Here is a 72089-nt window from a genome sequence, read left to right as displayed (position 1 = left end):
TTCCTCACTCTCGTTGTTTTCATTCTTTGATGTTTTCTTAGATTGTTCGACACACTTTTATGCTGAATCATTTCCAGAATTTGTTTTGGATTTTTCCTTTGAGTCCCCATCTATGCTTGCACTAGGAGTAGGATTTCTCATTGGTTCAATGAGTAGTTGGTCCAGTGGGACCTTAGATAACCTCCTTTTCCTGTAGTTATCAAATTTTTGGAGACCTTATTGATCAAAAAGTATTTGTGCCATATGTTGTACTTCTTTGAAGGTGTTTTTCTACAGGAAAACATCATCAAAGGGGTCTTTTTCATGGGTAAATATTCTTATTTTGACCATTGTGTTAAAATCTTTGACAATACCAAAGGGATCATATTGTCTTCCCAAGAACTTGGGTAATTGCAAAGATAATACATTGTCAACCTCTTTGAAAGCATTTCCTAAGTCATGCAATGCAAATACTCCACATGTTACAGGAAATTGAGGCCAAATTCCCTTCTTGGAATCCTTCAATATCTTACTCATCCCTCCTTCACTGCATGTCTGATAGGCTATCTCTCTAGCCATTAGTTTGTCTGGGACATAGAAAGGTAGAACATGGGGAGAGGCAATACTATCAAACACTCTGATATATGTGAATAATTCTTCCCTGAACCATTTAGCTACAGGGAGAATATCTACTTCGGCTTCTTGGGAGAACCTAGGGGCATCTTGGTTGTAAATCCTTTTGTGAATTAGAAGCATAATCCCATGAAAAATCTTGAAGATGTGTGGTGCGAAATTAGAATCCAACATGTCTTTGTGATATATTTGAATAGGAAGTGGATTTTGAGTAGTCCATTTCCATCCCATAAGAGGAAACTTGGAACCAAACAAATAGCATCCATAACATAGGCACTCATGAAAAATGGAGGGTAAACCCTTGAAGCAATACTCCTTTTTCTTTTGTACTCTAAAATTTCTGTAGCTAAGTTATTAGACAGGATTTGAGCCCAATTCATTATTGTAGTGTTGACAGCTGCGTCTATTAGGGGTAACCATTCTAATGAGAATTTAGTGCTGTCTGGTTTGCCAAACAATCTACATAACATAGCGGCAGCAAAACAGAAAGGGGAACTAAGAGAACTGGTGATGTACATACCGTTCTTATCTTTCTTAAGTCTTTCTTCATTGTTTGACCAATTCTTCATGCATTCTATCAGGTCTTCATTTTCCTTGACGAACTTCTTGACAAACTGCCTGTTGTAGATGGCCTGTGGCTCTGGTAGATGGTACATGAGTCTCAAGTTTTCTGGAGTAAACAACCCTATGAATTCTTGGCTTGTCGTCTTGAATTATCTGTCTGATATGTCCGCATCGTCTATGATCCACTTAACCATGTCGGTATAAGGAAGTATCTTTGGTCTTGCAGCAATGCGGTGCAAGAATGAGCACGCAAGTTCAGTCAGAGTAGCATCAGAAGAAATGCGTCCATCCACTGTAACTGTTGTTTCCACAACTCTCGGTTGTTCTTCCTCTAATAGCTGATACATAGTCTCCCATGTGGACGTCCCTACATCTTGATTACAAGTAGTATTTGTGAATAGGGGGTCATCTATGATTTCTCAGAAGCAAGTGCCTTTCCTTTCTTCACCATTTCTTTGAATGTCCTGCTCTATGTGTTCTTCCTAAAAGTTACAAGAGGAGAGCAGAATAGGATAAAAATGATAATGAATGCAGAAATAAATCAATAAAATGACGAAATAAAGGTGACGGAGGGTCTTAATTCTAAATCACATTAGAGGATATCAACTTGTGTCAAATGGCTTTTCACGCCTGGTCGTAATCATTATTTTAATAAATGTCCAATAATGAACCATTATCCTTAACTTAATGTCCGTCACTTCACATCAAAAGTCAAGAAGCACTCTCCTAGAACCGTGAGCCCTTTGAGTTGTGATAAAAGCGATTTTGTGATTTGCTACACAATATCGCAGATCGCTATATCGCAAAAACTCATTTACATTAAGACTTACTGCCGTGTGAGTTGATGCGATATGCGATATGCGAGATGCTATCGCATTTCGCAATATTTTCTTATGCTTTATTGAGTAGCACTGCATGGTTGAAAATGCGATGCGAGACGGTTATAGGAGTTTTATGATTTCACATTTCGCAGATCGTGATTTCATGGGGTAACTTTTATAAGGAAGGTCTGTCGTAATCGTTTTGCGATGTGAGAATCTATCCTTTAAGGAGGGTCTTTTCAAGGATTATTTTAATATTTATGACTTTCTAGGTATAAAGTTACTTTTAGATTTTTTTACCATGTGGCACTTATTTATGAAACTCATTGTTTTTGAAGTTCTATACGCTAAAGTATGAAAACGTAAATTTTCCATGATTTTGCAAGTTCTGTTTTGACATCTTATTTTATTCTAAAAATAAAAAGGTAGGACTAGATGCTAGGATTGATTTTTTGGAAGGGTCCCGATTTATTAATGTTATTACTAATACTAGTAAATAGGGGGTTTGTTGATAACCACAACAATTGGTGATTCACTTAGAAGAACCAGTTATCCCTGAGGGTTTTTTGAATTTTCTAAAACTTCCAAAATAGAGATGGTTTTGAAAATGAAACTACATTGTACAAAATATAAGGTAAATAGTGTTATTTATTAATAACATCTTGCTCTAAATATCTTTATTCTGATTATCTTCTTCTCAGAGTTATTCATTTTACTCACATTAGTCATTACTTGGTTGTAAAGATAAAACAAAAGAATCTTGTTATATCAGTTTCGGTGTACTCATTTGTCGTAGGTAAAGCCTCTGCTGCTAGCAAGCATTCATAGCCTCGACAAGGTTACTTGTTACCCAGCAATGATCCAGTGTCCCACTTGAGAAGAATGCAATTTTCAAAGATAAATCCTCTTATAGACTTATCATTTTTTTTCTTTTATTATTCCTCTTTTATTTCTTAAAGAACAATGTCTTGGTTTGGTGTCCAAAATTGATAGTGTCATTCACTTGATTTATAACTTAACTGAACAAGTTGGCTCTTGATGAGACCCCTTGTCTTTTGATTGAAACAATCTCGAGCCATTACCCTATTTTGATATTCAGTATGGCAATGTCAGTTAGTTATAATATTTATGATCATGATAAGCCGACTCTTGATGAGACCTCTTATTCTTTAAGTTAAAGTGTATAATTGGATTATACCTTGAATCTTTCAAATTCCTCGAGTTGGGGGGAGTCATTGGTTCCTTAAGAATTTTCTTGGATGACAATTGTAGAGTTTAAAAATAGCTTTTCCGCAGAGAGTCTTTGCTTTGTTATTGATACTTTTTGTGACTGATGTAAGGAAAACTTCTTCCTAAGGTTGATTCTAACCAAAACTCAGATAGTTGAAACAGAAGAACAGGCAAAATTTTCAAAATAATAGCACTTAACCATATGTTTCATGAATGGAGATTAATTTTCATAACCATTCCTACTTATACAAGTGAAAAACAAAATTGAAATGAGAAACTATTCTTTTCGTGAAACCAAAAGTGAACATTCTCAACTTGTTTTATTATTGAAAGAAAACTTAACTGAAACTATGATCTACATAAAAATAGAAGAGATCATCTTCTATGGAAAATATTTTTTTAGGACCTGTCCATTAACAGGTAAAGATTCCCTTTTCTCTTCTAAATATTGTAACATGAAAGTTGATGGGCCAATGAGTTCGACAATCTGGAATGGTCCAAGCCACATCCATTGGAATTTAGTATGCTTGCCTTTCTCTTCATGGGCTTTATCCCATTTTAATACTAAGTCTCCAAGTTGAAAATCTTTTCTAGATACTGAGTTTGAATCAAAAGAGGTTTTAACTAATTTTTGATGATGTGCATGAGTAATTTTGGCTTTTTCTCGTTCCTCTTCCAGTTTAAGAATTTGTAATTGTCTTAATTGCATGGATGAGGAAGGAATTTCTTCAACGAATTGAACTAAGGCTAGTGAAGGAATAGCTAGATTTGTTGGTAAGACCAGTTCTTTCCCATAAACTAAATTAAAAGGAGAAGTTCCAATGGAGGTTTTTTGAGTTATTAGATTTTCCCAGAGAGCGTACACTAAAGACTTATGCTAGTTTTTTTTGGTTTTGATCAATAGTCCGTTTAATAATTCTAATAATGTTTTTATTCGTTGATTCGGCTTACCCATTTCTTTGTGGATAATAATTAGCAAAATATTTGAGTTTGAAACCTCCTTTGAGATAAAATTATGTCATGGAATTGCCTGAAAAATAGGATACATTATCAAACATTAAGGCAGAAGGCAAGCTAAACCTAGTGATGATGAATTGATCTATAAATTCAATGATATTCTCAGAGTTGGCTGTCTTGAGTGGAACTGCCTCTACCCATTTGGTAAAGTAGTTAGTAGTTGTAAGGATGTATTTATGTTGTTTAGAAGAATGAGGAATGATCTCACCTATTATGTCTAATCCCCATTGTTCAAATGGTTGATCAATGTTGACTAGCTGTAATGGCAATGATGGTTTCTTCTGTCTTCCAGCAGCAGTTTGGAAAATCTTACATCTCCTTACGTAACTGTGTGCATCTTTAAATAGAGTTGGCCAGTAGTAGCCAACATGCAGGATTTTGTGTGTTGTAGCATCTCCTGCATAGTGTCTGTTAACACCCAGGTTGTTCCCTATGACTCCCAAGGGAATACGGCCGGGGTAACCACTAACCAATCTTTGGATCATAGCTTCTAGCCAAACTGTGATCAGAAAGGGCTCTCTCTTTATGATTTGTCTCTGTTATAATGGTGTTTTAGGCTAGCTATTATGCTCAAGTTTTGGTTTATGTTTTGGTTGAAGGATTTCTTTCAGGTCTTATGATATAGTGTTTAGATAGTGTAATACCATTGGGCAATGGAGTCTGGAGTTGTGAAGTGATTTGATACGCTGGCTGGTGGTGTTCAAACTGCAGGGCCTATTGAGTATTTTAGACAAACAAAATTAGCATAAATAGTGATGTATGTCAACCAACAGAAAGCAATTAAGAATTTTCTATTAAGTTGGTGAGGTGAAAGTGAACACACTGCACAGGAGCAAAGCTTGAATTCCTGTGACAAAGGCCACTGTGAAAGGTGTATTCTGAAAGTGCAGCAATTAAGAATTACACTTATCTAGATTACAGCTGAAGAAAACATTCATAAACAACCCAGATTGAACTCAGGGTACTCAGTGAGTAAATCCTGAAAGTTATTCTTTTTCCTTGTTGCTTAGTATTGAAATCAGATAACATATATGGATTTTAACAAAACAACTAATTGACAGAGAGAGATACAGAGACTTATTGTATGGTGAAATACACAGGAATCCAGCAGTTATCAACAGACACCAGAACGCATCCAACACCTCAGAAATCCGAGAAATTCCATCACCTTTCTTTATTAACTTCTGAAAGGATTACAGCATAAGAACTTCTTTAGGAGAAATCAACAACAACCTTTGCAAGCTCTTGCGAAGGGGGCTTTATAGGAATGCGTATACAAAATATCTCAGGCATTGAGTCATCTAAGAGAGAAAATATCTTCATAAATCTGTTCAGAAAGTAGAGAAGAAGTTATTGCAACTTTAAATGCAGCATAAATGCCCTTTATGTCTGTCAGAGGATAATTTTGACCTTTGGAGGTCATTGAGTCGGTTGCAACGCTTAGCTTTAATGCTGATAAATGCGCCTTTACTTCTTGCTGCGCTATATTTTCTCGGCCCTGCCAGCTGTAGTCTTCTATCTCTGCTTTGTTGGCTGATCCATCTGCTGAGTTGGCTCAGCTTTAATCCATCGTGCATGCTGATTTTGTTAAACTTTGCTTTGCATGACCACTGATATTTTTAAGAAACAAAATTGTTAAGTGACTCCCTGTTTACAAAATCTTCTGTATTGCGTTTGTCCACCATTCTTGCGTAGGGAGTTGATGCCTGAGAATAGCATCCATTGTCTCCTCTGCCTCTGTGTACTTGAAGAAATTGGGAGCCACCCCAAACAGGTGATTAATCTCATTCATTATAAAAAACAGATTCTCGACTCTGTCGTAAAGAGACTGTCCTGTGGCTGGCCCTGTCTCCTCTGAGGTGCTGGGATTATCACTGATCTGGCTAGTGGCAAATGTATTGACCCTTTTAGCATACTGGTCATGTGTGAACAATCTCCCTGCGCTGTTCAGTAAGCCAGGGAGTCCTCTGCTTTCTAACACTTGAAACTTTTCCAAAAACTTGTTCACCTCAGTCTGCATATCCTGGGTTCTTCTCTCCAATGTCTGCACTAAGTTTCTCAGTGTGAGAACCCTTTTGACCATTTGGATAGTCTCAGTTCTACTTGTAATTCCCATGGTAGCCAACTGAGAACTTGTTCTATGGTTAAGTACATTGATCATTCTGGTGGCCACTTCAGGCATATTGCCCAATGAAGCTCTTGATCTGTAAATCTCCTTCTGTGCCTTTGGGATGAGCTCTAATTGCTCATGGATTGTCTCAATATATGGCCATTGCACATTGATAGATTGACCAATGTTAGCCCACAGCACTATTTTAAGCTCAGCCACCACCTTGTCTAACTTGAGCTCATTCTCTAGCTCTTTGATCTTGTCTTTGAGGGCTTTGATTTCCCTGCCCTTTTCTGCCACTTCTCTCTTTGATTTATCATGTCTGTCATTTACCTTGGCCAACTTATCCTTGGTCTCATTTAACTCTGTCATTTGAGCTTCCAGGATTTGGATTTCATTCTTCAGCTTTTGCATATCCAGGCTTTGGGCCTGCTCTGTAGTTGTTGGCACTGCTGAAGTAGATGTTGCTGTCTTTTCAGTCTGTTGAGGAGGAGGAGCAGTGATAGGAGCAGTTTCCTCAAGATTTATGATTTGAGGAAGAAGCTGAGAGGTCTGACCCTCTTCTTTTTGTTTTAATGCTGCTTGCAATGCTGCCTTTGCAGCCTCTGATTCTCCTAACTTCTCTTGTGCTTGAACAAGCTCTTTATAAATGGAGATCAACAAATCTGTGGTGTCTTTCTCCTACCTTTGTTGGGCTACTTCATCTGTCTGAGGGTGCATGGTGGCTGGGAGTTTGATTTTCTTCCTCAAGGCAGCGATGTCAGCATCCCTCAACTTCAAGATTTCCTGTATTCCTGAAATATCTTTGGGATTATGCCCAATTTCAATGATTATGTCTTCCAGGGACCTTATTCTGTTATCCTTCGCCTGGGATGATGCCTTCTCCAATTCCAGTTGAGAGGCTGTGGCACTGAGGCTGCTCTTTAGCTTATAATTTTCCAATGTTTCATCTGCTAAGGAGGCATACACCATCTCACCAGTTTGTTTGTGCAGTTCAATTTTGTCCATTGGGTGTATGTCTTTGGCCATGACCTCCAGGTTAGTCCTGAGATAATCTGAGGCAGATTGGGGTTGCAGTGCTGTGGGCAAAAAATGGCTCATAATCATTTTGCCTTCACCTACATCAAAAGCAGACATAAGTCTTTGCTGATTGGTAGGAGCCATGTTTAGCAGGTGATTGTACAGCTGTACTTTGATAGGATCATTCCTCCTTTTGATGTCTATAAATTGCTGTTTGATGCTTATTTGTCCTTCTTTTTGTTGGCTGGAGGAGCTGACCTCCCCTCCCATAGTCCTGTCCTGTTCCTGCTGGAAGGAACTTGCTGAAGCTTCTCTGCTGGGTGGGCCCATGCCCAATGCTTGTCTTATTGCTGCATCATCCTCAGAAAAGTCATTTAATCTTTGTCTCTTCTCTCCCTGGTTGATAGATGAAGTGAGAGGAGTTTCTCTATCCCTCTTCCTAAAAACAAATGTATCCTCCTTTTGAGGAGTTTGGAGGACCGAGGCATCAGTGGTGACTTCTGGTCTAGGAGGCACTATGTTCTGAGCCTGTTGCTCAGTGGAAGTTGGAGTATCAATCACCCTCTCTTGCTGTAAGGGCTGCTGTCTGTCATGTTGCCCTTCTTCATGCTGCCTTTCCTGCTGTTGTTGATGCTGTTGCTGCTCTGCTTGCCGCTGTTCTTTATCTAGCTGCTGTGGCTCTTTCTCCATTTCCTTTTCTTTTCCCTTCTCTGATATGTTTTCAACAGCTTTTGTAGTTGGCTGTTGGGCAGTTGAGGAGGATGCAGCTGCTCCAATTTGTGTGTTTGGAAGTGAGCTCACCTGTGAACAAATTTCAAGGTCAGCCATCTTCCTTAGATTCCTTACTGCCCTCAGATTTAGCTCTTCTTGTGATACAGGCTCTTCTAGGGTCCCTCTCCTCCATTTGTCTTGATTAGCATATTTTTCAATGTGAGGGATACTATGATGATCATAGGCAGACAACTTATATTTGAGCCTCCTCATTGTTATAAAATGATTAGGGTCATAGGGTGTCCATGGGAAACTTGTTTGGAGGCCAAGGGACTCAAGCATTCTATCTGCTTCCCTCCATCCTTGCTCCCTCTCGTTATAGATGAGATGGCCAAGTTGGCTTTTGACCTTCAACTGTGCCTTTTTGCCTTTCCCTGAAAAATGTAGCACATCAACTCTGCCAAATTGCCTAAAGTACTCTAGGGCAAATAGCCTCATAGGCACATACTTGGGTAATTTGAAAGGAGGTAGATCACACCCATATATCCTGATGACAGTGTGGTTTTGGTAGAAGTACCAATCCCCAATGCTGTAAACTTTGGATAGCTGAAAAAATTCTCTGCATGTCATCAGTGAGTCTCGGAGGAGGTGAGCTCATCAGCATTGCCATAGCTGGATGGATGAACAGATCCATGAATTCACAGTAAGTGTATGGAGACTCAGGTCTAATGTGGAAGACAGATGACCAGTAGACTACTGATCTGGGATTGCCTTGGGCATCCATTCTTTTGATTGAAAAGTGAAACTTCTCATGTTGATGATACAAGATCAAATGGTAAATGTAGGAGGTGTATCTGAACACCCTATCTCTCCTTAAATTCATCAATTGCTCATGAATCTTGTCTGATATGTAGGTGGCATAGTCATAGCAGATTGGTGACTTGCCAGGAGTAAACATAAGCATCATTACCAGCACAGTTGCATCAATATGCTCGATTGAACTATATCCCAAGATGGGAGAAATCATATCTGCAAGGTCTCTGCCCAGCTCATTGAGGTATACATGAAGAATTGGAGGGGCCATTAGAATGTTAGTTTTGATGTATAATTGATTGAATTTGACAATTTGAGCATCTGTGAGTTTATCCCCTTGTTTTATCAGATTTATCAGTGATAAAGGAACCAACTTCTTCTGAGGGTTGAAGCAAAGCATGTCTCTGATAGCTTGAGGGGTAACATAGAAAAGTACTGCACCAGATGGGTCAACAACAGCTCGCTGAGAAACATCATATTGTTTAGCACAGAGGTGGATTAGTTTAGGGAACTGGTTGACCTGAGGGAGCTTAAAAATAGGAAGGAAAGAGTCCCATAAGCCCAGTATATCTGTCCCATTTTCATGCTTGGCTTTTAATTCATTCAACAGATGAAGGTGGAATTTGCTGCTCATAAGCTTCTCTTCTGCAATTTGGTAATCCATATCTGCCAGGGCTTGCCATTCCAAGTTCCTTTGAGGGGCATTCAGAGGCTGAACATTTAGTATTACAGGAGGGGCTGATGGGTCCATGGATTTTCTAGGATTGTGGGTAGAGTTGCTATGCAGAGCAACACAATCAGGTTTTCTTCAATGAAAGATATGAATTGTAGAGGACAGAGAGTGCATGGGAAGGTTGCAGCAATTGAAATACTGCTCTGAGCCAATAAACCAGTAGCAGGACCGAGCAGAGTGACTACTGTGGTGAATTTGGTTACTGAAGGTAGCTGGTTCACGACTGCGCGAACCATCTACAGATTTTAGTTCAATTTGTCCAATGTGGCCTTATAGGAGTGCAATGGATGCACCGGCTGGGTATGAATGCTGGTTCGGTGGAGTTTTAATGGTGAAATTGGCGTTTTAAAGTCTGCTCACAGGCTATACCCGGAATTCACGGAAAAATGGACTTGCAGAGTGAAAATGAAGAATACCTGGTGAATTTCGTCGGCTTAATCTTGCTAATGCGCGAGTGATGGACGCTCTGGCGGTCTCGAAATTTCCTCAGCAGGCTGGTGCAAGTTTTATACGTAAATTGCATGCAGAACAAACAGTGCCGCTTTTGCCAAAAATAGCCAAAAACGGGAAAATTTTCGGTCTAAATATGAATTTTGGCGATTTTGGCGTGCTTTTTTGCTGACGTCAGCATGACGTCATAGGTGGGGTCAGGGTCGGATGACGTCAGCATGACGTCATCAGGCCAGGTGGCGGGCTCTGATTGGTCCACGGGGATGGTGAAGTGGCATGACAGATCGGCCAATGGTTGAGCGCAAAGGTTGACGTGGCGGCATCGGTGGCAGTGACGTGAGGTGACGGGGAGCTGACGTAATATAGGTGGGATGAGGGAAACCGGAAACCGGAGGCGGTTTCATATCGCACCGCTTACGGTACGGTGGCGGTAAGTGTCAGTTGTACCTCCGATGAGCCGTGGAGGGGACGCGTGGATGCCGCGTGACGTAACCAAAATACGGCCGTCGGAAGATATTGCCCGGACAGAGGATCTGCTCCGATGCAGTGATGGCCGTCAGATCTGGGGGGGCATGATCGGAGGGTTGATGTGATAGGGGAATAGGGCGGGTAACCAACGGTCGTCGGAAAGGATCCGATGCCTTGAGAGTCGTTGGATCTTCAATTCTTTAATCGGACGGTCGTCGGGAGGACGAAGGGATCGACAGGTAAGGGGAGGGGCGGGAATTATTTTAATAATTATTCTGGGGATCTGTGCATGGGCGGAAAACTTTGGTATAGTGGGTTTTCACGAATTTTCTGTGGTGATGCGCCCGCCCTTTGGACTTTGGGTAAAAGGGAAAAAGTGGGTTTTCCATGTTTTTAGCCATTTGAAGCGGGTAAGGGTATAAACAAGGCTTTTTAGGAGGTTTTATGTGTAAATGGGGGTTAAAAGTGAAAAAATGGATTTGTAAAGGGGAAAGGGGGTTTGGCTTAGGCTTATCACAATGACCAGATGTCATTTGATCCCTTTAGAAAGCATATGGCTATAATGCCAAGGGGGGGATATTTATACAAAATTTGGGGTTTATACACCATGGTGTTAATACTAGTAGGGGAAAGGCAATATAGGGGATTTACATAGTAGAGTTAGAGTTAATATGGATGGGGGAAGTGAATGGAGGGAGAAAATACTAAGTTTACTTGAAACTCACTTAGTTTAGGGAGTAGATCAAAATGAAAAGATTTTAGACAAGAAATGTGGCTTCTAAAAGATTAAGAACCACTATGAAACCATAATTTTTCCATGAATCTCAGCTGACGAGGGGATGTTAGTAAATGACATGAAAAAGGGAAAAGGGAAGTTAGTCATGCTTTCTGTTGCAACTTGATGAAGAAGAACACCTTGTCAACTGATTGACTTTGCTCTGGTAAACATAGCCAACACATTTGCAATGGTAAAGATAACCTTTCTGCAACCCCAACTACTTACCCAGCTACTTGCCTAGCATTTTTTATTTCTTCTTGGAGGGTGCACTTGGACTTGCAGACCCTTACTTGCCCTTTCTTTTCTTTGGCTTTTCTTTTGTTTTTGCTATCTACTTCTACCCTTATCTCTTCCAAGGTCCCAGATTAAGCTGTTGGGAGCCTTTTCTTCTCTACCTGAACTACTTGTCTGCCAAGATTAAACAGTTTGGACAGACTTTCTTCTCTAATCTACAACTGCAAATTTAAACCATGGAATGATCCAGATTAGACTGTTGGACCCTCCATCAAAATTGGGATGTATTAATCTATTTACACACCTTGCACTTCCTTGGAAATATGTGATCTTTGCATGATCAAAGCAGAGCATATTTGGGCCTTCCCTTGCCCATCATGAAATATGAAACCTATTGGTATAGGTAGCTAACAGTGTCCGCCCGCTAGTCCGGCATGGAGTTCCTCTAATACTTTTTCTTCTTCAGATTTCTCGAGGCATATAAGGAGAATAGAATCATAATTCATTCTAAATAGTACATCATTGATGATTTGATATTGTTTAGCTTTTAGCCTCAGGGCTCTTTTCTTTGTGTAATTCAAATGTGGAGGGGCATATCCATTTTTTAGGTAGAAAATGATATCAGCATATCTTGATTCAGAGTCATTTAGGCTTACCTCATAAATTTGTACTTCACTATCTGGAGGCCGCGACTCTGATATGTTTGATGCTCCTGCCAACATCTTGCAAAAACCTTGACCTTTTACGATGTTTGCTAGTTTAATTACAGTGTCATATTCTTGCAGGGCCGTGACCCAATTTTCTCTCTTTTCACCCACATATTTTGGTACCAGAAGATTTCGTACTACTGGAAATGGTACTATTATTTTGGTGTGAGTTTTGAGAAGGAAAGGTCTGAAGTGTTTAATTGCTTTGAAAACAGAATAATCCTGTTTCTCAACATCAGAGTAATTTAATTCAGCTCCTTGTAAATTTGGATTGAAGAAAGAAATTGGGGCTTCGGATTTATCTTGATTTTCTTGTGTGAGTATGGTGGCATATGATTTCTCGGAGGCGAATGTATATAAGGTGAAAGGATTGGAAAAATTCGGCGTTGCTAGAGATGGGGAATTTATAATTGCTTGTTTTATCAAGCTGAATGCTTCATGTTCCGAATGACCCCATTTGAAGAGAGAATTTTTCTTTATCATGGCTTGGAGGGGTGACACAATCCTTGAGAAGTCAGGGACGAATCTCTTAACAAAATTTATCTGACCAAGGAAAGACTGCATTGCTTTTTTATTATGGGGTAAAGATATCTCAGAAATTTCCTTGATCCTATCTGGGTCAATATGGATTCCTGATTTGGATACTATGAATCCAAGAAGTTTTCCTTCGCTCAATGCAAAAAAAAAAAAGAATTTTTGGGGTTAAGCGAAATTCCATATTTTTGACAACGTTGAAAGATTTGTTTTAGGTCTCTTAGATGATTACTACGTTTTTTAGAATATATCGTTATGTCGTCTAAGTAGATTACCACTGACCTATTTACTAATCCCTTAAACACAATGTCCATGGCTCTTTGAAACGTGGCACCAGCATTGATTAACCCAAATGGCATCTTTTGATAAGAATAAGTGCCCCATTTCATTCTGAACGTAGTTTTCAATTCATCATATAGGCGGATTAAGATTTGATTATACTCTGAAAAGCCGTCTAAAAAGGACATTAACTCTGATCCTACAACTGATTGTAATATATGTTCCATGGGGGGCAATGGAAAATTATCCTTTTGGCAAACTTTATTTAGGTTGCAAAAGTCTATACAAATCCGAATATCACCATTTTTCTTTCTGACTGGGACAAGTTTGGAGACCCATCTGGAATGTCTGACAAGAAATATAATCTTGGCTCTTAGTAATTTGTTTAACTCAGATTTAATCTAGCTTTCCATATTAGGACGTATTTTCCTTAATTTTTGCTGAACAAGTTTTTCATCAGAGATCATAGGAATTGTATGTTGGATAATTGAAGTGTCATAGGTTTTAAGATCATCGTAATTCCAAGTGAAGACACTCTTGTATTGTTTCAACAATCGAACAAAAGCTGATTTTTCTTCAGATGTCAAGCCAAGACCTACGTTGATGTTTTGTGCTTTCTTGTCCATCCCCAGATTGATTAATTCATATCTTAGAGTCGAACTCTAGAGTTTTGAATTGGTAGATCATTTAAATCTGTCCTTTAAGTCATATAGGTCCTCTAACTTGACTATGGATTTTGGTATAGTGTTATTGTTGTTTTCTTGTTCCAGTTGATTGTCATGTTGGTCTTTGTCAATTATTTGATCATTGTAAGAGCCTTATGAAGTAAGAAAACTCACGATATCAGGGTCATTGTTGAAGACTCTCCAGTTGGTAATGTTATTGGGAATAGAGGGTCTAAAAATTAATTCAATAGAGAATCTATCTGGGTTGTAGTCCTCTGATGGAATAAGCTTGGAAGCTACATTAGCAAGAAGATCAGCACTAGCATTTTGGAGTCTTGGAATAGATGAAATATTAAACGCTGTAAAGTGTGAGGTCAGGTCTTGTACTAGGGATTGATAGTGTTTCAAATGCCCCGACAAATAGTGTATAGTATTTCTTACTTGTCTAATGACAATCTCAGAGTCTCCAAATACTTGAAGGTATTTGATATTAAGTCTGATTGCTTTGTATAACCCTTGAACCAATGCTTCATATTCAATGGTGTTGTTTGTGCAATCGAATTCAAGTCTACATGCTAACATGGTTTTTTCTCCTTTTGGACTAACTAATATACAACCTACTCCTGCTCCATCATTGGATTTAGAACCATCGAAAAATAATTTCCAAAACAAGGTTTTATTTACTGGTTTATCTACAAAATTGATACATCTAGAAGTGTCAGTTTGAGAAAAAATTTCTATCTGAGATAAAATGGAATTTTCCAAAAAAGGTGAAGTGTGAGCATTGAAATTTCCTAAGAATGACTCAATAAAATAATTTCCAATTATGTTGTTGCTATATGCTACAGGCTCATTTTCTCCTTCTAACTCTGTCACTATGTACTTTTGATGTTTTTCTCGTTCAACTTTGATCTGATTTGGTTTGCTGTTGTAGGGGAGCCACATATGAGACCAGTCGGTTGCAAAGTAATCGTGAAGCTTTTCTGACCAATCCCTACTGAGGATTAGTCCATAAAATTCAGGAATGTTAGCCACAAGTATATCAATGACTTGACACACTTTTGGGTTTGACGAAAGTCTTATGGTTACTTGATTAAGTTCTCCGACGACTTCGACTTGAGACTAATCTAGTTATACTATTCGTACTTCAAATTTCTGAAGATGAACATTTAACTTAGTGCAAACCATCCTAGGTAAAATGCTAGATGATGCACGAGAATCAACTAGAAATTTGTGCAAATTTTTATTATAAACTTCAAATGTAAGGAGAAATAGCGGAGTATGGGATTTGGATCTTCCACCAATCAAAGCAATGTTGGTTGGGTCGATTTTATTTGCAATGCTATTTGGAGGTCTTCCCATTTCATGAGCAGCCTGTGAAATCACAGCGGTGGGAAGAGGCATAGTAGGTACTGCATTGAGTTCTTTCAAGAGTAATTTATGTTGATGTTTTAACTTACTGAGCTCATGAAGAGTAATGTTTGCTCTAGTTTTCTTCATATCTTCAATAATGTTGTATTCCATTTCATCTGAGATGATAAGCATTTTAGATGAAGATGTCGAATCAGATTGGATTGGGTTTGTCTGAGTAGACTTCGGTGAGGATTTTTTACCTACGATTTTATCCCTGGGAGGTGGAATTGGGTTTTTCTATTTTGTACTAGATTGTGGAGGATCGAGTTGATTTCTACTTCTAGTGGCAACAGGTAATGCTTCTTGATCTTCCTCATTTGGAAGAATGAAGTCCCACATTCCTTGTAGTTCTACGATTTCTTCATCATCGGTTTGTTCCTCATTTGAAACTTCTTCCTCTTCCCCTTTTGATTCAGCGTTTGTTATAGCATTTGGAGGTTTAGAATCAGTTGGAGGATTTCATTTATAGGGTCTAAAAGATTTATTGGAAGAGGTTTCTGCTACTTGTTTCTTTATATCAACCATTTCATTGGACATGGTCTTCAAGACTTTTTGTAACCCTTCGAGGTCGAAAGGGTCCTTTGGTTGTTTCTTCTTAGAATCGTCTCTAAAAGACACATTTTTAGATTTCCTTTCATCTAAAGCATTTTTCTTTTCTACAGCTAGGATATGTTTCTCTACAGCTATTGCCTCTTTCATGTTTTCTGCTAATGTTGGCTTGGCAGCTTTATCTACAAAGATGGCTGAATTTGAAGGTAAAGCAGAAATATACCATTCATTTTGGACTTCATTGCTAGGCTTAGATGTTGTTGGTATTTTGTTCAATAATTTATTGAATCGGGAGTTGAAGTCCTTAATTGGTTCCTTTGGTTCAGCTTTTAAATTGGAGAGGTCATTTGTTAAGGTTGTTGTGGACCTATCATCCCCAAATTTTTTTAATAACTATTCTTGAAATATATCCCAGTTATTAATGGAGCCTAATGTTAATGAAAAATACCATGATCATGCTGTTCCCTGTAAAGTATAGGGAAATAATCTTACAATTGTGTCCTCTTCTGCTACTCCATTCAAATTAACAAATAGCATAAAATTATTTATGTGTTCTTCGGCTAATAGGCCATTGTCAGGATTTAATTTGGGCAATCATTTCTCAAGATGAGCTAGTAATTGAGATAAAGGTCTAGCCATTCTTACAGCCCCTGGGTTGGTCCATGGCCTCGGTTGATTTGGTGCCATCGTCAGGATATGAGTAGAAGAAGGTGTGGTAGTAGTTGAAGGTGATTAGATAGAGGAGGATGTAGCTCTTGTACCTATATGAACCATGATCTGGAGTTGGGGAATGGATGAGTGACCTTGTGATGATATGAGTGGGACGATGGAAGAAAATTATGATAGAACCTCACTATGAGATTCTGCGGGTATTTTCTTAGCTTTCTTACTGGTGGGATTCCTATATTTTAGCTCTGTGCTCTAGTCATTTGTTGAGATGGGGTTTGATGAGAAGTGAAACTACCTTGAGATAACTCAGATTCTTCTTGAGATATTGAAATCTCCTGTAACTTATGGATTAAAGTATGTAATTCAGGGGGCTCTAAAGAAGAATGATATGGATTGTTTGGGATTTCAGTAATGTTCTCTGTATTTTTCTTTTCAACTTCTGGTTCAAAGATAGGAGATTTGGAATGCGAATGAGAAGTTGAGGGTGATGGTGAGGGAGTTTTACTCTTTGAATGGCATGAAGATGTAGATTTACTTTCCATTCACAGTCATGCCCTCCTTCTAGTGCCAAATATGTTGAAGGCTCGAAAAATCGAAACTCCAATAAGGGGGATAACCACCCGGTCTGGACCTTAGGACAGCTCCTTTGGAATAGTGGCCCCAACTGGGGATGATGGGAATAGTTTCCTAATTTATTTATAATGTTCATGCTAATGGGATGATGTTTTCCTTTTCTGGATTTTATGAGGTAAATACTTATTCTAAAATTGATCTATCTTCTAACTATCATATGCAATCTATCATAATCAAAGAAAACATCTAACTTTAAAACTATCCCAGGAGTAACGTTTATATATGTGATCTAAAATGATTTCTGAAAGTAAATGATAATAAAGATCATTCAATTATGATAAGAAGAGAATTCGTTTAATAATGATCATTTCATATAAAAAATTAGCTGAAACGATATGAGATATACATCGCATAAAGAGCCATTCATATATTCAACATAAAGAATAAATCATCATCATACAAAAGTTCAATAATGATAACTAAGAATTTAAAATTTCATACATAAATAACTTAAAATGATTTATTGCTTGATACACAAGTAAAAAGTATTAAGAGATAGAAGTAACATTTGTAATATGTCCTACTCATGTGCTCGAGCAATATTGATCTACTTTCAAATCATTCAACATCAACTAAGAGTACAGAAGTGAAATTTCAGTAGAAGATGCTAAACTCAAGTAGAAAATAAATCTTGTTCCATTAACTTTACCAAAACCTCCTCAAAGGGACAAAAGTGCATGTTCTGAAGAATGTTTTTGATAAAATTTCTGGACCCCTCTCTAAATGCATGAGAGGGGTTTAAATACTAATCTATGAAACTAAAAATAGAAATTACAAAAATAGATGAGGAGGTTTAAATGACCTGCCTCATTTTAAGCGAAAATAAACAAAAATAAAATATGCCTATGACTAATCCTGCATTTGATCTTTGAGATCACAAATATCCAGCATAGGCTTAAGGAGTGTTGGTTGGCTGACTTCAGCTTTCAGTTGTCCTGCGAATACGACATTGGTGAGTGTTGGCATCATTTTCTCGGTGGAAGTAATCAGGCACCTCAGGGTCATCCATTGGTTGTGCGGTTTCACTAGGTATTGCCAATACACCTCCCAATTCAACTTGGTTACTCGTCTGATTGCCTTTGCCCTTTCCTCTGCTGCCTGTTTCCATACTGCTTGAAGCTGTTTTGCATTTGGAAGAAAGCCAGGGGTGGTTTCTGCTACCAAATTAGCATTGTGTAAATTCTCATTCACACATTCGATGACACTGTTTGTTGCTGTTGCTGCATCCTCCATTGCCTATTCTGCCTCTCTGAGCCGAGAATCCCAATTCGCAAATAAGATTTCTTTATGCGATTCATCTAATTTGGGCATATCTGCTCTTTTCCCATTCTCGGATTTCTGCCAATTTAAGAAGTTTGAAACTTTCTTAAGAATTGCATCATATTCAAGTTGCAATTCCACAACTTGATTCATTATGTTATCGCTCATTTCACAGTGAGAATTCCACTGCGAAATATTTTGGCATAATAACCCTTTCTGGTGTAAAAGCTGGGAATTGAGGCCAAGCACTTATGTGACAAACTGTTGACACCTAATCATCAGGATTGGGTGAATATAATGTAAATAGATAAATAAGTAATATGAACAGTCATCGAGAGATGAAGTGAATAGTCTCTCTCTCATGTATATAATGAAGACCTACTTGAAGGAATAATACACACGAATCAATTTTGGTTGAGGAGTTACTGCCGAGTCTGACATGGTATTAGAGCCAGCTCCCAAAATAGTTGTAACTCTGATCTGCCTACTGCTCTCTATCCCCTCCACAGTCACTATTGTGTGTTTTACACTGGCCTGAAATGCTATGCGTTGATCCTGCTCCATATCCAAAAACCCTTTTCACATTTTCCAGAGTCCGAATGAACACAACTGTTTGCATGAACCTTCGCCACAATTTTCTCCGTCACTCAGAGTTATTCCTACTCTATCTTCTATCCACTAAATGCATACAGTTCTTTGCTACCGCTCAACTTTCATTTTAGATTCTTCTTGAATCTCAAATCTCTGTGTTTCTGAGTCCATCGAGGTCCATTGGCTGAAAGGAGTTCCCTACATTGTACCTATGCGATCTTTGCAATGCATTGGAGATATGCATTGAAGCAGTATGGGAATGCCTCTGTCTCTATGCGTATTGTTTCTTGAAGGTCATGTGATGAATCTTGCAGTAAGGAATAACACTTGAAAGGTTCATTCTTGCCTTGTTATATGGTGGTCATTCATACCTTGCATTGAGTGCAACATGCAGCAACTATATCAGCAATTCATTTCAGTCACAGTGCATTGAATGTCATGAGCTAAAGACTATGAGGAGAACTCCTATGTACGTATGCTACTGGTGTTGAAGTATTAAAAAAAAAATTCTTTGATGCTATATGGTTCTCCATTCCATTTTTTATATTGATTTGAAGTATGCAAACTTAAATATATGTTGACCAATCGGACTGTGCATGTGTGTTGGGTATATGAATAATATGATGGGTTAAATATATGGTATGAAATGGTATATAATGGAGTAAAAAAAGGGAAAGACCATGACGTATATATGTGATGCTTTTCCATATACCATAAAGGCACATGAATTCGTTGAGCTCTTAATGGACATATATTATATTATATAAAATTACCATTGGGGTATATGGAAGGTATATGTTGGAGCCTACTTTTTTTTAGTTAAATATTTTTGAAGACATAACCAATCATTTTTATTCCAAAGACATCAATCTATTGTTGCAAGTATTATAATTATTTTGAGGCCAGATTAGACTATACGATGCATTCAATCATATCTATTGTGGGAATAGTTCTCACTGGCAAGGAGAACTATCCTGAGTGGTCCCGAATGATAAAACACACCCTCATTTTCAATGAGTTGTGGAAAGGAGTGTGTGTCAGAGATGGAGACGATGAACCAGAACAACCTACCTCAGACAAAGAGCTCATCATTTGGGAAAATAGGAACAACAAATCTTATGCATTAATTGTAGCATCTGTAAATGAAGAGGTGAGTTGCCATATTTCGTCATTTTCAATTGCCTTTGAAGCCTTACAAAAGCTGAAAGAACTCTATGATTCACATTCTGCACTTGAAGTTGTTCAACTCATGATTAAACTCTTCACTCTTGAATTGCAAAATAATGATCCTCTTGCTCTTGCATATGAAGTAAAGTCTATAATTCATGATATCAAATCCACTAAGGTTGAATTGGATATTCCTCTTATCGCTCTTCTCAAGGCACTTTATCTTACTTACTCCAATTATCTTGAGTCATTGCAAGCAAATGGAAATCTCAAAGATATCACCTTTGACTCTCTTGTGAAAAAGTTTGCTGAAAGAGAGAAAGCTTTTGGAAAGAAGACAGTGCCTGAATCTTCTAAAGAGGCTGTGTGCCTTGCTCATAAAGAAAAGCATCCTGCTCAAGATTCTTCAAGAGGAAGAGGTGGTCGAAGAGGAAGAGGAAGATATTTCAGAGGCAAGGGGGCAGACACTCTCAAGGAGAAAAGGCAGATTTTCATTGCATCTACATGCAAGTTACCATGGGACAAAATTGAGCAGCAAAGAAACCAACAGAAAGGTAAAACTGATGATACAGACTAAGGTAAAGCACCTAAATCCGCTCACTATGTTGTGGCACAATGTAACATTAGAGTAAATGAAGATTTATTTAATGCTTCACTTGCTTCTTGGAAAAATGATTGGTTGCTTGATTCAGGAGAAACCTGCCACATGACTCATAGAAAAGATGTTTTTGAAGAATTTACTAACAATGTTGATGGAGTAGTATACTTTGCAGACCAATCAAAATCAAGCCATCAGGGCTTGGCACAATCAGGCTTAAACTGCCTAGTCTTCCAAACTTTCTTCTGCATCATGTTCTATATCTCCCACAACTCAAGAGAAACTTGTTGTCCTTGGTCCACATCCACCAGCAAGGTCACTCAATTCATATGTTTGATGGCAAGCTTGAGGTAAGAAAAGAATCTGACCACTCACTTGTCATGAGGGGAATAGAAGAAGAAAGGCTTCTCAAGCTACAAGGAACCTCTACTCGTGCACAAAATTTCTCATGCAATTCTCATCATGAAGAAGGTACACTTCCATCAAGTTTATTATGGCATGCTAGATTTGGACATTTGAACTATGATAGCCTCCACTTGTTGAAGAAAAATGGTGTTGCTGATTTGCCTACAATTCCTAGGAAACTTAAGCAATGTAACGCTTGCATTCTAGGAAAGCATAGCAAACAGTATTTTCATGATTCACATTCAAGAGAACATAGAAAAATTGAACTCATTCATTCAGATTTATGTGGTCCAATGCCTGTTCCTTCTACAAATGGAAATAAATATATGATGACATTTATTAATGACTACACCAGAATGTGTTGGGTTTATTTATTGAAGAACAAATCTGATGCTTTTCAAACATTCAAGAACTTTCATAAATGGATTGAAAATGATGCACAATCTCATATTGGGTCTATTCACACTGATAATGGAAAATAATACACGTCAAATGAATTTGAAAACTATCTTCACCAACATGGGATCAAACATCAAACAACTGTACCTTATAATCCCCAACAGAATGGTGTAGCTGAAAGAATGAATAGGATAATCTTAAATATGGTACGATCCATGCTCTTCTTAAAAAAAGTAAAGATAATGTTTTGGGCTGATGCTGTTCTATGTGCTACATATATAAAGAATAGATGTCCATCTAATGCTATTAGAAACAAGACTCCGTATGAAATTTGGTATGGGCATGTTCCTTCAGTAAAGCATCTAAGGGTCTTTGGTTCCACTTGTTATGCCTTGATATCAAAGGTACATAGAAACAAATTTGGTGCAAGAATTCGTAAGTGTATCTTCTTGGGGTATTCAAACACCTCCAAAGCATACCGTCTCTATGATGAAGTACATAAAACATTTTTTGTAGCTAGAGATGTCATTTTTCTTTAATCATCCAAAACTGACAATGTTTTTGAGCAGCAACTTGATCACTTGGATAGATTCGCAAAAGCAAAATCATTTCAAGAATTTGATAACTAGATTCCACATCTTGAAGGGGGGATTCCTATACTAGATCAACATGTGGAATCTTCTTCTGAAGAACACTCTCCCCTGCATGAAACTCCAACAATGGATGACGCTTTAAGTGATGTGATTGACAGAATTGGGAGACTCAATCTTGATTCAGTCCCAACTCAATCAGCGGAGCAGCCTGGACCATCTGAAAAAGGTCCCCCAAAGTGGCTGACAAAGACACTTGAAAGTGTTCATCCTGATGAGGTTGGAAAGACAAGAACTAGAAATTCAAACTGGCAGAATGGAGGTGATGTGGATGACTCTAATTCACCTGTTGATATGGATGTCTCTTATGATTGTGAATTGAACTTGTCTACAGATTATGAACCAACTTCCTTCAAAGAAGCTACTTCTCATGATGAATGGAAAGAAGTGATGCAAAAGGAATATGATGCCCTCATAAAGAACGACACTTGGAATCTGGTTGATCCTCCGTTAGGAACCAAACCAATTGGCTACAAGTGGGTCTACAAGAACAAGTATAAATTTGATGGCTCACTTGACAAGCACAAAGCTAGGTTTGTGGCAAAAGTTTTGACACAGAAGGAAGGCATCGATTATGAGAAGACTTTTGCCCCCACAGCAAAATGGGCTACCATACGGACACTCTTTGCCCTAGCAGCTCAGAATGGTTGGAAAGTCCATCAAATGGATGTAAAAACTGCTTTCATAAATGGAGATCTAAAAGAGAATGTTTTTATGTCTCAACCTGAAGGATTTGCTGTGAAAGGACATGAACATAAAGTATGAAAACTTGTGAAGTCCTTGTATGGCCTCAAACAAGCACCACGAGCCTGGTATGAAAAACTAACTGAGCATCTTCTCAAACTCAATTTCAAACATTATGATCTTGATGATGCAACTTTATTTGTCAAGAAATTTGGCAAAACAATTGTATATCTTGTGGTATATGTAGATGATATTTTGATGACAGGGAACAATGAAAGCTACATTGCATCCATAAAGAAGGAATTGGGGAAAAGTTTTGAAATGACTGATTTGGGTTATGTTCATTACTCTCTTGGCATTGAAGTAACCCAACATCCGAAGTCCATATTTCTTTATCAAAAGAAATACATTGGAGATTTGTTGAATAGGTTTGGCATGATAGAATGCAATCCTCTCACTACTCCAATGGAACAAAACTTAAAGCTCACATCTATTGAAGGAAAAGAATTTGAGGATGCAACAAAGTATAGACAGCTTGTAGGAAGTCTCAACTACCTAACTACTACCACACCAGACATTTCGTTTGCTATTGGAATCCTCTCCAGGTTTATGCAAAAGCCTTGTGAGGGACATTGGTCTACTACAAAAAGAGTTCTAAGGTACTTGAAGGGAACTCAAAACTTTGGAATCAAGTATACACAGGTGGACGACTTCAGCTTGATTGGATACTCTGATTCAGACTTCGATGGAGACAAAGAAACTGGGGTATCTACTTCAGGATATGCTATGAGTCATGGATCAGGAGCTATCTCCTGGATATCACGCAAACAATTAGTTCCAGTAGATTCCACAACAGAAGAAGAATACATGGTAGCAGCTGAAGCAACAAAAGAAATTGTGTGGCTCAGGAAAATTCTTGAAGATTTTCAAGTAAAATAAGTACAATAGACTCCACTCATGATTGACAATACCTTTGCAATAAAGTTGGCCAAGAACCCAAAGTTCCATGATCAAACGAATCACATCAATACTAAATATCATCTGATTCAACATCATGTTGAGGCCAAAACAATCCATCCCCGTCATTGTTCCACTAATGAGAAAATTGCACACATATTCACCAAAGCGCTTGGAAGAGAAAATCTTGAACGATTCAGAATGATGCTTGGACTCACCAACATCCCTTCAAATTAAAGGGGGGAATGTTGACACCTAATCATCAGGATTGGGTGAATATAATGTAAATAGATAAATAAGTAATATGAACAGTCATCGGGAGATGAAGTGAACAGTCTCTCCCTCATGTATATAATGAAGACCTACTTGAAGGAATAATACACACGAATCGATTTTGGTTGAGGAGTTACTACCTGGTCTGACACAAACTATTCAATCTTTGGGTCATCTTTATGTAGTTTTGCTATGCTTTGTAACTGTGCTTCTTTACCTGCTAAACTGCTCTGATGTGTTATCTGCATTTGCTAAAACTCCTGTTGAAGTTTAGCTAACTGTATTTCTGCTTGTTGGTTGGTACTGGCTTGTTGTAACTATTGTTCTAAAAACAAAATTTTGTCTTCTTTTCCTTTGAGTAGTAGTTATACCTCCGCCACCTTGCCAATGATCACTGAAGCATATGCGCCTGCGAACTACGAGAGTCTAGTGAGGTTAGCCAATGGATTTGTGGATGGGTATTTCTAGAGAACATTTAGAGGTTCATCCTCAGGAGTGAGCATGGAATCCAACTTTCTTTTATTTCTCTGTCTTTTAATGATGAATTTGTGTTGAGGGTTGTAGAATACATCTAGAGGAGGAATTTCCTCTATTCTCAATACAATCTCAGATGTGGGAGCAATGGGAATATGCTCTGTTTCCTGAGTGCTAACAGCTCCTCCTGTTACAATTTCTGTGGTCATTTCTTGTTGGTTTGTTGGTGGCTCTGTGATTTGTTCCTCCGTGTTGAGTCTCTTATTGAAATTGTCCCATTCTTCTTCTAAATCAATTACAAGCAGCTTTGCTCGCTGTGTAAGGGGAGTTGAGGTTTTGGCTTGTTTTATGAGCGAAGTCTGTTGATCTGACTTTGCTGTGGACTGGGCTATGTCTTTAATCGATTCCTCACTCTTGTTGTGTTCATTCTTTGATGTTTTCTCAGATTGTTCGACATACTTTTCTGTGGACTCATTTCCAAAATTTGTTTTGGATTTTTCCTTTGAATCCCCATCTATGCTTGCACTGGGAGTAGGATTTCTTATTGGCCCAATGAGTAGTTGGTCCAATGGGACCTTAGATAACCTCTATTTCTTGTAGTTATCAAATGTTTGGAGACCTTCTTGATCAAAAATTATTTGTTCCATATGCTGTACTTCTTTGAAGGTGTTTTTCTGCAGGAAAACATCATCAAAGGGGTCTTTTTCATGGGTGAATATTCTTATTTTGACCATTGTGTTAAAATCTTTGACAATACCAAAGGGATCATATTGTCTTCCTGGGAACTTGGGTAATTGCAAAGATAATACATTGTCAACCTCTTTGAAAGCATGTCCTAATTCATGCAATGCAAATACTCCACATGTTGCCGTAAATTGGGCCAAATGCCCTTCTTGGAATCCTTCAATATCTTACTCATCCCTCCTTCACTACATGTCTAATAGGCAATCTCTCTAACCATCAGTTTGTCTGGTACATAGAAAGGTAGAACATGGGGAGAGGAAATATTACCAAACACTCTGATATATGTGAATAATTCTTCCCCAAACCATTTGGCTAAGGGGAGAATATCCACTTCGGCTTCTTGGGAGAACCTAGGAGCATCTTGGTTGTAAATCCTTTTGTGAATCGTAAGAATAACCTCGTGACAAATATTAAAGAAGTATGGTGCAAAATTAGACTCCCACGTGTCTTTGTGATATATTTGAATAGGAAGTGAATTTTGAGTAGTCCATTTCCATCCCATAAGAGGAAACTTGGAACCAAAACAAATAGCATTCATAACATAGGCGCTCATGAAAAATGGAGGGTAACCCTCGAAGCAATACTCATTTTTCTTCTGTACTCTAAAATTTCTGTAGCTAATTTATCAGACAGGATTTGAGCCCAATTCATTATTGTAGTGTTGACGTCTATGTCTATTAGGGGTAACCATTATGACAAGAATTTCGTGCTGTCTAGTTTGCCAAACAATCTACATAACATAACGACAGCAAAACAGAAAGGGGAACTAAGAGAACTGGTGGTGTACATATCATTCTTATCTTTCTTGATTCTTTCCTCGTTGTTTAACCAATTCTTCATGCATTCTGCTAGATCTTCATTTTCATTGACAAACTTCTCAACAAACTGCCTGTTGTAGATGGCCTGCGGCTCTGGTAGATGGTACATTGTTTGGAGTAAATGACCCTATGAATTCTTGCCTTGCCATCTTGAATTCTTTGTCTGATATGTCCACATTGTCTATGAACCACTTAACCATGTCAGTATAAGGAAGTATTTTTGGTCTTGCAGTAATGCGGTGCGGGAATGAGCACGCAAGTTTAGTCAGAGTAGCATCAGAAGAAATGCGTCCATCCACTGTAACTGTTGTTTCCACAACTCTCAGTTGTTCTTCCTCTAATAGCTGATACATAGTCTCCCATGTGGACATCCCTGCATCTCGATTACAAGTAGTATCTGTGAACAGGGGGGTCATCTCTGATTTCTCAGAAGCGGGTGCCTTTCCTTTCTTCACCATTTCTTCGGATGTCCTGCTCTGTGTGTTCTTCCTGAAAGTTACAAGAGGAGAGCAGAATAGGATAAAAATGATAGTGAATGTAGAAATAAATCAATAAAAGGATGAAATAAAGGTGACAGAGGGTCTTAATTCTAAATCACGTTAGAAGATATCAACTTGCATCAAATGGCCTTTCACACCTGATCGTAATCATTCTTTTAATAAATGTCCACTAATGAACTGTTATCCTTAACTTAATGTCCATCACTTCACATCGAAAGTCAGGAAGCACTCTCCTAGAACCGTGAGCCCTTTGAGTTGTGATAAAAGCGATTTTGCGATTTGCTACGCAATATCGCAGATCACTATATCGCAAAAACTCGTTTACATTAAGACTTACTGCCATGTGAGTTGATGCGATATGCGATATGCGAGATGCTATCACATTTTGAAATATTTGCTTATGATTTATTGAGTAGCACTGCATGGTTGAAAATGTGATGCGAGATGGTTATAGGAGTTTTATGATTTCGCATTTTGCAGATCGCGATTTCATGGGGTAACTTTTATAAGGAAGGTCTATCGTAATCATTTTGCGATGTGAGAATCTATCCTTTAAAAGAGGGTCTTTTCAAGGATTATTTTAATATTTATGACTTTCCAAGTATAAAGTTACTTTTATATTTTTTTTACCATGTGGCGCTTATTTATGAAACTCATCATTTGTGAAGTTCTATACGCTAAAGTATGAAAAGGTAAATTTTCCATGATTTTGCAAGTTCCGTTTTGACATCTTATTTTATTCTAAAAATAAAAAGGCATGACTAGATGCTAGGATTGATTTTTTGGAAGGGTCCCCATTTATTAATGTTATTACTAATACTAGTGAATGGGGGGGTTGTTGATAAGCACAACAAATTAGTAGATAAATTAAGTAATCTAATCTGATTGGAAGAAATTTGAAAAGGTGAAGGCAATTCACTAAAGGTTATCAATCACCTGAAAAATGTCAAATTACAAGGAATTTTTTGCTTTCTAGAAATTGTGTGGGTTTTCCCTGCACAGATGTGGTTGCATGTCTATCTGAGAAAAATTCTCAGCCTGCATGTATGTCTATAAAAAGTCCGTGTGATAGAGAGAAAAACTATAAACAAGTAAGTTTATCGGCCACCAACAGGTCTAAAAAGTCTTGCAAAAATTCTAGAGTTGTTGCACACCTTGTGAGGTGATAATGCAAAGAGAAGGTCATGCAAACACAACCGTTTAGAGAAAATAAAAGACAATAGAGGAGTTTCCAATATTGTTGTAGTATTTTTGTAGCAATGGGGTACCAAAAGACACCTTCTTAGGAGTAGGTTGTTCCCTACAAAGAAAAACAAGCAGTTTGGTTATTTTTAATGGACAAGCATCAAGAAACAAAGTATTGCAAATGGTGAAAATAATACATAAATACAAGCATGGAAAAATAAATTATTTCAAATGGTGAAAACAATACATAAACATACATAAATTTAAGCAAAGAGATAAACACACAAATAATGCTTAATGAAGCAAACAAGTCAACATAATTGTTGGCTGATGAAATTACCCACTTTTACCTATTTTCACATGTCTCTTTTTACCTATTTTATAGCTCTTATGAGGTCGATTTGTATACTAATCAATGGAAAGGTATAGTGTATTAGCATGTATTCTTGAATTGTTAATTAATGAAGGGGCAGTCATAGGGGAACGATGCTTAGACGATTTGCTGACGAAATTCCTTGCAGATTCATATCAAACATTGTTAAGTGGAACAGAAGCCAACGTGATGTTGTTGACTGTGGACTAGAAATGCTATTCAAGGACATAACCATCAACTGATCAAATTCTGAATAGCTAGTAGAACCAGCTTTGTTACTATATTTTTATTCAATTTTCTATTTGAGAAATTATTGTATTTTTTTAATAGACAAGATTATTCACCATGATTAATGGGTTTGTTAATTGTTATTCATGTAATGACGGATGTATAAGTATGGGACAATTGAGAAGAATGATAGTCTTTCTTTTGCATGTAATGACAAAACTTCATTTTTAATTCTTTTATGAATTAATGCGCACTTTGACTTACTGTAAATTCGTGTAATCTCTAATTCTTAGCCACAACCCTGATCAAAGAGTTAGGCCCACTCTCTCGATCAGGTTTTGTTGGATACAATCATGTGGACATGTATGGTTTTTAGTTATATTATTAATTCTTTATGATTGTTGTTCCTTTATTTACTGCTTTATGATCTTATTGTTATTTCTAATTTGTGTTACTTCATATTCTTCTTACTTAGTATTATTTACTTTGATGTTACTTGATTAATAGCATTCTTTGGGCCTTGTATTTTGTAATTTTTCAATACTAGGTAGGAAACCTCTAACACAAATAGACCTTGCACGATAACCTTGAAATAACTAACAAACCCCGTATTGACAAATAAATGTAAGAGGGATTTAATCTATAAACCAATATTAATACTCAAACATTTTGGTGTCGTTGTTGGGGAGGCTATCAAAGGCTCAAAAGTACAACCAACATTGATCATAAGAACCACTCTCTCATCCTGGTCAGGTGAGGCTTTGCACCAAAACTTTTCTAGGACTTGAGCATTAGAATTATTTGATTGTTTTTCTCTGTCTTTTGTATGAACCACTCTCTCGTCCTAGTCAATTGAGGTTTTGTACCAACCTTTTCTAGGACCCGAGCATTAAATTTCGTTGATTATTTTTCTCTTTTTTTTGTAGGAACCACTCTCTCATCCTGGTAAAGTGAGGTTTTGCACCAACCTTTTTTAGGACACAAGCATTAGATCACTTGATTGTTTTAATTCTCTGCCTCTTTTACTGAAAAATCCCACTCTTTCTTCCTGGTCAGGTGAGATTTGTACCAACCCTTTTCTAAGACCAGAGCATTAGATTTATTTGTTTGTTTTAATTAAATTCTTTTTTTCTTAGATTGTATGAATAAGGAAACAAAACCAAGGGGAAGAGGATGACCCCCAAAAAGAGGTCGAGGAAGGAAAGATCTAGGAAGAATCACCTATATTCAAGAAATCATCACGAAAGATGAATTAGGGCACTCATCAAGAGGTGTTTTCAGGGTCAGATCTCAAATGAGATCTAGGGCCCAGACAGTCTCATAACCAGAACCCTCCTCAATAGCAAAAATAGAGTCCAGAGAAGAGGAAGAAGGGAGCATATGATCTGAGGAATTAAGTGTTGAAGGTCCCAAATAAGAATAGGTAGGGTAAGTAAACCTCTCACCTGATCGAGGAAGAGTTGTTAAGAAAACTCAACCACGTATTGTGGAACAGCCATAACCTACATAAATTCCAAGAAAATATTGGAGGATATTCATAGCCAACAACACAACTTCTACAACTAAATTCACAATTCGAGAAATTAGGGGCAATGAACCCATGAAACCTATTCCTCTAACAACATTACCTAATTTCCATGGCCTCACTTCTGAGGATCTAGATACATTCCTCTTTGATTTTAATGTTGTTTGTCGAGGATATGATTCTGTTTTATATGCTCAAAAACTTAATATATTCCCTGCTACTTTGAAGGGGATAGCGTGTGTTGGTTTATGGATCTAGGAGGAAATTATATCATGACATGGGATAATATGATGAAAATTTCCTCAAAAAATATTAGGACTACTACAAGTCTCGAGACATTAAAGAAGAAATCTTCAAGATAATGCAAAAGGAGGATGAGAATATGGAGGCTTTTTTTGAGCACTTTAAATACAGCCTAAAAAATCAAGCCATAGTGATTTGGATAAGGGTATTTTAAAGATAATCTTACTCTAAGCATTGAGAGAAGAATATTTGGAACTTCTGAATGTGGTAGGAAATAGGGATATCTCAAAGGAAGAGGTCGATACTATCTGTGAACTGTGTGAAAAATGTTCACGAGGATCTACAAGGCATAAGAAAGGGACACGAGAAGCTTATAGCAGAATTCTCAAATAATCTAGTAGTGGGGTCAAAAACACAAAAATTATGAACTTACTGGACAATTTGAGGACTAACATCCTAAGCACATTGTCTTCACAGCTAGATGTTCTACAAGAAAAACATAAACAGATTGAATTTGAGAAAGAAATGGCCATATTCTACCCATAGTGTAGGAAGAAGAACCTGCTAAAGTAGTGTCCACTTCATGTCGTCAAAACATTTGTAATATGTGGGAAAAACCACTCCACAAGCATGTGTCCATCACTTCCTGGGTTGAAGGCAATTTTTTAGGGAGAAAACAAAGAGACGGACTAGATCTATTTTATGGGACCAAAGAAGTCATGGAAACAGAGACCACAGAATATGAATCAAGACCCTTCTCAATATTTTAATAATCGGAATTTTAGGTCTCAACCTACATCATTTCCACCTTCATGTCCACAGTATTACCAGTACCCTACTCCATGGCAGTTGCTAACACAAGAAAATCATACACCTACTAGTATAATCCAAAAGACATTAAAAGTTTCCAGTTGAATGAATGGTGGGCAATTTTCCAATCAAATACATTACAAATATTCAAAAATGGAAGGTTCTTCTAAGGTCCAAAGTTTATAAAGGAAATTAATTGAGGTCATGTGTATATTTCTTCGATAAACACGTGTGTGGCATATCACCAAAAAAGTCATGTGGTTCTAGAAAAGGTGACTCGGTAGTCCGAGACCACTCCACACACTTGGAGTTGATTTCTTGATACGAGGTCGGCCTAGTACATCTGAATTCGAGTCACCTTTGAGAAGTGTAACCCCCTATGGAATCATCTTGTCCTACTCATGTGTCTTTATCATACATGTACCAAGAGAGGGAAGAGGGATATTTCAAAAAACTATATATAAACAGGCCATGGGAGAGCCAAAAAGAGGAGACATTGTTATGGTGGCCAAATCGCTTGTAAGAAAACCACCATTTCATTGTTGAACCAAGGAAGTGAAGAGCACTAGCATGTTGGAAAAATTTCTTCTAAGCAACCCAAAATATTAGTGAGTGAAGAACAATCCACCCTTTAGAGAGTCTTCACACTTCTTTGAGAGAGAGGAGAAACTTGCAAAGAGATTGAGGAAAAGAAACATTCTTGTTGAGGATTATTTAGCTCCCTAGATCAAGGAATTCTCTTCAAGTTCTCTAGTATTTTGGTTGTATTCAACCTCTACCACCAGCAATCAATAAAGGGATATTTTCCATATATTGTTGATGTGTTTGCTCCATTTAAGCATTGTTATTTTCATGCACCTCTTTGTTTAAGTTTATGTTTTTTGTATGCATTGTATCCATTTTTTATAACGTTGTATTTATTTAAGTTTTTCCACTAACAACTCCAAATCTGATTGTGATCCTTTTCAGTTAACAATCCACTACTAAGGGCTTGTTTTTTGGTACACTTGTTCTCCAAAAACACTACGACAGGAATGGTGATGTTGGGTGTGGAGCCTAATTATCTTCTTTATTTAGAGGTATCATTGCATTGGACCCCAGTCTGTAATGTGGCGGCAACGCCGCCCATAAAATGTTTACCACTAGGGGTGTCTAGGGGTGCGACGACAATTATTTGGAGCACCCCCCCCCCCCCCCCCCCAAAAGCAGGGGATCGAGTGCAGTGACCCCAAAGCTAAAAATATATGTAAAAATGCCTTGTAAAATGTTGTAATTTCATAGTCAATCTGGGTTGTTCATTAGGTGTAGATCTAACGATAGAAGTTATGTTTAATTTAGGGTTTTTTTCAGTAGAAGAACCCCTCGCTATAAATGAGAGAATTGTATTACGTCTATGTAGATCTATATTTTGGGTGAGAAAGAGAGAGAAGATTATGTGAAAGAGAAGAGGAAATTACAACGGATCTGCTTTAGGTTGTATCTCTTCAGTTTTCTAGATAATATAAAAGGAAGGACTGGATGTTTCTCCATGGACATAGCCCAAATTGGGTGAACCATGTATATCTGTGTCTCTCTTGTTTTATGTGTTTTTCCTTTGTTTATATTTCTACGATATATTACATGTGTTCCATTTCTCTATAATATATAATTTTCTAACAAGTGACTCCACTAATCTCTTTCCATTAATATAGAGATTGTTTGTAGGACCTCCTCTCTGCATAAACATCCTTCAAGGTGCTCCTCACCTCCCTAGAATTTTTAAAATCCCCTTGGACATGTTCTGAGCCCGTAGAAGTGAATAAATTTCTAAATTTTCTCGCCCGCATGCTTTCTTCTCTGACAGATGTGAAGCATGCATCTGTTTCTTCAAGAACTGCAAAGCACACATTTGTTTCTACATAACACTTGCGGTAGATAGAAAAACAACAAAAAGCCTTGTATTTTTCAATTTTCTCAAGTGATTGGCAGCCCCTAGTGAATTTGCTTCACCTATGCATTATGTATTTACTATTCAGTACCCATGGTTTCTTGAATGAACCCCAGTTCATCAAGAAATTAGATTTTTTATTGCTCTATTTTTTCATTTTAGTTGCAAACAAATACCCACATAGCTTAATTAGGGAGAAAAGTAAGTGGCCATAATCCACATATGTTTTCAAACTATTTATCTTAATTTTTTTCAAATCATGTTAGCTTAATTAGTAAATCAAGTAAGTGGCCATTATCCATGAATCTTATTACTAACCAAAGCACAGTTATTTTGGGACTAGGAGAAAATATTAGTAAAGAAAGTGAGTAATCCCTTCTTCCCTTGCGTCTCCTAGAAGAACCTAGGATTGCATATTAAAACCTTCTTGAAAATATTTTAATTTCCATCTCCCTCATTAAAATCCACATAGTTTAATAGGAAAAAGTAAGTGACCCATAATCCACAAACAAATTCCTTTTTTCATGCAAGCAACAACCACCACCTTGTGTAATTAAAAGGATATTGAAAAGGATCATTGCATATCCAAATCTTATCACACATGTATGTTCACATTGCATCACACACTAAGCCTCCATACACTTTGTGCTCAAAGTCCATCCATTTTTGGATATTTGGTTACTTAACCTATATTGGCTTAACAAGTCACCCCATAAGTGAAATAAGCCTCTTTAAAACAACTATAACTTGAACAAATTAAGTTTCCCCACAGGGGGCAAAAAAAAAAAATTAGTTTAGGTTAGGACCATTAGGGGAAGGAATCCCATAAGCCGCCATGGCCATGATTCACCAATGAATTTTTTGACTTTCTAGGGAGCCTAAGATTCCTTCAAAAATTCCACGGAAAATAAAACCCGAGCATGGAAGGGACCCGATTTTGAGGGGGTTAGGCCTAGGCCCAGTGCATGTGGTACTCTTTGGGGCTACCTAACCCATCTAGTGCTCAATACTGGTAATCGATTACCAAGAAGCTAAAGACTCAAATTCTCACGTGGAACGAAGGTATATAGTGGCAAAAACAAGGGCATCCTTCCCTATACATGATGATGCAGGCAGCACTCGGTCCTCATTACCACTACCTTGGTTGATTCCTCGATTGATGGAAGGTGTTGCCTGTTCTTTTGGGATGCTGCCCCAGGACCCATCAGAGGTTATATCTATAAGGCCCAGTTACTTTGAGAGTGAAAAGTATGATTAGGTCTTCATAGGACTATTTATCATACGCAACAAACAAAAACCCTTTTTTTATTTGCTTGGTCACATAGTTTAATTAAAGGAAAATAAATCATTGATATTTTTTCTTTACTTTATGTACGTAATCCATTTTGAATTAATATATATATCTCCACCCATCACTAAAATCAGAGTAGCGCATAATCTAAATCAAAACCATAGGGAACCCACGACTCCCCGTTGATCTGGGCACTTCTTAAACCTCCCCCCATTATCGGGAGGCCTGCCAGGACTCTCACCATGTAGGCGGAGAATACGTCATTCAGCCACCATTATCGAATCATCCTTTATTGGTGTAAATTTTCTTGGAACTCCTCCACGATAAGGGACACCCTTCACCACTCCTGAAGGATCCCAGCATGCTACCCCCATTGGGAGCGCACACCCTTCTCCTCTAGACAACCCCTGAGATAAACATAATGGTAATCCTCTCGTGACATCCCCACATAGGACTCCACTGTACATAGCTATCCAGAATCGATTTACGATGGCAAAAAATGCAAAGATCCCATTTTTAGCTTCACTAAATCTCCTAGATTTAAGTAAGCTCACAAATGATCTAATCGAACATGGCCCAAATTGACCAGTCATGCCCACAAAGCTCCCTTCAAATATTCCAAAATTTGAAGGAAAGCAAGGCAAAGACCCAGGGAACCATGTCATGAAATTTCACCTGTGGTGTTCATCTAACAGTGTTGTAGAAGATACTATTAGATTAAAGCTATTTCAATGTACCCTAATAAGGCTTCCTATGAAGTGGTATATAGACCAGCCCTATATGCTGGCTGGCTGGATGTAACGCCCCCAACTGGCTTATTTGCCACGTACTCCTAATGCACGTACTCCTACATGCTGGAAGCTTACTTGATATCCCACGGGCCCATGATGCAAGTTTTATCTACCGCTGGTGTTGAAGGGAGAACTGCGAGGAGCCAACCCTAGTACGAGAGGAAGAATTCCCCCAATGAACCATTCCTTTTTCTGAGTGTCATGGATCTGGTAGGTCAACTGACTCATTAGGTCTCTGAACCTTTGGTCATATTCCTATGAACGAATCTTGCAATCCTACCCTTTACTTCCCCTTTCCTTACTTATGCGTCTCACGAAACCTTCAAGTCATTAGCTAAATAATTCCTTATTTTCTTCCAACTCCCTATCCGCCATGATTCTAGGTTGGAGCTTCTAATTAATTTCAAGAAAACATAGGTTATGCACATCTTGGACCATATCCATGAGTGGCAGAAACGTTGTAGCCTATACAAAATTTATTTTGAAGATAAAGTCCTCCTAGACATTTTCTTGAGATCCCTCACCTCCAAAATCTCAAAAGATGTGGCTAAAAAATTCCAACAAACTGAGGAAGAGGCCATTAGTAAAGCTTAGCAACTGGAGCTGATCTACAACCAGTAAGGCTACATTTACCATGTACTCCCAAACATCCCACGCCTGCAATATTATCAAGAAGTAGCAGGTGCGTTCAATATTGCTAACAGATTAATTGGGGCCCTATCCCAAATACATCACAACAATAGCAGCTAATACCCTGCGTATCCAATGAATGGTTTGTCTTATGATGTTGCACAACCATTACAAAATGTTGGGTGTTACAATGGTCAACCCGCACCTATGCAAAATATAGGCAATAGTGTTAAAAAGTAACAGCCACCCCAAGGAGGCTCGTATCATCCCCCACAAGGAAATCAATACTCCTCCTGGAGTACGGAGAAAACGTCTACTCCCCCAAACCAGTACATTAAATAGGCATAGGATAACTAATATTCTCCTTTCCAAACTCTGCAATAGAGCAACCTGCCAAAGAAAAATAATGCATAGGTAAATCTAGTACAACCATATCTCTCTTCATCGCATCAATCAGAAGTACTACAAAATTTGGTTAATTCTTCCAACGATGCTAGGAAAAAAATGAAAAATAAGCCAAAGGGAGAGCCCAAGCGGGGAGGTAGCAACCAACAACAACCCCCAAGGACACCGGGAAGGGACAACCCCAACCGGAACCAAAACCAGGGTACATCCAATAACAACTCGCAGAAAGGGGGAAAGAACACTAGTCTTTGAATTAATCATGCATGCACTCTCTGCAGGGAATATGGCCATTATAGCCATCAATGTCCCCAAATTCCCAATTTAAAAAGGATACAAGACAGTATGGGAAAAGTGGTTAGCTAACTACAATCATGTAGGAAGACTTTCCCCATCAAAGAGTTGTTAACACCCAAAAACAAGACCAATCTATAGGGAACCTCAACAAAACTCCTAAACATGATACCTTCGTGACAAGAGAGGATGTCCTCTTGAAAATGAGGAATCGTACTTATGAGGCTCCCCCAGAACCCAATTCATCCACCTTAGTTAAGGCAATACCTACTAGACCATTAACCATTATGTGACCTCCCATAGGTTGCATGATTAAAATGGTTAAAGGACTATGGTGCAGGTAAATTCTAAGTGCAGACACAAAAAATTCCTCTAGCTCGAGAGATCGGGTTTAGCTAGAAACAAATAATCTATGGAAGATCTCCTTATGCTAGAATCAAGTAAGAGGGCCTAACTCTTAGTATGTTATTTCGCTTAGTGACGATCTTGCTTCCTCGCTCTAGCTATCTTCTGTTTCCTTCCTTCGAACACCTGAAACAAGTCAGCAATAGCAAACAACAAACGTGATAAATTACAAATTGTATTCAACCTACTTAATAGGTCAAGAAACATTAAGCCATAAATACGTGAGATGACATTTCATGTGGGAAATCAATCGATAGTTGCATCTATATTAGTTCAAGAAGAGATTACAACCAATGTCCTTCTGCTAGCATCTCATGGATAGCCTCAATAATGGTAGTCTCAAGGCTCTTCCCTTTAGTCTTCACACCAAACCAAACTCACAATTCTCCCTTAAACACAAGCTAGAAAGCTACAAAGTATGGGTAGCTTGTTGACTACTCCAAAATCAAAACTTCAGCCAGAACTTAATTAGGACTAAAATCTAACTTATGCTTGGGAAAAAGAGAGGTTTATATAGCTTGGATGGAGGGGAGATGGTTCCTCTTCTCATTGGAGAAGGCCTTATCTCTTGGATTACTTCCATCATAATAGGGGAAAGGAGCCCAAACTAACCTCCTCAACTCCATTCGGCATAACCATTTACCAGACTTCTGTTATGAAGCTTCTACAACTGGAAGCTTCGACTCCATATTTAAAAAACCTTCCAAAAGAGGATCAGTGTGACTGAGAAAGGGCTTAGTTGATCTGAATGGCGCTAGAGACAGTTGTAATCCCTGCATATTAGTTCAAGGAGGACACAGGTCATTAGCATCGGTCTTGTAAACTGGGATAAATAGAAGATTTTTGGGAAATGATGCAAAAGGGAATTGTTCTACTCATGAAGAGGGACACAATGGGAGTTTCTTCATGATAGGAAAGCATGTCGGGTACACTGTAGAGGTCCTCCAGGATCATAGATGGGGAGTACAAGGATAGTGACAAAATGTTGTGTAACAGATGCCCCCTAAAGTGTGAAGGACGAGCTAGAGGGAGGGGTGAAATGATTTACAAGTGGAAGCGGGGAACCAAAGTCCATCATCGGAAAACCTGCAAGCAATCATAGATACATATACATCACTAAAAACTCTGAATAATAATACATGAATCGTGGTATGGATGCATTCATCTAAAGAATGATCATGTAAATGGATCCTAGGCATGGGCGCAGCCATGCAGAGGAAAGGATCATAACGAAACCAAGGTATGGTCAGAGCCACCCAATAATGAGAAGGATCACATATAACAACTCATGGTATGGTTGTAGCCATCCATATAAAAGAGACATGTATATCAACATGACCATGTCACATTGCCTCGCAACCTGGACTTGTGTAATATTATCCCAAGGTCTTGCGCTCCAAACGACCTGATCAAAGTACAAATCTTAACATGCAATTGAATGTGTTGAAGTCAAACACGCTAAGAAGTTGCTTGATTACCGATCAATGATGTGAACTGTTAAAAAGCATAAGAGAAACCACCAAAAATGAAAATGTCTCTCAAGCTACTGGCAGCACAGTTCGCGGAATTTGAATAAAGGAACTAATGTCAAACACCCGTGAAATCACCCGATTGAAAGACAATGATGTGAACTTGTCGTCGAGTATGAAGAACTTGTCAATATGGCATGAAAGCTCTAAGGTACTAGAAGGGAGTCTCTCAGCCAGCTTGCTGGATAATGAGTGGAAGTTGACAGGAAGTGACCATGTCGAAGGAGGTCTATGATGTATCCCACATCATCAACATGAGACAAAGGAACGCAAATGATTTCAGATGATATAGAGGATCAAGAGTACGTGTAACTGCATAGGGACTAACTCTTGAACATATCGGCGACACGATTAAGAGTTTGGAAGCTTTTGGATCCATAGGATCGATGGTCATGATGATGTGGCAGAGATCAAATGGAAGGAAAAAATGAACGTCCCAACCCAGGAAGGTCATTGATTGAAGGAGGATATCCCGTCCCGACACGAAACAGAAAGTGTCATGTTCAAGAGTGAGCTGCCGACACAACTAATAAAATTTCCAATTTTCCCCCACCATTTCTGGCAGGTACCCCAATTATCTTTTATCGTAATCTTGAAGGGGGTAGCATGCGATCACACTGTAAGTTCATCCCTCAGACAAATCCGACCTAGTAAGTTTAACGAGCCCTAGGAAGGAGAAGCTCACATTCATCATGGTGACGAATCCAATGTCATTTGATGTTTTAACAATTCCGACAAAGGGGTAACTCAATATCTTTTTCATGTTTAGAGAGTTTGAAAAATACACGGAAAAGAAAACTCCACATGGTCCCTTTTCGTACATTTGTGTCTCTTAAGCCCGAAAAGGTAGAACCACATCATAGGGTGGGTTAAACCAAACAAGCACACAAACTAAGCTAATGAAGCTTTCTAGTCAGGGAGAACACATTCAAAACAAGCTAAGAGGCAGAAATTAAGAGGGAAAGTCACACTGGCTATGATCTAGGGTAAACCCTGATCTTCACCTATAGGAATTGGGGTGACTGCCTAACGGACAACACGCGGCAAAAGGGGGTTGGTGCAACTGTTTTTGAGAAACTCGTGTTGATCGGCGTGACTATCAGAAAAAATAAATGCATTGACCGAGGATTCAAGGAAAAAATAAAAATTTGAAAAGGCTAAGACTAGACTTGCCACTGTAAATTTTAGGCTCAGAGCAATAAACTAGGCAAAGAAAGAAGAACTAGGAAATGGTGATACTAGAAAAGTTCACACAAAACCATGAGATTACAATCAATCAACCAGAAGGATTGGCTCCTTAGTGGATTCACCAATTGGTGGTGCAGGTAAATTCTAAGTGCAAACACAAACAATTCCTCTAGCCCAAGAGAGTAGGTCTAGCCACAAACAAACAATCTATGGAAGATCTCCTTAGGCTAGAATCAAATAAGAGGGCCTACCTCTTAGTAAGTTATTCCACTTGGTGACGATCTTTCTTCCTCGCTCCAACTATCTTTTGTTTCCTTCTTTCAAACACCTAAAACAAGTCAACAACAACAAACAACAAATGTGATAACATATAAATTGCATTTAACCTACTTAATAGATCAAGAAACATTAATCCATAAATATGTGAGAGGACATTTCATGTAGGAAATCAATTGATAGTTGAATCTATATTAGTTCAAGAATATATTACAATCGATGTCTTGACATTGTTGTTCTCCTCTGACATATTCAGGTTCCCATACACTTCTGCTAGCATATTGTGGATATCCTCAAAAATGGTAATCTCAAGGCTCTTCCCTTTAGTCTTCACACCAAACCAAACTCACAATTCTCCCTTAAACACAAGCTAGAAAGCTACAAACTATGGGTAGCTTGCTGACTACTCCAAAATCAAAACTTTGGCCAAAACTTAATTAGGATTAAAGCTAACTTGTGCTTGGGAAAAAGAGAGGTTTATATAGCTTGGATGGAGGGGATATGGTTCCTCTTCTCATGCGAGAAGGCCTTATCTCTTGGATTAGTTCCATCCTAATAAGGGAAAGGAGCACAAGCTGACCTCCTCAACTCCATCCAGCCTAACCATTTACCACACTTCTGTTACGAAGCTTCTAGAACTGGAAGCTTCGGCTTCATATTTAAAAAACTTACCAAAAGAGGATTAGCCCAACTGAGAAAGGGCTTAGTTGATCTGATCGGTGCTAGGGATAGTTGTAATCCCTGCATATCGGCACGAGGAGGACACAAGTCATTAGCATCAGTCTTGTAAACTGGGATAAACATAAGATTTTTGGGAAATGATGCAAAAAGGAATTTTTATTCTCATGAAGAGGGACACAATGGGAGTTTCTTCATGATAGGAAATCATGTCAGGTACACTATAGAGGTCCTTGAGGATCATAGACAGGGAGTACAGGGACAGTGACAAAATGTTGTGTAACAAGGACTTTTATGGTGTGGAGGGCCCAATTCAATAGCTACCCACATTTACATCATAGTAGATGACTTGGCTTAGTCATCATCATCTATGTCAGCACTTGAAGTCCTGCAAACATGCCCAACCCAATAGAAATCCCTACTTTCCACCTTAGGAGAAATCAACCCATCTCATTCTCGCCTCATGGGCTTTGAATTGGACAAAGCTACTCCTTGGCTACCCTCATCCATCACTTTCCAAATCCCTGTCTCAGTCCAAAATATCAATATCCATTGTTTCATCATCAACGAATGGGCTTCCACATACATCATGTCCAAATCCATTTAGAAAAAATTAGGATCCCCTAAACTTAAGCCTTCAAACATAATGCTCAGAGCATACTATCTGCACCCTTTTTCCCCCGTCGGCCTATACCCTAGTGTTCCAGTGAAGTTGGCTGGAAAGATTGTGTTAATAAACATTTTAGTACTCGACACCTAGTAAGATTACAATGTCCTCCTAAGACAAAGTTATATGTACGTAATGCCCTCAGTCACCTCATCAGTGTTCAGAATCATGATGTTCCCTCATGAGGGAAAGGTCATTACCATTGATCAACTCACACACTACGAGAAGACAACTTCACCCACACCAGGTGGTGTGTTTCCCTTAGTATCCCAATAAGTGGTCACTACTTACACTAAGGGAAGTCTAGGCCAGTTTAATACATTAAGTCTCCTAGGAAGATTCCCAGTAGACCCTCTACTAATAAAATAGATTGTCCAAAATACGGGAGCACAAATTTGCATGATGAATTTATCAAACACGACCCAAACATCAGAATAAGTTCTAGAAACCTCAACACTTGCAATTGAAGAAGTCAAGTATTTTCCCCCTGCAATCACACAAACCCTTTCTTATGCCCCCCACCAGGTTTCATCTCACACTAAGCCATGGAAACCCTCACATTACCAAATATGACTCTTGCAATACCAATTTGGTACCTAATCCCCATGACTATGTCAGTTGAGTCAAGACACTTGCAGAAAGGAAGCTTCCATATACCTCCATTTTAGAGGAGTACCCCTACCAAAAATCATCTGGCACCTACCACAATAGGGAGCCGCCAAAATAGAAAAATAAAATGGTAAAAAATGAGAACCTTCCAACTCCTCCAAACCCATGCAACCCTGCATATTATGTGACGATTTTGGGCACAACTCATATATGTCCCAAAATCGATGAACTAAAAGAAATAATGAATGCTTCCAACACATTGGTAACCTCAACTCCACCAAAAGGAGTTAAATCCATACCCTTACATAACAAGGAATTATGCACCAACTATGTGTATACCATATGAGATAAACATTAGCATTACACTCACCATTACTCAAATATCCTTGAACTCCAAAAGATGCTAAAAGGTCTCATCCAAACCATGAGAAACAAATCCCTAGTGCCAACCTGTGTCTCCACAGAATGAAAAATTCCAAAACATCTTTTACATATAGGAAGAGGCATCATCTAGCTCCGCACCCACCTATAACACACGAGGATGGAATAAGCCATATTTTTACCCCTCCACTTTACCTTGTGCTATATGTGATTAACCTACCTGTTCGGTAGACCGGTGCCTAGAATTATGGACATGCTACCAAGTCCAACCCAACACCCTAGAGGACCTAAGAAAGAGGTCTAAACAGAAATACCACATATACATGATCTGCTGGGAGAACAATCATAAAAATAGGTGCCCTCACCTCCCTCAATTCCACAAAATTATGAATTTCATATGTAACTTCGTAAAAGAAAACCCAAACTTACTAAAATTTGATACAAAATCCAAAGAACCCACCCCACCACCTAGGGAAGAAGGACCCCTAGATGTCATGTGTATATTAAAGGAAAAAATATGGCTTGGCCCCTACTATTTCACCTCCCATCACCCTCACCAGGCTAGAACAAGCCCAAAAAAATCAAAAAACGCATGGCAAGGAAGGTCTCCAATTACATGCGCATTATGCTATAAACCCAATCATTTGATCAATAAATGGCATGAATTGAGTTGATTCAATGAAATTTTCTTCTTAGTAGCCCAAATCCCCTAGAATCACCTTTCAAACCAAGAAAAAATCAAGCGATGTTATTGTCGCATATGCTCTCAATTCCACCATACAAGGAATTGTTAGTACCTCGCATGATTCTGTGTAGCAAGAGCAGCATTAAAAAAACCCACACAAGAAGGCCATGTAAGAACAAAACCTTGCCTCAGAGATGGATACCCCCACAATATATCATGTCTCGCTATAACAATACCTCACCTGAGAGATGGATACCTCCATAGGATGTCCTATCTCACAATAACAATACCTCGCCCAAGAGATTGATACCTCCACAAGATATCTAGTCACACAATAACCACGAGGCATCAATATCCCATGACATGAGTAGCACCACCTCTCATACAATCTATTCAGTTAGCACTAAACCAATTTAGAGAGACCATATGCATAGTATGACTGAATTTCAAAGCCCTTTGGAAGGGCCCATACATAATCAAACATTACCTCCGAAAGGGGGCATACATACTATCAGAGCCCGACGAGACTTTCTTGAAAAATCTCGTCAATGGTCTCTACCTCAAAAAAATTCACCCATAAAATATTAGAGTAAACATGTATGTGCAATAACTTATTTTTTATGATGATCCCCTCATCATAGATGTTTTCTAAAAGTCACTCTCTCCTCTCATGTAAACAGATGGATCTTCCACCAGCTTATCACCACGGGCTCGCTAACGACACATCTCAATGGTCGTAAAATATTGTTGTCGCTACATTAGCCATATACTCTCTTGAACGAGTACCTTTACTCTTCAATGGGCTATGTATCAAGTCAGCCACCAAAAATCAAGAAGAATATGATGTCATCATAGGCCTCTTGGTTGATGCCCACCACCTAGGAATTTGTCTCCTGCATGTATTCCTTGATTCCCAACTCATCGTGTCACAGTTAAATAGGACATTCCAAGTCTGTGATTCATACCTTTTTCACAAGTATCTACATGCACAAAGGTTAGCTAGACATTTTTATCAAATCACATTTACACATATTCCATCATGTCATTGATCATTGATCGTTAATCATGTCATTGATCACATTGCTAATCAAGTCCTAGACTGGCATGCATCCCACATATATGACCATCAAGATATGTAAAAAAATCAAACACAAGATACATCTATAAACATAAATGCAGAAATGAACCAAGTATGGACGCACATATCACACCATGAGAGCCACCAAAAAATGCCTTGTATATACATCAAAAAATTTATATAGGTACAAAAATCACTGGCCCAAGACCAGGAATGATAGGTCATCAAAAATATAGGGGAGAATCTTAATAAAATGGGTGCTTTCCCTAGTACATACATCATCCCACCAAAACAAAAATACATAACTAGCCTCTATAAGGCCCTGGTGGCACCATCTATGCATCAGGAGACAAAATGGGACCAGCTATAGCCGTCGCCATATAAATACAGCACAAATTCATATGATGCTCCCGCTCCTAGGACATCATCATCTCAACCAAAGCCTTTGGAAGGTGAGACCATCCTTCAAGGGGAACACCTCCAATCAAGGTCTCCACTCATCTCCAGGATTCACGATACCATTGTAACTCCTCCTCTGCAGCATCTTGTCGCGCCTCATCCTCCTCAGCTCGCACGACCAGATGATCTATATCCATATCCCCCGCTCTAGAGGGCCTACCAATCTCCATCCGACACCATTCTCCTAGTCACTCTCTAAGAGCAATTGGAGACCTCGATAGCTAGGGTCTCTAAGGAACTAGGTGCATCCCCCACAACCCTCATGTGTCTCGGGTCATGGCCAACTAGGAAGGCCAAGGGGTTCCCTCGTGGTCCCATATATGCAAGTAAACAAAGCATAGTGTGAATATCATCGTAAATCAAAAATACATAAAAAAAAAAGAATATGTATACAAATGCAAAAATAATAATCATATACCTTATCGCCCCCAGAAAGCACCTGGAGGGAGCCCCATCTCTGGATCTCCCCGAAAGTCAACCCCATGGTATGGATAGTCCAAAATCAGCTGGGGGTTCGACTTGAACCATGTCATACCACATCAGTCCAATACAAACTCACCTCTCCTCCACCCTCTCGAGGCATCGTATATTCCCAACAACACATGTGAGGTTCCCCAGGTGGTCCAAGAAGTACTGCAAGTATAGGGCAAAGCATCACCACCCTTTCATAGATTATGTTGTTTAGCACAATCCCATAACCAAAACTCTTCAATGTCAAGCATTGAACCTGGGTAAGTTCTGACACTATCCCCTATTGCACTAGTCAGGCCCAGTCAAAAAATGGCCCCGCCTAAAGTCACCGAAAATAGATATATATGGCCTCGAGCACCGATTGGAGGACTCTGACCCCACCAGTCTAACAATCATAGCCAGCACTGCTCGCTTGGCTAAATCCTCCACTGCTGCAATCCTCATGCAACGATCTATGATAGGGTATAAACCGCAGTGCTTCTCATCCAAAACACGCATAGCAGCTTCACCTCTCGGAAGGAGTGTTGTTGGGAAAAGTATCCAATTCGGAATGCCCCTATCCCACTCTAAGGTGTGATAGTGCCTTAGCAACAAACAAGGAAACTTATTTGAGTATTCTTCTTTATGGAATGTAAATGAGGAAGAAGGATCTAACTAACTTGTGTCTTCCGCTAGTTTGTCGATCCAAATCACTCCTCTCTTCAGTAGCTCCCAGCTTCTTGCTTGTTCACCGGCCCAGCTTCACCGAATTCCTGCAAGATCACAAGAGAGAGAAACTACACAAAGATACAGATATACATTCATAAAAAGCTCAAGATCAGATTAAGCTAAACATGTAAGCATAACAAAACATCATTGGTACACAGCATGTAGGAGAAACTCAAATAGTTTATTGATAGAATAAGAAAAGTCCAAGAGGAGATACAACCAAGTGAGTTCCGATCCAGCATCTACCTCCCAGCAAAGGAATCCCTTCCTCTCCTCCAACAAAGCATAAATCACCCAATGTACTAATCTCAATCTCAAACCAACAGCAATTCTCTGCAAAGTACAAAATTCCAGCCTCCTGAACCTCTGGGTGAGAGATCCATATATAGATGTAAGCATAGAGGATGAGTCAGCTTATGTTTTGACTTGTGGCTTCTCTCTGTCAGTTCTTGCTTCCACTTGGAGGTTGAGAACCTCTTACTCATCACTAGTAGAATTCATTGAGGCAAGTGTCAATGGAGAAGATTCTGGAAGCTTCCAGGGTCTTTCCACCTCGTTGAATGAGCTTGCCATTTGTCATTTTCCGCTCAGCGCACCCTGGTAGTGCTTCCACCTACGTTGCAGTGCACCTAGCCAGTGTAGACTCTGCATTTCAACGCAGGCAGCTAGTGGAGCCTCTGAATTGATCCTGAATTGACTATTTCTGAGTGGTTTTTGGTGGAGAACTTCTGGGAGAAGCTGTCATTGGTTGACCTTGTTCCTTTAGGAGCTGTAACAACATCTTTAGGGACTTTGGATCCCTTGAATTATGGACATTTCATGCTTATAGCTGTAAGGCACAAAAATGTCTATAACAGTTGCCCCCTAAAGTATGAGGTCGTTTATCAGGTGAAATGCTTTATTAGGAGGATCCGAAGTTCATTCAATGCTGGGAGGAGACCTGTAATAAGATACAATACAATACATTATTTTTCATACTGTTTTCATGATCTAGCTGAGGCGGGCATTCCCATGCTCAGCTTTATAAATTCATTTTTATGTACATAGGACAGACCATTGTCTGATGATAGACTGATGATCCTGCTGAAATCATCATCCTTTGGTAGGATGATTGTCTGTGCTGCAATGCTGTACATGTCAATGTCTTTATTTTTCCTCAATATATATCGCAGCCCGGATGGATGAAACTAGATCCGGGGTCTTCAAACTCGTTCGATCTTCACTCTAAGTACAAGTCGATCCATGTGAGAAATGTTCTGAAGTCGAACATGGAAAGACATCGCTTGATTACCGGTCAATGATGTAAACCGTTAACAAGCGTGAGAGGAATCACCGATAATGATAATGACCCTCAGGTACTGTAGTACAATTCACGTGGTGTGAATAAAGGACTTGGCGTCGAACACCACGCAAAATCTTTCGGTCGAAGGTCATTGATGTATACCTGTCGCCGGAAGTGAGAAACTTGCCATTGAGGCATGCAAGCTTCAAAGTACTGAAGGGGGTGTCCCTAGATCAACTTCTTGGATAATGAGCTGATGTCGACAAGAAGCGATCTGTCAAAGGAGGGCCTTGATGTATCCCACATCAGTGACACGGAACGGAGCAAATGATTTTGATGGAGGTGAAAACGATCTGATGATATATGGTTCAGGGTGGAGGTCATGAAAGAATGAAGGATAATGTATGGTAGTGGACGGGACACGGTTGACATCTCTGGATGACTTCTCTTGAACATATCGGCGACACTTATGTGATGGATTGGTAGCATTTACCCCAAAGATGGATGGTATGGCGAGACCATGGCGATGTGATCGGTGAATGAAACAACCCAACCCGACTCAGGCACGGAGTGGAAGTGTCATGTTCAAGAGCGACTTGCTACCAATAAAGTTCTTTGAGTTTCTTCCCAATTTTTCCACAGTCATTGCTGACTAGTACCTCTTTATTTTTGTCAAGCTTGAGGAGGATAACATATGCTTGTTCTATAATTTTCCCTTCGGGCAAACCCATCGCTATGTTTTAACGAGCCTAGCGATAGTGAAACTCGTTCTCGTCTAAAGGCAAGTTTGTCGCTATTTAATGTTTTTAACGAGTCTAACGACAAAGATAACTCAGTCCCTTTTCATTTTTAGAGAGTCTAAAAAGGTACGTAAAGATAACTCCAAAGTTCCTTTTTCGTCATCTAATCCCTTAAGTCCGAAAAAGTATCAAACAATACAAAAGGGATGAATTTTCGATAGTTTTTACGAGCCGAACAAAACAAGCGCTCGATCTTTTTGTGCAATAATCCCTCAGGTCCAAAAAGATTAAAATCTAGAGGAGGGATAGCACTTCCGGTCACTTTAACGAGCTGGAAGGCCAAAACTCGGCAATCTTTTCATATTTTACGAGTCAGATGAAAAGAGCTTAAAGAAGACTCGTCTTTTGAGGAACGAGTGATAAAACGGGTTAGCAGTTGATTCCAGGTAAGGGTTTGGAATTTTCCAATCACGGCAGTGTCACAAGGATGGCTAGTGAAATCACTCTTCGCAGCTGTTCCTCAAAATGGGTAAACAATCAATATGGAGGTGAATGATCGGCCAATGGAAAAGTGGAGGTGACGGTGCAAACACGACCAAGGGTTTAATGGCTGATAATGTTACATTCACGGTGGTCATTTACCGGAGGGTAGTTCATTTTTTAACGAGCTTAAATGCGGAAAAACACTGCTCGGTCTTATGTTTATTTTTTAACGAGCATGAACTATGTGCTAAAACTGCTCGATTATCCAATCATATGATAAGAATGTCTCATGTAAGATTCCATTTTTTATGGAGCTTGTGCCTTACAAAGCTATGCCCAGCATCCTTTCGTTATGCAAGTTCGAAAACGACTAATCCTACGAGTTTAAAGGGTTAGACCTACAGGTTTAAAGGGAGGACCTAAAAATTTAAAAAATAAATAGCCGCCCCATGCTTGCACTCCAAAAGGTTTGCATGCCCCCAGGTATAAAACAGAGTTTCAAGGTTACCTCTACTTCACTTCCGCCAAAACAATTGTTTTACCGAGAGAGGCCTACCTCTTTCAGGTTACCCAAAGATTGTCCTGTTAATCTTTCAAACAAAACACTTCTTCGGCGATGTCTACCGAGATAAAAAAAGGTGAGCGACGATGCCCGCCAACTCACATAACTTTGACAAAAGAATCTTGTTCCAGAACAACCCCACTTCCAACCACGGACGGGGTATGGACTAGTCATATTCTCCCGCGGAAACCTACCCTATACCCAAAGTTTTCCTGCCAAAGCAGACCAGGATGCATGCCCCCTGGGTTCCAGTCATATCCTTCCGAATTACTCGCGCTCATCGGGAGGACGGATCGTGGGTTGAGACATTTCTTGCGTGAATAGACCATTTAGGGATGGTATATGACTATTTGCGATGCGTGATCCAAGAAATGAAAGCTGGTCTATGAGCTTGACCACTCTTCCTTCGTGCGGAAAACACATTACTCTAAAGAGTGAGGAGACGATGGCTCCTATGCAATATATGTAGTCTCGTCCAAGGAGTAGGTTATAATCCAAGGGTCCTTGAACGACCATCACGTTCATTTGAACGGTCTTCACTTTCAATGTTATGGGCACATTGGGGAGGATCCCTAAAGGTCGACTGGTTCCTTTATCAAAGCCTGTCAGATTTCTCATTTCAGGCAAAAGCGCTGGTGAACCAAGCGCTTTCCAAGCAATAGAGGAAAGGATATTCACAGATGCCCCCTCATCAATGATGGTGCCAGCCATGACCATTCTGTATATTTGGACGATAATTCTGAATGGTATGCTTGCTGGCAAACGGGGTCTGCCTAGTTGGTTCCAGTCGAAGGAGACAACTAGGTTGCTTGGTGGTGGGACCGAGTAGACAGCCGGGTATCGCTCTGACGAACTTCCTTCCTGCGATAAAGGAATGGGGGAATTGCCCCCGTGCTCGTCGGAGTCTATGTTGATGAAGAGAATTTGGATGTTGTCATCTTTATCCTCTTCAGTGACTGTATCATTCGAAGATAAATCCTCTGAAGGCAAGACCGGGTCAACTGCCACCTCGACCTTTTGACTTTTGTCGGGTATGGATTCAGCTGGTTCATCTTCAATGATCGGCGCTTCAGCTGACCACTTGAGCGGGCCAGCTGGATTTTCAACTAACGAAGGACTCGGCAAGAGTTTTTTATATCCAGGAGGAAGTCGTAACGGTGAAACCGGACGATCATCCAAAACTCTTTTCGCTTCGTCTAAGAAGGGACAACGGTGGATGGCATGATTGCCTTCGCACAGTCTACAGGGAGATCTAGCTCTCCCTTTTTGTCCAAGGACTTCACTTTCGCTAGTTGACGGTATGCATTCAACATGGCTATCAAAGGTTGATGCCACTGGATTGTGCAAACGGGGAGACCAGTCCCTTAGTATCCGAGGGAGGCAGGGACAATCTCTGTGGAAATGGTCTCCCTTGCATATGACACATGGCGATTTAGGCCTAGTCAGTGCTGTGTGTGGATTTTTGTCAGACGACACTTGTTTGCCCCCAGTCGCTTTTGGCTCCTTCTTCTTCTTCTCTTTCTTCTTCTTTTCCTTCTTCTCCTTAGGAACCTGGTTTTTTGTTTTACCAGTTCCGTCAAGCGAAGAGGAAGGAGGAGAGGAAGAATTAGAGGATGTAGAAGGCTGGTGGGAAACTCTAGACTGGTCTAACTGTTGATTCGACTGTTCAAGAATAGTGGTGTTCTGAACGACATTGGTTGAGAAGAGCCAGACCGGCAAGCCAATTGTCAGTCCTGGAAGCGACAACGTGGCCATATGGGGCGCACCAACATCTCCCAAAGAGGAGAAGGGACTAGGATTTCCACCAAGGGGAATTCCTTGGTTGGTGGGCTCCATTTTCTCAACCTAAAGATCAACGCAGGAAAAAGGGGTGATTGTTCCGTTTAAAATAAATTTTAACGACGCTTTAGACACAACTTGCTTTTTCAATTTTAAAGAGTCGAGAAAAAGCAAAAGATGACTCTAGTCGCCTTCGATGTTTTAACGAGCCCGAAGTGACAAATGCTCAGATGGACTTTTTCCGTTACAGAGTCTGAAAAAGGCCAAAAGGAACTGCTCTGGAGTTCTAGGTAGAGGGTGTGCCAAACTTTTCGCAAAACCGCAGAATACTTTTTAAGGTACGGGCGGTCAATCTTCCCGAATGCTGTGTTCAGTGCATTGCGATCAGTAGGGCGGCCGACAATGCCTCCTAAGGATAAAGGTTTTATGCCTATAGGGGTCTCCCAATATATACTCGACGGTACGTGGGAGCACAATCTGTATTGGCGCTATCGTCTCTCAGGAGGAATCACCCAACCATTAGCGAGATCGATAGTCACCAGGTTTTACGACGCCGGAACACGTCTCTAGCCTAGACCTCTATGTTGTGCGTTAAGTTACAAAGCATTGTTAAGTTCATTCAATTTATTTTAGGTTGATCTTTCTTAGAAGTTTGCCTTTTTGGATCACCACGAGATGTATGATACAATTCCTAAATGCAGTCTAAAGATGATAAGCAAGCTTTTATATCTTTCCAACAATGAAAATCCTAGCTACAAGGGGAAAAGGAAGACACAAACTTTTCTCAAAGAGCATAGAGCACACTGTAAATGCACTTTTCCTAAATCAAAGCATGCAAACTATCAAAATGCAAATGCACATATGCATGTATTTGTTTTCGCTTTCTTAATATTGATGCCTAGAAAGAAAGCTATTGTACAAATTTGAATTCGATTTCAAGTGAAAACATAAACAAGCTCCTTTTTCGAAATCAAAAAGACGATTACGACACTTTATGATTTACTTGTTTCGACACTAGAAATGCATAAATTCAAACCAAACGACAAAAGTAAAAGCTCAATCAACTGTGAATAGCAAACAAACTCACTCCTAAGATCAAAACGACACTTACGACAGGTCTAGATCTAAGGGCGACAGTATGACTAGTTTACTTTTGTAATGGGAAACTGCAAATGATGTAACAAATACACAAAGAACAAATACAGTTTCTTTATACAACTGAGGTGGAATTGAGGCAAAGAAAAGGGGTTTCAGATAGGTACACTGACTGATAACACGCTGCAAAAAACAGAGATAAAACTGAGCAAAAGGAAGCAGGGAACCACAGCTGCACAAGGCAAGGGCTGATCAGCGCACCCTCAGCACAGAGAAACTGAACTTCAGCACAGGTATCCTTCACGGGACCTGCGTTGAAATGCAGAACCTCTTCACAGAGTCTGCGCTGAAGCAGAAACGAGAGTTGTTTCTGGGTTCTGGGTCACGGTTTGCAGTTTAATCTACAGTTTTTGGCCGGATAAAAGCTATCAATTAGGTACAATTAGGAGGATGATTTAAAGGAGGACTAAGATCTATCACAAAGGGCTGTTAGAGAAATTTTGGATCAGTTTGTTCAGATCATAAAAACAGGCCCAGTGAGTGGACTAGAGTGGCAGATCTCTATTTTTCACTTGAAAATGGCAAATGCATTTCGATTCGGCACTCCTGAGTTTATGAGAAGAACAACACTAGAAACACAAATAAACTAACAAGATACTGTCCCCAGTGGAGTCGCCAATTTGTTGTTGGGAAAAGTATCCAATTCGGAATGCCCCTATCCCACTCTAAGGTGTGATAGTGCCTTAGCAACAAACAAGGAAACTTATTTGAGTATTCTTCTTTATGAAATGTAAATGAGGAAGAAGGATCTAACTAACCTGTGTCTTCCGCTAGTTTGTCGATCCAAATCACTCCTCTCTTCAGTAGCTCCCAGCTTCTTGCTCCTTCACCGGCCCAGCTTCACCGAATTCCTGCAAGATCACAAGAGAGAGAAACTACACAAAGATACAGATATACATTCATAAAAAGCTCAAGATCAGATTAAGCTAAACATGTAAGCATAACAAAACATCATTGGTACACAGCATGTAGGAGAAACTCAAATAGTTTATTGATAGAATAAGAAAAGTCCAAGAGGAGATACAACCAAGTGAGTTCCAATCCAGCATCTACCTCCCAGCAAAGGAATCCCTTCCTCTCCTCCAACAAAGCATAAATCACCCAATGTACTAATCTCAAACTCAAACCAACAACAATTCTCTGCAAAGTACAAAATTCCAGCCTCCTAAACCTCTGGGTGAGAGATCCATATATAGATGTAAGCAGAGAGGATGAGTCAGCTTATGTTTTGACTTGTGGCTTCTCTCTGTCAGTTCTTGCTTCCACTTGGAGGTTGAGAACCTCTTACTCATCACTAGTCGAATTCATTGAGGCAAGTGTCATTAGAGAAGATTCTGGAAGCTTCCAGGGTCTTTCCACCTCGTTGAATGAGCTTGCCATTTGTCATTTCCCGCTCAGCGCACCCTGGTAGTGCTTCCACCTGCGTTGCAGTGCACCTAGCCAGTGTAGACTCTGCATTTCAACGCAGGCAGCTAGTGGAGCCTCTGAATTGATCCTGAATTGACTATTTCTGAGTGGTTTTTGGTGGAGAACTTCTGGGAGAAGCTGTCATTGGTTGACCTTGTTCCTTTAGGAGCTGTAACAACATCTTTAGGGACTTTGGATCCCTTGAATTATGGACATTTCATGCAGATGTTGGTCCTGTTCGTCCAGTAGTTCGCCTGAGAGTGCCAGCCGCTGCCCCAGCAGGAGAGGCCGCCGGGAGGGTTATCCTTCGTGACCTTGATGTGGCCAAGACCCTTACAGCTGTGCAGGAGCAGGTTGAGAGCCTTACTCTCGGTATTCCAGATGTGAGGATCGACGAATTACCTTTACAGTTGCAGCGGCATACTACTGGTGTGCCTAGACGATGGACTCGTCTCTTACGCATGATTGCACAGGCTGTGACGTGCTATCACGAGCATCACTAGACTAGGCTGCCCCCTAGTATTTTGAGTTTTTGGGTCATGTGACCGATTTTGTCTTGGTTACGGAACATTATATGTAAACCATAAACAGCTTATATATATATATTTTGATTTTCGGGGTTTTATTCTGGTTGAGTTATGTGATCCACATGTACAACATTAATGATGTGTTTCTTTTTATAAATGTCGCAAATGTCTATCTAACACATAGTTTGCTAATGAGTCAATTAATGTGTTAAAGTTTCTGGAAATATGTTGGTATTGAATTAAATCAAATTGTCTTTCCAAAATCTTAACCCTTAGGAACATGCGATAAATAGCTGGGTTGCGGACGGAATATATACCATTGAGTTGTAGTATTACAAGTTGTGAGTCTAGCCTGACGATCAGTCGGCGTATACCATGGGTGATGGCATCAGAGAGTAGTTCTATCAACGCGCTATACTCAGCGATGTTATTCGTTGATTCCTAATACATACACCTCTGAAACTTACTAACTCGCCGCTTGGATAAAAAATGGCCCAGGCTGCGGAGGACAGGTTCCGCGAACTACGACTCGCTCCGTCGGCATATCCAACACATGTCTCCAAAAGGTTTGACATCTGCAATAAATGTAAAATGGTGGATTACTCGACCAAAACAAACACTTCAGCGAAAACAAAATACAACAAAAGCATACTGGTTACTATTTAAGCATAGTAACGCTTGAGGTACAACCCATTATGGGGTTGCGCCAGTGGAATTCCGTCATAATCCATTAACTCATAGGTTCCTTTCGCTAACACTCGTTTAACAATATAGGGGCCCATCCATAAAGAATTAAATTTACCTGCTCCCAGTTTATCGAATTCTTGGTCGTAAAGCAAGACCAAGTCACCTTCTGAGAAGACACGGGGTTTGACATTTTTGTCGAACTACACCTTGACTCGTTTCTTATGGGCTTCGTTAGCCAAAGCGGCATCATGACAGGTTTCATCCAATTGGATTAATTCCAAGAAACAGGCCTCTTCTTCTGAAGTTCCGGGGAGGAGATCAATTGCAAGTTTAAGAGATGAGATTTCACACTGGACTGGTAAGACTGCTTCCAGGCCATATACCAGTTGGAAAGGCATGAACCCGGTCGCATTCTTTACCGATGTTCGGTAAGCCCACAAGGCTGAGTACAAGATTAGGTGCCACCTTCTTTTGTGAACTCCGATCATCCTTTGCAACATACGCTTCAGGACCTTGTTGATCGCTTCAACTTGTCCGTTGGCTTGCGGATAATACAGGGTAGAGCTGTCGTGAGATAGCCCTAGCTTGGCAGCTAATTCAACCATCATGTGATTGCGAAAATGCGATCCATGATCCGTAACTATAGCCTGTGGTACGCCGAATCTGGCGACTACATGATTGAAAAAGAAAAGGGCAGCTGTTTCACCAGTGTTATCTAATGTAGGCATCGCCTCGGCCCATTTAGTAAAATAGTCAACGGCGACTATAACATACCCATGCCCCCCGGTCGAGGTGGGGTTACATGTCATGAAATCGATGCCCCATTTGGCGAAAGGCCCAACAGCAACTATTGGCTGTAAAGGTGCTGGTGGTCTTCTGGTTTTGCTATCAAAAATTTGACAAGCATGGCAACTTCTGACTGCGGTTATGCAATCTTTGAACATGGTTGGCCAGAATTATCCTGCTCATAAGATTTTTTGTGGTGTAGCATATCCAGATTGATGCCCCCCACACGCGCCTAAATGACACTCATTCAGGGCTTTTTCGGCCTCCTCATGGGTGAGGCACCTTCTCAGAACTGTATCGATACCACGACGGTAAAGCGTATCACTGACGATCATGTAGTCTTTTGCTTGGTATCGTATACGTTTCTGTTCTGAGTGAGAGGTGTTAGGCCTAAACTTTTGGGTTTGGAGATAAATTATTATATCTCCGTACCACTCATTGCTTGTGGATATCGAAAACAAATTCTCGTCCACGATTGATTCTTCGGATGTTTCATCATTGGACGACGATGGGAGATCGCACAATAATTCTGCGAAAACTAGAGCTTTCTTTGATTTGGATTTTACAAATTCCAGATCAAACTCTTGAAGGATTGCTATCCATTTTGAATATTTGCCCCCCAGCAACTGTCGCGACAATATATAAGTTATGGGGTTGCAATCTGACAGAATGGTAGTTTTCCGAAAGAGGATATAGTGTCGAAACCTTTGTATTGCTTGAACAGCTGCAAGTGCTAGTTTTTCAACATAAGAATATTTACTTTCTGTATCATTTAAGTTTCTACTTAAATAATATATAGGGTGTTCAATTCCATCGACTTCTTGAACTAAAACCATTGCGATGGTTGTATCTGCTGTAGCCAGATACAGGTTAAAGTCTCTTTGATAATCGGGTGCGTACATTAATGATGCTTTTACCTGGTAGTTCGACAACAAGTTTGACTGAAGTTGTGCCACCCATCATTCCTGAACCAATGATAAAGTCACCAAAGGGAGTAGTACACATATCGACATTTAATCCTAGTGCAAAAGTAGCACATAATTATAATATAGTAGAGGACTTGGCCCAATCGCCATCCGCTATGTCGACACTTGAGGTACCGCAAAATTGCCCCTCCCAAAAGCAAGCTTTATTATCAGCAATAGGTGGGATTGGCCCAATGGATTCCAATCTTGTGGCTTTTGATCATAAAGGATATGACCCTCAATTACCAGCTCAACTAGCTTTCCTTATTCAAGTGAAAGCCCTCAACAAAACTGTTCATCGAACAATTATTGATGAGGGGGCATCCACATGTATTATGTCGATAAGTTGCTGGAAAAATTTAGGCTCACCACCCTTGTCGCGATCTTCAACAATGATAAAAGCATTTGATGGACGATCATACACTCCATACGGGATTTTAAGTAACTTGAAAGTTGAACTAGGGGGAAAAACAGTAGAAGTTGATGTTGAAGTAATCGACGGAAACCTCGATTATAACATCCTACTGGGAAGGCCCTGGATATATGCCATGGCCGCAGTTGTGTCAACCTACTTCAAGAAGATTGCATTTCCCTTTCAAGGAAGAATTACAATCATCGACCAACAAACATTTCTCCCCAACAGTTCACAAGTTACGGGAAGCATTCCAATGATCCATGGAAGCGATCATCCGCTTCAAAATATTGGGATAGGCCTCCTAAAAGACCCTGCCTTAATGGGTACTTTTGCCCTACCGCCTCCAAGTAATCTCGCAGAAGTGGCCACAGTGGAAACCTACAATATGAAATCTTCTATATCTAATGGATTCAAAAGATTCCTAAACATTTTGTCAGCATGGATCATCGCCCTAATAGAAATATTGTAGCAATCAATTTTCTTGGCCTGGGGGGCAAACCAAAATCAACACTCATCGAGTGTTTGGATAGATAGGTCTAAGGAAAATGGCACCTCTTCAAATCCTTCGTCACTTGTACATTCTACAAACGGAGGAATCATTCAATCAATGGTAATTGACGGGGCACCATGGAATAATTCCCACCATCGTTCCCTTCTCCCAGATTGTGGAGAAGATACTAAAGATGACCTTTATCATCCTTCAGTTTTCGATTTTCTATCAACTACTGTAAATACAGTGGGCTCCAAGGATGGTTCTTATCTCATGTCGACCTCGTTAAAAAATGAAACAAGGAGTCTTGAGGATGGTTCTTTTACTATGTCAACCTCATTAAAAAATGAAACAAATCCCATTTCTCAAAGGTAAACCTTCATTCCAACCACCAAGTTGAATGCAATGAAGCTTGGGGGGCATGCACCTTGATTTGCGTTATTATGCTGGGGGCATGCAAACTTATCATGAGCAGTGTTACTGTAGGGTTCAAGCACGTTAAAAAAATAAACCCGCCATGAGCAGTGTTACCGCAGGGTTCAAGCTCGTTAAAAAATAAACCCACATTGAGCAGTATTAGCGCATAGTTCATGCTCGTTAAAAAAAAACATAAGATCGAGCAAGTGTTTCAACCCGCGTTTAAGCTTGTTAAAAAATGAACTATCCTCCGGTAAATAACCACCGTGAATGTAACATTATCAGCCATTAAAGCCTTGGTCGTGTTTGCACCGTCACCTCCACTTTTCCATTGGCCGATCATTCACCTCCATATGATTGTTTACCCATTTTGAGGAACAGCTGCGAAGAGTGATTTCACTAGCCATCCTTGTGACACTGCCGTGATTGGAAAATTCCAAACCCTTACCTGGAATCAGCTGCTAACCCGTTTTAACACTCGTTCGTCAAAAGACGAGTCTTCTTTAAGCTCTTTTCATCTGACTTGTAAAATATGAAAAGATTGTCGAGTTTTGGCCTTCCAGCTCGTTAAAGCGACCGGAAGTGCTATCCCTCCTCTAGATTTTAATCTTTTTGGACCTGAGGGATTATTGCACAAAAAGATCGAGCGCTTGTTTTGTTCGGCTCGTTAAAACTATCGAAAACTCATCCCTTCTGTATTGTTTTATACTTTTTCGGACTTAAGGGATTAGATGACGAAAATGGACCTTTGGAGTTATCTTTACGTACCTTTTTAGACTCTCTAAAAATGAAAAGGGACCGAGTTATCTTTGTCGTTAAACTCGTTAAAAATCATTAATAGCGACAAACTTGTCTTTAGACGAGAACGAGTTTCACTATCGCTAGGCTCGTTAAAACATAGCGGTGGGTTTGCCTGAAGGGAAAATTATAGAACAAGCATATGTTATCCTCCTCAAGCTTGACAAAAATAAAGAGGTACTGGTCAGCAATGACTGGGGAAAAATTGGGAGGAAACTCAAAGAACTTTATTGGTAGCAAGTCGCTCTTGAACATGACACTTCCACTCCGTGCCTGAGTCGGGTTGGGTTGTTTCATTCACCGGTCACATCGCCATGGTCTCGCCATACCATCCATCTTTGGGGTAAATGCTACCAATCCATCACATAAGTGTCGCCGATATGTTCAAGAGAAGTCATCCAGAGAAGTCAACCGTGTCCCGTCCACTACCATACATTATCCTTCATTCTTTCATGACCGCCACCCTGAACCATATATCATCAGATCGTTTTCACCTCCATCAAAATCATTTGCTTCGTTCCGTGTCACTGATGTGGGATACATTAAGGCCCTCCTTTGACGGATCGCTTCTTGTCGACATCAGCTCATTATCCAAGAAGTTGATCTAGGGACACCCCCTTCAGTACTTTGAAGCTTGCATGCCTCAATGGCAAGTTTCTCACTTCCGGCGACAGGTATACATCAATGACCTTCGACCGAAAGATTTTGCGTGGTGTTCGACGCCAAGTCCTTTATTCACACCACGTGAATTGTACTGCAGTACCTTGAGGGTCATTATCATTATCGGTGATTCCTCTCGCGCTTGTTAACGGTTTACCTCATTGACTGGTAATCAAGCGATGTCTTTCCATGTTCGACTTCAGAACATTTCTCACATGGATCGACTTGTACTTAGAGTGAAGATCGAACGAGTTTGAAGACCCTGGATCTAGTTTCATCCATCCGGGCTGCAATATATATTCAGAAAAAATAAAGACATTGACATGTACAGCATTGCAGCACAGACAATCATCCTACCAAAGGATGGTGATTTCAGCAGGATCATCAGTCTATCATCAGACAATTGTCTGTCCTATGTACATAAAAATGAATTTATAAAGTTGAACATGGGAATGCCTGCCTCAGCTAGATCATGAAAACAGTATGAAAAATAATGTATTGTATTGTATCTTATTACAGGTCTCCTCCCAGCATTGAATGAACTTCGAATCCTCCTAATAAAGCATTTCACCCGATAAACGGCCTCATACTTTAGGGGGCAACTGTTATAGACATTTTTGTGCCTTACAGCTATAAGCATGAAATGTCCATAATTCAAGGGATCCAAAGTCCCTAAAGATGTTGTTACAGCTCCTAAAGGAACAAGGTCAACCAATGACAGCTTCTCCCAGAAGTTCTCCACCAAAAACCACTCAGAAATAGTCAATTCAGGATCAATTCAGAGGCTCCACTAGCTGCCTGCGTTGAAATGCAGAGACTACACTGGCTAGGTGCACTACAACGCAGGTGAAAGCACTACCAGGGTGCGCTGAGCTGGAAATGACAAATGGCAAGCTCATTCAACGAGGTGGAAAGACCCTGGAAGCTTCCAGAATCTTCTCCAATGACACTTGCCTCAATGAATTCGACTAGTGATGAGTAAGAGGTTCTCAACCTCCAAGTGGAAGCAAGAACTGACAGAGAGAAGCCACAAGTCAAAACATAAGTTGACTCATCCTCTCTGCTTACATCTATATATGGATCTCTCTCCCAGAGGTTGGAAGCTGGAATTTTGTACTTTGCAGAGAATTGTTGTTGGTTTGAGATTGAGATTAGTACATTGGGTGATTTATGCTTTATTGGAGGAGAGGAAGGGATTCCTTTGCTGGGAGGTAGATGCTGGATCGGAACTCACTTGGTTGTATCTCCTCTTGGACTTTTCTTATTCTATCAATAAACTATTTGAGTTTCTCCTACATGCTGTGTACCAATGATGTTTTGTTATGCTTACATGTTTAGCTTAATCTGATCTTGAGCTTTTTATGAATGTATATCTGTATCTTTTTGTAGTTTCTCTCTCTTGTGATCTTGCAGGAATTCGGTGGAGCTGGGCCGGTGAAGGAGCAAGAAGTTGGGAGCTACTGAAGAGAGGAGTGATTTGGATCGACAAACTAGCGGAAGACACAGGTTAGTTAGATCCTTCTTCCTCATTTACATTCCATAAAGAAGAATACTCAAATAAGTTTCCTTGTTTGTTGCTAAGGCACTATCACACCTTAGAGTGGGATTTGTTGTTGGGAAAAGTATCCAATTCGGAATGCCCCTATCCCACTCTAAGGTGTGATAGTGCCTTAGCAACAAACAAGGAAACTTATTTGAGTATTCTTCTTTATGGAATGTAAATGAGGAAGAAGGATCTAACTAACCTGTGTCTTCCGCTAGTTTGTCGATCCAAATCACTCCTCTCTTCAGTAGCTCCCAGCTTCTTGCTCCTTCACCGGCCCAGCTTCACCGAATTCCTGCAAGATCACAAGAGAGAGAAACTACACAAAGATACAGATATACATTCATAAAAAGCTCAAGATCAGATTAAGCTAAACATGTAAGCATAACAAAACATCATTGGTACACAGCATGTAGGAGAAACTCAAATAGTTTATTGATAGAATAAGAAAAGTCCAAGAGGAGATACAACCAAGTGAGTTCCGATCCAGCATCTACCTCCCAGCAAAGGAATCCCTTCCTCTCCTCCAACAAAGCATAAATCACCCAATGTACTAATCTCAATCTCAAACCAACAGCAATTCTCTGCAAAGTACAAAATTCCAGCCTCCTGAACCTCTGGGTGAGAGATCCATATATAGATGTAAGCATAGAGGATGAGTCAGCTTATGTTTTGACTTGTGGCTTCTCTCTGTCAGTTCTTGCTTCCACTTGGAGGTTGAGAACCTCTTACTCATCACTAGTCGAATTCATTGAGGCAAGTGTCATTGGAGAAGATTCTGGAAGCTTCCAGGGTCTTTCCACCTCGTTGAATGAGCTTTCCATTTGTCATTTTCCACTCAGCGCACCCTGGGAGTGCTTCCACCTGCGTTGCAGTGCACCTAGCCAGTGTAGACTCTGCATTTCAACGCAGGCAGCTAGTGGAGCCTCTGAATTGATCCTGAATTGACTATTTCTGAGTGGTTTTTGGTGGAGAACTTCTGGGAGAAGCTGTCACTGGTTGACCTTGTTCCTTTAGGAGCTGTAACAACATCTTTAGGGACTTTGGATCCCTTGAATTATGGACATTTCATGCTTATAGCTGTAAGGCACAAAAATGTCTATAACAGTTGCCCCCTAAAGTATGAGGCCGTTTATCGGGTGAAATGCTTTATTAGGAGGATCCGAAGTTCATTCAATGCTGGGAGGGGACCTGTAATAAGATACAATACAATACATTATTTTTCATGCTGTTTTCATGATCTAGCTGAGGCGGGCATTCCCATGCTCAGCTTTAAATTCATTTTTATGTACATAGGACAAACCATTTTCTGATGATAGACTGATGATCCTGCTGAAATCATCATCCTTTGGTAGGATGATTGTCTGTGCTGCAATGCTGTACATGTCAATGTCTTTATTTTTCCTGAATATATATCACAGCCCGGATGGATGAAACTAGATCCGGGGTCTTCAAACTCATTCGATCTTCACTCTAAGTACAAGTCGATCCATGTGAGAAATGTTCTGAAGTCGAACATGGAAAGACATCGCTTGATTACCGGTCAATGATGTAAACCATTAACAAGCGTGAGAGGAATCACCGATAATGATAATGACCCTCAAGGTATTGCAGTACAATTCACGTGGTGTGAATAAAGGACTTGGCGTCGAACACCACGCAAAATCTTTCGGTCGAAGGTCATTGATGTATACCTGTCGTCGAAAGTGAGAAACTTGCCATTGAGGCATGCAAGCTTCAAAGTACTGAAGGGGGTGTCCCTAGATCAACTTCTTGGATAATGAGCTGATGTCGACAAGAAGCGATCCATCAAAGGAGGGCCTTGATGTATCCCACATCAGTGACACGGAATGGAGCAAATGATTTTTATGGAGGTGAAAGCGATCTGATGATATATGGTTCAGGGTGGCGGTCATGAAAGAATGAAGGATAATGTATGGTAGTGGACGGGACACGGTTGACTTCTCTGGATGACTTCTCTTGAACATATCGGCGACACTGGTGTGATGGATTGGTAGCATTTACCCCAAAGGTGGATGGTATGGCGAGACCATGATGATGTGACCGGTGAATGAAACAACCCAACCCGACTCAGGCACGGAGTGGAAGTGTCATGTTCAAGAGTGACTTGCTACCAATAAAGTTCTTTGAGTTTCTTCCCAATTTTTCCCCAGTCATTGATGACCAGTACCTCTTTATTTTTGTCAAGCTTGAGGAGGATAACATATGCTTGTTCTATAATTTTCCCTTCGGGGAAACCCATCGCTATGTTTTAACGAGCCTAGCAATAGTGAAACTCGTTCTCGTCTAAAGACAAGTTTGTCGCTATTAATGTTTTTTAACGAGTTTAACGACAAAGATAACTCGGTCCCTTTTCATTTTTAGAGAGTCTAAAAAGGTACGTAAAGATAACTCCAAAGGTCCTTTTTCGTCATCTAATCCCTTAAGTCCGAAAAAGTATAAAACAATACAGAAGGGATGAGTTTTCGATAGTTTTAACGAGCCGAACAAAACAAGCGCTCGATCTTTTTGTGTAATAATCCCTCAAGTCCAAAAAGATTAAAATCTAGAGGAGGGATAGCACTTCCGGTCGCTTTAACGAGCTGGAAGGCCAAAACTCGGCAATCTTTTCATATTTTACGAGTCAGATGAAAAGAGCTTAAAGAAGACTCATCTTTTGAGGAACGAGTGATAAAACGGGTTAGCAGCTGATTCCAGGTAAGGGTTTGGAATTTTCCAATCACGGTAGTGTCACAAGGATGGCTAGTGAAATCACTCTTCGCAGCTGTTCCTCAAAATGGGTAAACAATCAAATGGAGGTGAATGATCGGCCAATGGAAAAGTGGAGGTGACGGTGCAAACACGACCAAGGCTTTAATGGCTGATAATGTTACATTCACGGTGGTTATTTACTGGAGGATAGTTCATTTTTTAACGAGCTTAAACGCGGGTTGAAACACTTGCTCGATCTTATGTTTATTTTTTAACGAGCATGAACTATGTGCTAAAACTGCTCGATTATCCAGTCATATGATAAGAATGTCTCATGTAAGATTCCATTTTTTATGGAGCTTGCGCCTTACCAAAGCTATGCCCCGCATCCTTTCTTTATGCAAGTTAGGAAACGATTAACCCAAAAAACAGATAAATAACCGCTCTTTGCTTGCACTCCGAAAGGTTTGCATGCCCCCAGGTATAAAACAGAGTTTCAAGGTTACCTCTACTTCACTTCCGCTAAAACAATTGTTTTACCGAGAGAGACCTACCTCTTTCAGGTTACCCAAAGATTGTCCTGTTAATCTTTCAAACAAAACACTTCTTCGGCGATATCTACCGAGATAGACAAAGGTGAGTGACAACGAGCGCCAAACACATAACTTTAACAAGAGAATCTTATTCCAGAACAACCCCACTTCCAACCACGGACGGGGTACGGACTAGTCATATTCTCCCGCGGAAACCTACCCTATACCCAAAGTTTTCCTGCCGAAGCAGACCAGGACGCATGCCCCCTGGGTTCCAGTCATATCCTTCCGAATTACTCGCGCTCATCGGGAGGACGGACCGTGGGTTGAGACATTTCTTGCGTGAAGAGACCATTTAGGGAAGGTATATGACTATTTGCGATGCGTGATCCGGGAAATGAAAGCTGGTCCACGAGCTTGACCACTCTTCCTTCGTGCGGAAAACACATTACTCTAAAGAGTGAGGAGACAATGGCTCCCATGCAATATATATAGTCTCGTCCAAGGAGTAGGTTATAATCCAAGGGTCCTTGAACGACCATCACGTTCATTTGAACGGTCTTCCCTTTCAATGTGATAGGCACATTGGGGAGGATCCCTAAAGGTCGACTGGTTCCTTTATCAAAGCCTATCAGATTTCTCATTTCAGGCAAAAGCGCTGGCGAACCAAGCGCTTTCCAAGCAATAGAGGAAAGGATACTCATAGATGCCCCCTCATCAATGATGGTGCCAGCCATGACCATTCTGTATATTTGGACGATAATTCTGAATGGTATGCTTGCTGGCAAACGGGGTCTGCCTAGTTGGTTCCAGTCGAAGGAGACAACTAGGTTGCTTGGTGGTGGGACCAAGTAGACGGCCGGGTATCGCTCTGACGAACTTCCTTCCTGCGATAAAGGAATGGGGAGTTGACCCGGTCTTGCCTTCAGAGGATTTATCTTCGAATGATACAGTAAACACTTGTTTCGACACTAGAAATCCATAAATTCAAACCAAACGACAAAAGTAAAAGCTTAATCAACTGTGAACAGCAAACAAACTCATTCCTAAGGTCAAAACGACACTTACGACGGGTCTAGATCTAAGGGCGACAGTATGACTAGTTTACTTTTGTAATGGGAAACTGCAAATGATGTAACAAATACACAAAGAACAAATACAGTTTCTTTATACAACTGAGGCAGAATTGAGGCAAAGAAAAGGGGTTTCAGATAGGTACACTGACTGATAACAGGCTGCAAAAAACAGAGATAAAACTGAGCAAAAGGAAGCAGGGAACCACAGCTGCACAAGGCAAGGGCTGATCAGCGCACCCTCAGCACAGAGAAACTGAACTTCAGCGCAGGTATCCTTCACGGGACCTGCGTTGAAATGCAGAACCTCTTCACAGAGTCTGCGCTGAAGCAGAAATGAGAGTTGTCTCTGGGTTCTGGGTCACAGATTGCAGTTTAATCTACAGTTTTTGGCCGGATAAAAGCTATCAATTAGGTACAATTAGGAGGATGATTTAAAGGAGGACTAAGATCTATCACAGAGGGCTGTTAGAGCACTTGTGGATCAGATGTTCAGATCATAAAAACAGGCCCAGTGAGTGGACTAGAGTGGCAGATCTCTACTTTGCATTTGAAAATGGCAAATGCATTTCGATTCGGCACTCCTGAGTTTATGAGAAGAACAATAATAGAAACACAAATAAACTAACAAGATACGATCCCCAGTGGAGTCGCCAATTTGTTGTTGGGAAAAGTATCCAATTCGGAATGCCCCTATCCCACTCTAAGGTGTGATAGTGCCTTAGCAACAAACAAGGAAACTTATTTGAGTCTTCTTCTTTATGGAATGTAAATGAGGAAGAAGGATCTAACTAACCTGTGTCTTCCACTAGTTTGTCGATCCAAATCACTCCTCTCTTCAGTAGCTCCAAGCTTCTTGCTCCTTCACCGGCCCAGCTTCACCGAATTCCTGCAAGATCACAAGAGAGAGAAACTACACAAAGATACAGATATACATTCATAAAAATCTCAAGATCAGATTAAGCTAAACATGTAAGCATAACAAAACATCATTGGTACACAGCATGTAGGAGAAACTCAAATAGTTTATTGATAGAATAAGAAAAGTCCAAGAGGAGATACAACCAAGTGAGTTCTGATCCAGCATCTACCTCCCAGCAAAGGAATCCCTTCCTCTCCTCCAACAAAGCATAAATCACCCAATGTACTAATCTCAATCTCAAACCAACATCAATTCTCTGCAAAGTACAAAATTCCAGCCTCCTGAACCTCTGGGTGAGAGATCCATATATAGATGTAAGCAGAGAGGATGAGTCAGCTTATGTTTTGACTTGTGGCTTCTCTCTGTCAGTTCTTGCTTCCACTTGGAGGTTGATAACCTCTTACTCATCACTAGTCGAATTCATTGAGGCAAGTGTCATTGGAGAAGATTCTGGAAGCTTCCAGGGTCTTTCCACCTCTTTGAATGAGCTTGCCATTTGTCATTTTCCGCTCAGCGCACCCTGGGAGTGCTTCCACCTGCGTTGCAGTGCACCTAGCCAGTGTAGACTCTGCATTTCAACGCAGGCAGCTAGTGGAGCCTCTGAATTGATCCTGAATTGACTATTTCTGAGTGGTTTTTGGTGGAGAACTTCTGGGAGAAGCTATCATTGGTTGACCTTGTTCCTTTAGGAGCTGTAACAACATCTTTAGGGACTTTGGATCCCTTGAATTATGGACATTTCATGCTTATAGCTGTAAGGCACAAAAATGTCTATAACAAGGGGATATGGAAGCATGTCCCATCGAGGCATCAAACCAATCACAAAGTAGATATCAACCTATGCCAATGTCGAGAGGTCTGTATGACGGATGACCATCAACTGGTGATCCACGTCCCAAAAACTAACAAAATATTGTAGTAACCTGTCCTGTGACCTCATCAATGGGTTCTGAAGAAACTTCAGTAACCCACACTGCACGAGTTGTTGCCTTGCACTAGCATCCTACGCCACTGCATTTCGGAGAGGACTCCAGTATCACTCCCTCCAAATCATCCTGTCATCAAGGATGCCTAAAATCATAAAGGAGAACCCCTCAAGTCATCATAAAATAATAATGGGCCAAAAAACCCATTTTCCTCCCATCGCACGCATGTTCCCTATACAGGCACATGTTGTTGGCTTAGTGGGCCCTGAACTAGGTTCATCGTTAATTAGCCAAGAAAATCCCTACACTACTGGCCCTTTCGACATCAATCTACTGATCATGGACTAAAATCTCAGCCGAAATAGTATGGGGTTATGCAGGAACCAAGTTTCCACACCCAGAGATGGTAGTGATGTCGTTTTATACCCTAAACCTGCCTTCGCACAGATCGATAAGCCTTTTAGGGCTTATTGATATACTTCTCTTATTCAGCTTCTAGACCTTCGTGAAGGTCTGTGATTGTCCTTCGTGGACCCTAAACAGGTGATTTATCTACTTACATGCTTCTGTAATTACTATTACTTCCGTATTTACCCAGATTAACTTAAGTACCTGATAACTTCAACATGCATTAAGATGTTCTCTGCGTAAACAGATATTATTACTTGCATTCATATAACAAAGTAAAACATATAGATTTGTGCATCAATATAGCATTAAATCATAAACCCAATATTCTTCATAACATAATCACATGCATTCATAACATAAGTAAATATATAAGCACATGTAATTCCAGAATAATCCTCTTTATTAATGCTTCATATATTCCTTACAAACTCTAACTATCATGCACACACAGCTGCAGTTGTTCACACACTCAACTGCAGATGTCTACCCTAGGCCTCTGCACACACAGCTACAGAGCATCTTTCCTATGCTAAGACTCTTTTCTCTTAGCTCTTATTGGCCCATTACATCAATATTCATTACCAAATCTAATCTAAATTTCCTTAAACTCTTCTAAGACTTCCATTTTTATACAATCCCATGGTCTGCGGATCATGGGTAGATCTCCTAAAGTCGACATGACTTACATAAATGAAGGGCAGAAACCCTTTATGTCACCTTACATCTTCATGCTCCGCGACCACAAAATTCGAAGACTTTACTCTTTTTATACAAAAGCTTTGGATTTCAACCCCAAAAATTGGGCTTTTAACTCTAAAAATGACCCTAGGGGACCTTGTCCCAATAGGCTTGTTATAGATCCGTTTGGGCACATCAAATCCCAACATTCAGATCAGTGATTCAGGACTCATCAAAACCTAAAATCAGTTGTTTCATGCCCTAAACAAGTCAACCCTTTGAATGCCTCCTTCCCAGATAGTGTCATGACTTGAAGACATCCAGAAATTGCCTCTAGATGGACTAGTGTAGGTAAGCCCTTATGAAAGTGCACTGCAAAGTAGCTAATTCCATTGCCAGGGTGCTCTGCAGAGCACTTAGGCTTCCTTTCACCTGCGTTGAGCGAGAATGAGCGAAATTCACATAGGGTTTTGGAAATATTCTTATCTTGTGGAGCCATCTAAAATTTTCCCTGTCTTATCAACTCCTATGAGCTCAAAAATGGATGAGGAATGAGTTAAGGATCATCCTATCCTCTCATCCCTTCCTCCATGGAACTAATTCTAAGTATGGAAGGCCATTCAATTTCACCATTAATGACAAAACCTCCTTCATCCTCCTATAAATTGACCACTCATCTATGTGATCAGGGGCTGGATGGATTATGTTGAATTGTAAGGAGCTAATGCTGCTATGACACTTGACTTTGGAGCAAATGATGTGATGCCACAAGCTTGTCTTTCTTGTGATGTGATGTGATGTGGATGGGATCCAAGCTGGAGGAATGACTTTGATGAGACACTGATGGTTGTAATTCCTTATTCTATCTAATAAAGTGTTTGAACCTTTTTCCATATGATGTGTTCTTTCATAATGCTTATATGTATGAATTGCTTCTGATTCCTTTCATTTATATTCAATAGATTGTATGCTTTGATCGGTTTTCGTCTTCTATTGTGTTGACAGGGTAATTTTCAAGCGGATTAAGTACGGTAAGGAGTGACGGAATCGATACAAGGGAGATGAGAGGAAAGCAGAACTAAAACTAGGCCTTCTATCCTCTATTCTTATATATTGCTTATAGGAAAAGTCTAAAACACTTTAAATTGTTGTTCTAGGCATAGCTACTTGTCTAGTGAATTAGTATTTAACCGTAGATGCTAAATTCTCCAAAACAAATTGGCGACTCCGCTGAGGATGATACCACTTTCCCAGTAGCTTATCCACCTCCTAAGACATCCTTGTAGACTTTATTTGTGTTAATTGACTGTATTTCAGCTCTTTTGCATTGAATTTTAGTCAAAAATTGAGGTTAGATGACTCTTGAGTTGCCTCTCAGAAATCAACACAGGCTTGGTTAGGGGACAGTGCTCTGCAGAGCACCCTTGAGTGAGAGACAGTGCTTTGTAGTGGATTTAGGCCCTCTTTGACTTGTGCTGATCAAACTTAGATAAAATTCCCACCTTTGGAAAGTGTTTTTGCCATTTTTTCTCTGTTTGTTTGCTTGTTGATTGATCAATGAATGTCATGTCTCAGAGAAAATTTTTTTATCTCTTTTGCCAACCCTACTTTTATTTGATTGATTAATGTTTCTTTAATGTTTTCTTTGTCATTATCAGTCTATAATCAAAGTTAGAATATAGTTGATTAATCTTCGTTTGAAAGAAAGTTTCCTAAAGTCTTCTCTTCCTTCGAATTAGAACTGTTGTTAAAGTCTTCATTCTTATGAAAGATTGATTGATTATATGTGCATATTTCCTTTTTTTTCATCACAACATTAAGGGATTCGAAAAGAAAAACTTGCCTCGTTCATATTGTATTTTGTTAATTCTTGAAAGGAATAGCTAGGGAAATTGCATTAGATGTGCTCTTTGCTCTTTGACAACAATTTGATTGCTCTATTCCTACTAGCTAAGGCTTTTCATTATTCAATTTAATGGAAAGAATACTTATCATATTAGTTTCATTTTAGGAATTGAAAACATACATCACGTGGTGAACCTTGAAAGGAAAATTCTAAAGAATATCAACTTAAAATTCATCTGAATTTACCTAATGGAGCATTGTTACCTAACGAAAAACATTTAGAGGTCTAGGCTAGAGACGTGTTTCGGCATCGTAAAACAAAGCAGTTGTCGCTAACTTGTATGCAATACATCCTGAGTGTGATACCTCATTCCACGTACATGAGTATATCATAGCTCTTCCACGTACCTTCGGGTATATAGGGCAGTGTTCCAGTACGTAAAGTATATGGGAATGCTCTCACTGTGTGGTTTTGCATTAGACAACGCTTATATGGATTAGGCCTCCATGTACTTTCGGGTATATATGGGAGATCAATATTGGTGACACACCATCAACTAGTGGTGGTAAATTTCATGGAAAAAAGGGTAAAGTTAAGTTTCCATGTAGGTTATATGAATGGAATCACCCCATTCACCTTTGTCCCTATCTGGACGAAGCCAAAAAAGTGTTGGATAACTATCCTGCTTCACCACAATGACTTCCATCTGGTTACAGGAAACTCTCCCTAAATCCTTCACTAGTTGATGAATTGACTGACTGAAATCAACCATCGGTCAAACCCACTCTCTCTGAAAGTGAATCCTATGAGTCTATACCCAACCCAAATCAACAAGTCGAGGTAACAATTGACCCGATTTCACCTCCAATAAATCGTACATTTCCCGAAGAGAGTGAATATGATACCACTTGGGTTCTTTTTGTTTCATCAGATTCAAATGAGCTTAGGGGAAATCTGCCTGTTCCATCAAGACAAGAGGAAAATCATCCCATTCTCGTAACTCAAGGGGTTAATTCTCCCGTTTCTACGGTATGCCCTCCAAGTATTCTAGTCACTTCCTTTGATTGGAATCGACTGGTAGGATTCTATCTTCCTTCTTATGTGCCTTTCTGGATCATAGTATAGGTTTGTAATATGATTTTATCTGGCACTATTATAGATGAAGGTGCATCAGTGAGCATCCTTTCCTCAACTACTTGGCAAGTACTCGGTTCACCGCTGCTTGTGCCAGTTACCCAGAATCTGTTGGCTTTTAACAAAGGAACCAATCAACCATTAGGGATCCTACCTTGGTTACTGGTGGGCTCCAGTATTGCAGCAATGATGCTGCAACTCCTGGGGCTCTTTACTTTTATCAACCCAGTAGTTTGTAACAAACTTGGAAGCGACGGTGTTGTATGCACAAGTACTAGCTCTTGCCGCAGGCTGTCACTTGATCAGCTGGCACAAGTCTGCTAGGAGCTTAAGCCAACCTCTATGAGCTCTTAGAAGAAGCTTTTAACTGTGATGGATGAAAGCTAACTCAAAGGAGGCTAATCTACTTGCAGAAAGAAGCTGAAAGCTGAAAGGAAATGCAAACCCTAGCAAACCCTAGTTTTACTGACTAACCCTACTGGTGCAAGAAAAGAGATGAAAGTTGCATAAATGGATGCGATTGAATCTTGGAAAGGTGAAATTCATGTGACTAAGCTACTTTTGAAGGAAAATATGGAAAACACATCTTCTTGTATTTTTAAGTAATTTTGCAGAATTATTATGCATGTGCTTTAACTATTTTTAACTGTGGAGGGGTTTATTGGCGAAAGGAAATGGAGTGTATGTTTGCACGAGGTTGGGAAGGTGAGAAGAGGGCCTAAGGGGTCCCTAGCACCCTTCTAGAGAGTTTCACAGTGATCAGATCTCAGGAAACTGCTCACGTGATCTTCTACAGGAAGTCTGCAGGGGTTCTACAGAATGTTCTACTGGATGTTCTACAGGAAGAGCCAAAAGAGGATTTTAGAGGGTTAATGGTAGAAAAATGGCGGGAAAGTGGAAATGGAGTATGGTTGAGGATGTGAAGAGGTCTAGGACCTGGTAAATGAGGCTAAGGAGTGATGAAGATGGTTGGATTTGTTCAAGGATGGAGGGAGCAATGTTGCACAAAAATGTAGAAATTAGGTCAAATTGGAAAAGTGTGGCAAATGAAGGGAAGGAATCCAGAATTTGGGGTTGGAGTAGGTTGTGTGATGAAGGAAGGATAGGCAGGGATGTATTACAGGTGATCTGCACACTATCTCTCAAAACTAATCAAAGAAAGACTAGAAAAATCAGAGATCTATCTACTTTGACCTAATCTGACCTAAAAACCAGAAACATTATGAACAGCAAGTTGTGAACAAGAAATCATGCAAGATAACTATGGAAACCTAAGCAAGAATAGATCTAAATATGCAAGCACAACTGGTATCAACTTTTCCAACTAAAAATCTAACACTTGCAATTGCATTGAAAGGCAAAACAATGTTTTTGTGGTAGCAAGTATGCCTTGGTCTCATCTCACGGTCCTAAGGAGGGAGAGATGAGATCAGGGATTGCTTGGTGGCCTTTTTGCAGATCTTTTCTATCATCAAACTGTCAAATCAACCTGAAGCATGAAAATCTATTTTAATCATCAAAAGAAACCTAAGTAACAAAGCAAGATCTTAACCTAAATAGAAGAAATTATTCTATGAATGCAAAGAAAACACATAATAGTACACAAAGGAGGTACTGGCACTTTGTTGGGCCCAACCCCAAGAGCTACAGCCTCCTAAGAAAAGCTCAAAGTTGGTGCAAAGTGAAATTTATCTCCATTACTCAAAAAATAAAAATGTCACAAAAATGTTTACAACAAAAGCTTGAAAATGAGCTGAAAGGCAGAGCAGCACCAAAGTGCAAAAAACAACTGTTT

Source organism: Pinus tabuliformis, chromosome 6, assembly GCF_031772625.1.
Source record: "Pinus tabuliformis cultivar Carrire ecotype Pingquan chromosome 6, CPIR1, whole genome shotgun sequence".
NCBI lineage: Eukaryota > Viridiplantae > Streptophyta > Pinopsida > Pinales > Pinaceae > Pinus > Pinus tabuliformis.
Note: the sequence above shows the minus strand (reverse complement) of the source record.